The 72,089-nt window shown below is 32.7% G+C and overlaps 2 protein-coding genes and 1 pseudogene across 5 annotated transcripts; all 3 read right to left on the bottom strand.

The window, feature by feature from the left end:
- Nucleotides 1-22,515: 22,515 nt before the first annotated feature.
- Nucleotides 22,516-32,018, bottom strand: LOC127737186 (uncharacterized; annotated as a pseudogene).
- A 4,754-nt stretch (nucleotides 32,019-36,772) lies between these two features.
- On the bottom strand, nucleotides 36,773-46,637 carry LOC127739156 (dnaJ homolog subfamily C member 4-like). 2 transcript variants are annotated; one of them, XM_052250749.1, is made up of 7 exons: nucleotides 46,469-46,637; nucleotides 43,622-43,719; nucleotides 43,118-43,211; nucleotides 42,161-42,519; nucleotides 40,747-40,863; nucleotides 39,019-39,183; nucleotides 36,773-38,426 (listed from the first exon to the last, which is right to left on the bottom strand). In XM_052250749.1, the coding sequence occupies exons 2-6, from the start codon at nucleotides 43,711-43,713 to the stop codon at nucleotides 39,048-39,050; spliced, it is 798 nt and encodes a 265-aa protein (XP_052106709.1). In that variant the 5' UTR covers nucleotides 43,714-43,719; nucleotides 46,469-46,637; the 3' UTR covers nucleotides 36,773-38,426; nucleotides 39,019-39,047. The 2 variants fall into 2 exon arrangements, with proteins under 2 accessions (XP_052106709.1, XP_052106707.1); XM_052250747.1 differs by having other exon boundaries at nucleotides 46,537-46,637.
- Nucleotides 46,638-52,410: 5,773 nt separating this feature from the next.
- Nucleotides 52,411-65,847, bottom strand: LOC127739155 (dnaJ homolog subfamily C member 4-like). Of its 3 annotated transcripts, none has more exons than XM_052250745.1 (8): nucleotides 65,762-65,847; nucleotides 62,161-62,286; nucleotides 59,945-60,041; nucleotides 59,035-59,252; nucleotides 58,027-58,176; nucleotides 54,907-55,014; nucleotides 53,847-53,902; nucleotides 52,411-52,535 (listed from the first exon to the last, which is right to left on the bottom strand). In XM_052250745.1, the coding sequence occupies exons 2-8, from the start codon at nucleotides 62,226-62,228 to the stop codon at nucleotides 52,516-52,518; spliced, it is 717 nt and encodes a 238-aa protein (XP_052106705.1). In that variant the 5' UTR covers nucleotides 62,229-62,286; nucleotides 65,762-65,847; the 3' UTR covers nucleotides 52,411-52,515. The 3 variants fall into 3 exon arrangements, with proteins under 3 accessions (XP_052106705.1, XP_052106704.1, XP_052106706.1); XM_052250744.1 differs by having other exon boundaries at nucleotides 65,672-65,830; XM_052250746.1 differs by having other exon boundaries at nucleotides 65,797-65,815.
- Between the last annotated feature and the right edge of the window lie 6,242 nt (nucleotides 65,848-72,089).

Below are 72,089 nucleotides of genomic sequence, written 5' to 3'. Positions count from 1 at the left end.
TTGGTTGTATTTGAGAAAGTCCTTTGTGGGAAGATAAAGTCTAAGAACCATAACCCTGTACAAAATCATCAGAAAAATTATTTTTGAACTTGATCTGAAATTGGTCACGATATTACTATGAAACAAATATCGGAAAAAAGCGTGTGGAAAACTGATTTGCCGGACGGACGGACGGACGGAGTACAAACATATAGTCCCACTAGGCTTTGTCGATAAGGGACTGATAAGGTATCCATGCCAATGAGACAACTATCCACCTGGCATATACATGATTGATAATAAGAAAACTATCCATTAATTTCACCAGAGTTCAAAGGACGTATATGTAATCAACCAAAATTCAACATTCGGCCTTCGGCAATGAGGAATTTTCTCAAAATTCCATGAAATTTTTTCAAATTTTTTATTGTGTAAAAAAATTTAAAGCATAGATTGTATTTTAATCTAAACGGTAAAACAAAATCAGTCCATTAATTAGTAAAATGCAGAAAAATAAAAAATGAGAGATTTTATTTTAAATTTCGCTCTGGATATTGTATTATATCATATTAACTGAAGAACCAAATTATTGATGTTACGTAAAACAATTAACGACGATTGGCTGTGGGGTCGATTGGTCTCGCTCTTGTGACAACCATAAAAGAATGGGCTTATATTTAATAAATTTTGTTTTCCTCCGGTTTCATCTCATTAGCGTATCAATCACATGCTCATAGTTGCATAATTCATTAGCTTCGGATCCTTTCTCACTGCTCAAAAAGAGATGGTTTGCCAAGGATTTCTAGCTACACAACCTATTTTATGTCCACTCATAATTTACAGTTACGCATAGCAATAAATGAAAATGGAAGTCAATTTCCGCATACAAAATATGACAAAAAGCACATTTTTGGATAATTTGTGACAGCTAAAAGATATTAGTACTGATGACAGGTTTCGTCTACTGTAATGAGTGTATAACATCCTTGAACAATGATCAATGAACATAGATCAAGGTCAGATGAACCCTCGCATAGAGCAGACACCTTGCAACCATTCCATCAACCAATAGAAGTTCACTTGTCTTTTATAATATCGGAAAAACAGACCTTGTCACAAAATCTTAACAATGACCATACAATTTAGTTCAAGGTTAGATGAAACCTGCCACATATTTATTTACACCTTGCAATCATTTCATAAACCAAATGAATTTGACTAATGGGCTATAGTAGATCTGAGAAACAGACGCAACCACAAAAACATAGCATTGGCCAATGAACCATGAAAAAAAAGTAAAATCACAAAAATACTGAACTTCGAGGAAAATTCAAAACGGAAAGTCTCTTATCAAATGGCAAAATCAAAAGCTCAAACACATCAAACGAATGGATGACAACTGTCATATTCCTGACTTGGTACAGGCATTTCCTTATGTAGAAAATGGTGGATTGAACCTGGTTTTATAGCTAGCTAAACCTCTCACTTGTATGACAGTCGCGTCAATTTCAATTATATAGACAACGATGCGTGAACAAAACAAACAGAAATAATAGGTAAAAATGTCAAATATACAGCAGTCAACATTGTTTTATAATCTAAATCACTAAAAAAACAAAGAAGCCCATATTGGCATAAATGTGTCATAGTACAATAACACAATGACGGGATGTATAAGTACAGAGCCACGTCATATATGTAACGAAGAAACATAAAGGCATATAGACAAAGCACAAAGCAAAAAATGAAAGACAAGCAACAAACAAGTTTTACAATAGGACAATAACTGGATGTATCAGCACAGAGCCACGGCACATGCATACGAAAATATCACAAACAAAAATGACAGGACGTACAAGTACCACAAGCATTTTAATCACAACAAAAACAAACAAATATTTAACAAAAAAGCACAAAAAGGCATATATATTTATTTGTTTAGGGGCCAGCTGAAGGACGCCTCCGGGTGCAGGAATTTCTCGCTGCATTGAAGACCTGTTGGTGACCTTCTGCTGTTGTCTGTTCTATGGTCGGGTTGTTGTCTTTTTGACACGTTCCCCATTTCCATTCTCAATTTTATATATCAAAAATGATGTCAAGGTCAGATTAAACATGCCAAACAGAATATACCTATACATATTACAATCATCTCAAATAAAATATCTCAATTAGGGACTTGAAAATAAAAAATTAACCTTGTTCACTGATCCATGAAAGGAGGTCAAGTTCAGGGGAATCCTGCTTGACAAATAGATAAACCATGCAAAGTTAACAAATTTATGAATTTAACAGTGCGTCGAAAGCACTATTTTTTAGTTCTAAATGGGACATACATGTGCAGTCTAATGGTTAAGATGCCTCTTGCCTCTTACTTTTGTAAATATTATTCTAGCAAAATTATGTTATTTAGAGGTATAATCTTTCACAGGTTTAAATTTCCCCAATATTCGTGTGAAGATGATTTTTTAGCCTTTGATTGGATAATATATAATTGTTTGAATTTAATCATCGGTACATATTCAATTTTCGGGAATGTAACAACCCCCCTTTCTTGAAAATTCTTGATCTGCCCTCTGGCCATAATGTGCGGAAGCATGATTTTACTGTTAAGTAACCTTGCTAAGAGTTTTTTATATGTTTTTAAGAAATACGGTAAGGCCGTTCGATATTAATGGACATAAGCTTAGTTTATTGACAATTTAGTAGCTATTTGACCTCACTTATGAGTATTAAAATTCACTGAAGGGCAAAGTGCATGTGAATAGTTAATCAAAATTTGTTTAACATCTAGTTAATTACTCAGTATTTATTTTATGCCTTGAATTCTGAATTGTGTCCCAGGTTTTGTTATTTATGTACAATATTTGCTGCATAAAAAATCATCTACATATTGTTTGGTAAAAGAAGACCTTTAAAGGTCGACAGGAGATACTTTCATAGATTATGTTTTAGCAAATAAAAAACGGATGGAAAATATTTTCATAAATTTGTTGATGACACGTTAAATTTAATGAGAAGTCTAGTAATTATTTTGTAATGTCTTCCACCAGATAACTTATATTCTGTTAAACGAAAAATGGATATATACATACACCAGTTATGTCAGTCCATGCTATGTTGAAGAATGATGTGTCTATTTTGCTACCATCCAAGTGAGCTAGGAAATTCCTGTAATATTTTATTCTTGCTAAATCTGCAGCTTTTGTGGTTTCGAAGACTGACGGTAAATTGTCAAATCCACAAAGGGGAGGGGTCATTGGAGTCAAATTCCTCAGTAATGATGTCATCAAAGTCACATCAAATGTTTTAGAATCTGGAACATCTGAAAAATAAATCGAATATTAAAAGTTAAATAAAAAAAATTAAGAATATGGAATATCTGGATATAAATCGGAAACTACATGTAAAAGTAATAAAGTCTCACACATAATTGACAGTTACTAGTAATCCAAACTTTTAAGCAAAATCGGAATTTGAAATATTCTTACTGATTATAAAAGGTACCAAAGGGACATCCAAACTCAGTAGTCTAAAATAAACTAACAATGCAATGGCAAAGGAAAGAAAAAGGCAAAACAGATTTATAATTCAATTCATCGATTAATTCTGAAAGTGTTGTACTATAGATTTTTACAGTTCTAAGGGGAACTGTTACATTACTAACCCATTCCTAACAAACATGTTTAACACCACCACACGTAAGGAGGAGCCAACACTTTATCGCTTATCATTGATGATTATTTTTCGTATTTATTACCTATATGTAAAGTTTCTCCCTTTCAGAACAATATATCTTTCTTTTAAATGAAACAACCCAAATGATACCCAGATTCATCGAAACATGCTTTAATGTATTTAAAATTAATGACCAGTGTAAAATGATATTAAATGCCAACTGCAGTTAGTAAAAGCATTTAAATCATTTGATTTTACATTTTCATGATTTTTTAATCACGTTGTGTTGTGTTCAATTTGGGCTGTAATGTACAGATCTCCAGAAAAATTTCCATATGGCACCCCTTGAATTAACTGTAATATATTATTGAGTTCCTTTAGTATGGTGGGGATGACATATGGAACTATTGACCCACGTTTCATCTTTTGTGTAAGTTAATAGGTATTAGATAGTTACCATTCTGTCATTTAATTATTATTCATATTATCTAGTGCAATTGTATAAAAACCATTTAACAAAGTCCCATAAATCATGTATAGTTCAGCCCTACAGAAAACCTATGCCAAGTAGTGAATCTATCAAACGTATATCAAGCTCTTATACTTTGACCTATCCTATTGACTCCAAAAACAACAGACTCTTCACAATATTCCATCTGTATATGTCTTACCAAACAAGGGTGATTCAAATTATCATAATACCGATGACTTTTTTCATATCTAGCTAGGCATTACAAAATGTTTGGTGGTTTGAAGCAATAAATAGAAGCTCGAAAGAGCCTGTGTCGCTCACTTGCATCTTCATCAATGGCCATTTTTTTGGTCAAAATAGTCATGAAAGAGCAATAATTCTATAAAAAATTTATTGAAAATTTCAGTCAAGTCGACATATTTGTTGATCTTGTCCTGCTTGTAAATTTTTTTTTTTTTAAGTTTTCAGTCTACATTTGTATAGTTTTATACTTTTCAAGATAATAGGCAAACACTTAAAATCAACTTAATCGGCATAACTATTTTTACAAGTCGATATAAGATTTAATGTTGTGTTTTTGTTGTGTCGTTGTTCTCCTCTTATATTTGATGCGTTTCCCTCAGTTTTAGTTTGTAACCCGGATTTGTTTTTATCTCTATCGATTTATGAGTTTTCGAACAGCAGTATACTACTGTTGCCTTTATTTAAGCCCCATTACTTATTGGTAAATCTTGACTATGACATTAGTTAAAAATTTTCATTAAAGAGCAATAATTACAATATCCAGTCCTGATACTTTTAAATTTTAGATATCTCAATAATGATTGTGGTCAAGTTTAATTAAAATTGGTTCAGTAGTTTTAGAGAAGAAGAATTTTAAAGAAATAAAAAAAAATGGTGAAAAATAGTCAGCCAAGTTAATTTATTGGTAAATCTCATCTTGCTGATAATTTTTGATACTGAAAGATTCTCTCAATCTTTTATAGATTTCAAGATAATTGGCAAATAGTTAAGATACACAGAAATATGTCTCGCCTGCCGGCAGAAAATTCAAACAAAGACAGCAACATTGCTAATTAATTCAAAGTCGCTGGACCATAAACTAGTGGACAAAGCCTTGAAATATCAACAAATTGGCATTTAATGCTGATTTATACAAAATATCATTGATCTATCACAATTAGTAGCCTTATCAATAGTTGTCTGGCGCGAAAAGGCCGATAACTCAATTTTATAATTTAATATTTTCGGAGACGGTCAATTTCCAGAATTGCATGCTTTATCATCAACACCTTTTCTTTGGCCGTCGATGACGACACTATTGCTGCATTCTTTGACAATAAGGTATATTTAACAAGACAGTATTATCAATGTATTATCGTGGTATCAACATATGTTAGCAATGTTAGATACCTGAATTAATTTTAATTTTGGCAAGGACAATTCATCACTTCCCCTGAAAACATGATTTTGTACAAGTTCACTTTTCGGCATCTCCGGGCGGCAAAGCAGATCAAAGTCCTGATGATACCACGGCATTCTGATTTTTATTAATTGCTACATATTACCGCTTTTTTTAAATCAATTTTTATTGATATTATCAACAAATAAGAGTAACATACTAGTTTGAGTTGTCGTTCATAGTGTATAGTTTGTTCCTATAACAGTGTTTGTTTCTGGTACAGTTTGGCAGTTGTTTATTAACAATAAAGTTGTTTCAACTAAAAAACATGTTAGCTTCAGTGTGTGGTTTTCTTTTAACTAGGAATTGTTTACAAAAACAAATTGTTACTAAATACATTTGGCAGATAGGATTATTATGTAATTGTTATTTCCCTTGTTTATTAATATATATAATATATTAAATTAAATTAATTAAATGCACTTAAATCTCCCTATCAGGTTAGTGCATTGTCATTGTTTTTTTTTTTCTTTTATATAGATAATCATAGCGCTTTTACATTAGGCATCCATCGCCTTCTTATATATAAGTTCACAAACTAGAGCAACTGTGGTCGGCATCCCCTGCAGAATTGCTCCTGATACATACATGACCCGACCCCTTTTTCTTTTATGGCTATTAGTGAGGGGGTGGGCAGGGGCATTGATTCCCAGTTTCCTCCCCCAAACTCTTAATTCACTCCGTATTCTGTTCCTCTGCACTCATATTGTTTAGTCAAGCATGAATTATCCCTGTTTTAACAACCCTTTCCTCACGGTTAACACCACCCTGACTCCAGCTTCTATCCACCCAATTTCCATTTCCAGCCCTCTCATTCCAGAGTTCCCATAATTCTGTCCATCCCTATCAGTGTCACAATGACTCGCACCAATTAACAACCCATCATTTGGCCATAACTTATATTATACTTTTGTTGATTTGTTTCCTATATGCAAAAATTACGAGTCATGACTTTTGCTTTGATAATGGCCATGAATGGGGTAAGCAAAATAAATACCTAGAAGATGCTTTAAAAAATAGACTATAGTTGATGAGATAACTCCTCATGTAACAAGATTTATCTCTCCTGTGATTAAAACACATTGAGATTAAGATCGAATAGTCTCCCTTTCATAACAGCCAGTACCAAAGCACAATTATTTCTTTTGTGATTTTTTTATTGGTTAACAATAGTTAAATAAAAGAAAAAGGATAATACTTTCAATTTCGAGTTCTCACAAAAGTATATTTACCTGTTATTATAATTTTACATTAAAAACCCAAATTTAAATGAAAAGGCTACAATTAGTTCCTATCAAACTACCTTAAGGAGAAAACTTAACACTGAAATTTGATTATTGATCCAAAGTCACTGAACCATAACCTAGGGAAAAGGGCCTAAAAATAGTCGTCAAATTAAATAAAATGATAAATGTTTACTGTAGTTTTGGACAGGATAAAACTTTACTCATGCCAAGTATTTTTTTATGTGAAATAAAGATGAATTCTGGTTTTTTTGAAGAGTGCCAATTTAACAAAGACTTATAGGGGAAATCAATGGTGGTATTACTAATTAAATGACAAAGCTTAACAAAATGAATAAAAAAACTTGTAAAATACAGCCGTAAAATCTGATAATACACATATTGTTCTATATCAAAGACAACGAGACGCTATTTTTTAATATATTTTTTTTTAATTCTATATCAATAAATATTATTCTTACAACATGTTTCGTACAATTTTGTTGGTCAAAACCTGATCAATTGGCATTTGTTAGGTCAAAGTATCCAGTACTTGTCATAATCAATGATTTTAATTAGATAACCGTCACATGATCGTGCTTACGTCACGGGTTCCCAACTGAGAAAATGTCTCCAACTGGACGATGTCAATCACTTTTCTGCACACCTATACGATGGACGGTATTGACAGTAGTTTTCTCGATTACTGACAAACTAAAGACAATTGACCTCATCAATTTAAACCATTGAGTATAGAAATAACCAAGAAAAATACACGAATTCTTCATGCGAAGAGTCCATCATCGACAACATTTCAATCAATACCGATCGGCTTGTGACCATACATATGGGTTCGTCAAATAAATGAATCTAATCTAGCGCTTTTTTTCAAATAAAACTGCTTTTAGTCATTATCGAAAGTAAAAATTTTGTTTATGGATCTAATTGTCCGGTTTTTTTTCTGTTACGGTGACGTTATAGGCACAATAACCAGAACACGGCTGGTAATCTACACACGCAGAACAATCGGTTCTGCAATGAAAACCGTGAGAGGATTTTCCGGTTATGCTTGAGTGGAGTAATTGTCACCGCTTCGAAAGGTATGTACATTTCTAAATCGCAATTTTCTAATTTAATTAAATTAGGCGTTCGCTAAGGGTAAGTTTTTAATTTTACTTTCTTTTTTTTTGTTACGGAGGGACCTATTATAGGTATGAATTATCATCAAAATGTAAACCCATAATTTTTTTGGCTGGTAATTTAAACCTTTCATTTTAGTCCTATGTTCTATTTTTAGCTATGACAACCAATTATTAGTTATATGTCGAAAGTTCATGTCTTTCAATCTGGCAGACATGTTGGTTGTTTACCTTCTGATGGAGAAAACCACTACAAAATCTGGTATTTTTTTTCTGAAAAATAAGAAATATAAATAAATTTAAATGTCTAAACAGGTCATGATCATTATAAAATTTAATGAACAATTTTCATTGAATGCTTGGGGGGATAATACTTATACAGTAACATTACTGAATTGCCTTTTTGCTTAATTCATAATTTCAAATAACCCATACAATGTTCATGAAAATCATAATTACAGGGCAATAACTCCTAATATGGAGACAATTGGTGGTTCAGTTATATTTGCATGTGGTAGATCTTGTCAAGATAATAATTAAAAGATGTAAAAATTTATACAAGAGTCAATTCATGGTTGCAGTCAGCATGCATTGTCTTTTTGACATTTTCATCGATCTTGGATTGCTGATAATATTTGCTGTTAACAGTTTATGTAAGCTGGCTTCGGCTATACTTTTTGTATTTTGTTGGTCTATCAGGTTTTTATTCTTTTTAATAAAATTTAGATTTTCATTTATTTTGGCGTCCAATATCTCTGAAGAGACTTTTTTTTGTCGACATGCGCATCTTTGTTGGGTAACATTGGTTATGTGAATATTATTATGTCTATAAATTTTAATTTCATTTGACCAGAAAATGCGGTAAACTTGTCAAAATTATTAGTGTAAGGGCAAACTCCTTTAAAATGAAAAGATTGTTCTTATAATTTTCAAGATCATCATTTTGTTATTATAAAATACCCATGCAACCAAGCATTCCATAATGTATGAAAGGACCCGACACTATTTTAGTGTTTCGGCAGTTAAATCTTAAGATTCATTACTTTAACATGGTTGATATAATCACATATACAAATTATTCATGTATATATTGACATATTTATATTTTAATTCTTCATCAATAGATCTTGATATTATGACAGATCTGCCATCATCAGGGGTTCAACTGTCAATTTTATGTTGATTAAGTCATTAACTTTGATCTAGTTAGCATGTCTCCTACACTTTTGTGTCCCTGAAAAAAATCAGCTTCCTGCAAACATTTGCAGCGAACACAGAGTCTGTATTTGCGGCATGTTTGATGCAAATACGCTGCAGGTCTGCTGCAAACAATTTACCATGCAAATGAGTATTTGCTGCAGACCTGCTGCAAACATTTATATGCAAATGAGTGTTTGCTGCAGACCTGCTGCAAACATTTTCATGCAAATTAATCTTTCTCCTGCGTGTTTGCTGCAGACCTGCGGCAAACATTTATATACCATTTAATATTTTTCCTGCGTGTTTGCGGCAAACTTGCAGGAACTACATACATTATACAATTACCTATTGATATGTTGACGTGTACACATCACTTTATCAGCAAGTTCTGAAAAAAGTGATGTTACATACATACAATAATTCAAATACTTTGTCATTTGCAAAATTATCATAGCATAGGTTAATACATTTTAAAGATTAATTAAAAATTTTTTGTTGTTCAAGTACATGCTCAAATAAATTGCATGCATAAATATCTAAAATACAAAAAAAGAATAATTTATTTTGTGCATATTTACAGCTAGTTAAATTAATATTGTCACAAAATTCAACTTGACTTATTACAACATGATATTTAATAAGTTACAATCTCCAAACATTTTAGAGAAATCAATTAGAAAATGATTTCAAACCTTCATGCAGGTATATAAATTTGTGGAGGGGACACATTTCATGAGTTTACACTTCTATAAAGAGATTGTACTTACAAATAATGTCTTTGAAAACAAAACTTTTAATTTCCAAACTAAAATGCCTCCCTGCACACTAATATATAACGTGACTCAAACACCATTAACATTTTCAAATTTCAAATCTTTATCTTCCAGGAAGTTACCAATAGGCATGCTCAGTCATTTTATGTAATTCTTGTAATGCTCTTGCAAACATATAGAATTGTCAAAGATTTCTGCAATCTTACTGCAAACATAATTGTTTCTGCAAACTTGCCGCAAGCTTGCAGCAAAAAGCTGCAATGTTTGCAGGAGGTTTGCAACTAGCTGCAATCATCTGCAAACATTATTCAAAGGGTTCCTGCAAGTTTGTTTTTTTTGCAGCAAACCAGGAGCAAGTCTGCTGCAGACCTGCAGCAAACATTTCAGTTCTGTAAGGGGTTAGCTATACGCAAATATTGGTTTAACATTGAACACATTCTTCGTCAAACTGTAATAAATGAAAGTGTTTCATGATAGGTTTTTTTTTATTTTACGTATGTATGGGTTATATTAAGTTATTAAAACTACGGAATATTTTCATTTTTCCTTCGATTTGTTTTGCTGTAATAATTCAGTACGGTCAATTGATAAAGCATCAGTAATATTATCATCTATTTTGACGTTATCAAAACCCCTATCTAATAATTTCACTTTAAATTATAGTGCTCAACAAGATTTTGTGAGGTAGACGAAATTGACCTTAAAACGATCGTATTGACTTTTGATGTCCACAAATAGGCAGATCGGACATATTTTGACTTTATTTATTGACTACTTTAGTTTGGGATTAATTGTAATAACAAAATTCCAATGAGACTGAAATTTTTTTTTAAATGTTTTTTTTTTTTTTTTTAAGATAAACAATAATTTTACCTGGCGTATCCGTGCGTAAAATGTATTTCGGCATTTCTCTTCGAAAAATGACTTGTTTTATGGAATAAAACATCTGATTTGTAAACTTTCTCTTTTTTTTTCTCCGCAATAGGTTATTAAAAAATAATTTATCTTCTGTGTATGTGGAAAATTTTATGAAAATATAAGAAGTGGTAGTTCTTATCTTTCATACCTTTAGTTTCATTGATAAATCATAATATGGACTCGTCCAATGTCCAGTTTGAAGGTCATTTAAGTAACTGTACACATTCATGCACGTTCTGATTTAATCAATATACATGTATGAAAAGCATAACTCGTTTGAAGGTAAACTAGTTATAACTTAATCCAATCGAATTGCGTAAGATTCAATAACAATCAGCGGTCCACATCATGATAAGTAATAGGGGTAAACTGGTTAGGGAGAAAATGACAGATATTTTAAGTTCATTTTATGCATTAACGAATAAAAATTTGTCAACCAAAAGTTTTGCTATAATTTCAAAAACATGTCGATCTGTATTGGTATAGTTTTCTCAGATCTTTAATTTGCGTATTAAAGGCAATAGAAAGTTTGGGCTTCAAAAGTCTACATAATTATTGACTTTCTACAAAAAATTCGCCCTTTTAAAACATTTAATGTTTCACAAATAATACTTGGCTACAAAGTAAAATCATTTCTTAAAAGACTGCAAAAAATTTCATTCTGATTGGTATAGTGGTATTGCCATAAAGTGCGTTTAAATGAACAGTGGTATAGCAAACATCAAATTCCCTCACAAAATCTTATCACACGCTATAAGAACAACATTTTATCATTGGAGATTTTATAGGTGAACTTCAATAACACTGTGTCTAAACTACCCCGGCAAAAAATGTTTGGACTCGATGGTATCTAATATCCGGCACGGTGACGGAACATCAATAGACAGAGAAAAGGTAGTTTTCTGTTTATTTATTTGTTATCTTTATGATATCGAAGAATATATATACATATATAACTATTTTCTATTGTGAGATGTAATATTTTCTACAACCGTTCTAGATTAACGGAGAAATAAGTAAAAATGCACGTCAAAATGACGAATTGAGTGAACCTTGCCTCGAATTTATTTAATTTCTCCTTTAATTGTTCACATGGTACGGAAAGAAAGGTACGGAAAGAAAGATATTGACATGGAGATTGCAAAACTAGTCACTTTGAGCACCTCAATCCTTGTATTTCTGCGTATGGAACGAAAGAAATAGGTCATGTCAAAATGGAAGCACCCGGTTTTGTCAATGTTGTTTACTACACAATGACCCGGTTTTGTCTATGTATAGAACCCGGTTTTGTTTATTTTATGAAAAACAACGTTAACACTGGTACCCTGAAACAAAAAAAATAAATTTACAAATGGCTGATCATGTGGGTTTTCAAACCAGATACCGCAATAAAGCGTGTGGCCAAGTTTAATTAAAATGTTAAAGAGGAGAAGATTTTTGTGAGATAATTGGCAAAAACGCAAAGAATGGTAAAAATCGTAATTAAAGGTCAATAATTCTTACAAGGATATCGACCAAGTCGACTTATTCGTATATATTGTCTTGCTGATCATTTTTGCTATATAACTTTTATATATTTCAAGATAATACACAGAAATGTAAAAAAAAGGAGAAATTTGTCATTCAAGGACATTAACTTCTATAAGAATTCGTGTGAGAGTTTTGATGTGTATGGACAAAGGGTAGAGCTTAACATTATGAACATATCTGCCCCTGTTAAATTTTCTCTATCTATAGCTGTTTTCAAATAATAGACAAAACTTGCATCCCCCTATGTTATATTTTAAGCCATGTCGGCCATCTTTGTTGACAAGCGGGGGTCATCTTGTTTATTTTATGAAAAACAACGTTAACACTGGTACCCTGAAACAAAAAAATAAATTTACAAATGGCTGATCATGTGGGTTTTCAAACCAGATACCGCAATAAAGCGTGTGGCCAAGTTTAATTAAAATGTTAAAGAGGAGAAGATTTTTGTGAGATAATTGTCAAAAACGCAAAGAATGGTAAAAATCGTAATTAAAGGTCAATAATTCTTACAAGGATATCGACCAAGTCGACTTATTCGTATATATTGTCTTGCTGATCATTTTTGCTATTTAACTTTTATATATTTCAAGATAATACACAGAAATGGAAAAAAAAGGAGAAATTTGTCATTCAAGGACATTAACTTCTATAAGAATTCGTGTGAGAGTTTTGATGTGTATGGACAAAGGGTAGAGCTTAACATTATGAACATATCTGCCCCTGTTAAATTTTCTCTATCTATAGCTGTTTTCAAATAATAGACAAAACTTGCATCCCCCTATGTTCTATTTTAAGCCATGTCGGCCATCTTTGTTGACAAGCGGGGGTCATCAAAAACCTTTTCAACTAGATACCCCAATGATGATGAACAGTTGAACATAAGTTCGTTAGACCTTTTAAAACCGACATAAGATTGTGGATAAGGTTTGTTAAATGTATTGTAGCCCAGTAATTTCAGAGGAGAAGATTATGTAAAAAATTAACGGAAGACGACGGACGACGGGGGCCAAGTGATGAAAAAAGCTCACTTTTCCCTTGGGGTCAGGTGAGCTAAAACCAACCAAGAATTCCAAACAAGATTGCACCGTTCTTGAATTAAAAAAAGTCTAACATTTCATAACTAAGGCTTACACGAACGAGATAAACTAATCAGACATGGCAAAACAACTTCAATTGCCAAAACAACTTCAATTGCGTTTTGTTTTTTTAACAAAAATAAATACTACGTATTATTTATACAGGAGTGACTGTACGCACTGACATGTCCCGACTGCTGGAATGATCGTTATCGAAATTATTTAATAAAAGTATCTCATAAAATTTACATTGTTCGTGGAACCATAAAAAAGTCAAGGTCTGATGAAACCTGCCAGACGGACATGAACACATTACAATCATTAAAACCAACAAAAAAAACTTAACATTTACCAATTAATCAAGAAAATAAGTTTAAGGTCACTTAAATATTCATGTGCGCCTTACGAGCAAATATAGTTGACCTATTACTTATGGTATTAGAGATACGGACTTGAACACGAAATGTTGACCTTGATCATAGATATCAACCATTATCAGCTATTCAATTTGTTAGGAAAATCGCTGAACCATGAAAATGAGGTCAAGGGCAATGGACATATGACAGATAGAAACATGGTTACATAAAAGATCTGTGTGCGAGGTATGTTGCAGTCAGGCCTTCTAACTTCTGACATATGAAGCTTCATACAAATAGTTCAAGCCGCCACGAATTTGCATCCCTTGGTCTCGCATTCCGACAATTCCAAAATATCAATGTGAATTTTTAGAATAAACATAATAATCCTACTCATATACATCCAATTTCGCGGGTGTCCCTGCTTTCTTATTTCTTATAAAATTTTAAGTTGGTATACGATTTAGTTATATAACATCAGTGGCGAATCCAGGCGGCCTTTTGATGGCCCAAAAAAATTAAATCTTATTTTTACGATTTTTTTTAGCATAATTCGTCAAAACATTGTTCGCTTCGCTACGCTCTGCGGTATGTAAGCTGTTTGAATTACGCCCACTTTGAAAAAACCTGAATCCGTCTCTATATATTGTTAATAATATATTGACCAACGTCAATGTACGATAATCATAACACAATGGAGAGATAACAGAACCGTTTATTTATACAACTATTAATAAACTAATCATTGTTGCATTTTCTCGATGGCCTGAGACTATTATAATACTAATTTATACTTAGTATTATAGTTACAATTAGGGATAGATAGATTTGATTTTTAATGCATGATTATTGTAATCCTTTTCTCAACATAAACATTCGTTTTCTATGGTGATTCTGCAAGCATATATACATTTGTTTGATTATCATGCCTTATAATGAACATTTAGCCTTAAGAAGATTTATTTTAAACGATCATAGAAATTTACACCGCTAGGTAGATTGGATTACTTATAAAGATAACCATCCTGTTGTGCAAAAGAATCACATATCAAATGTGCGTCCTTCAATTTTTAAGACCATAAACTATAATTTTAAGTTTAAAAACTAAAATTTACATAATTCATATAAAAAAATACGTATAGAGCGCTTAAAACTCAATTTGCGGTTTAACCTTCATTTCTGTCTATTTCGCAGTTAGAGTATTTCTTTTTAATGCAAAGCAAAATTATAATTATTTTTGTTCCAATAAAGTAGGAATTAAGTGTTTACAGATTCAAATAAATAACAGGTTGTCCTCTGTAAGAAATCGTTTTCTAACCAACCACCAAACTCCTTTTAATTGCTGAAGTTCAATTATGTTATGCGATTATGCATTTTTTTTCTTTGACAAAACCGGGTTCTGCCTTGTGAAATCTAGGACAAAACCGGGTTGTACACATTGACAAAACCGGGTGCTTCCATTTTGAAATGACCCATTTCTCTCGTTCCATACGCAGAAATACAAGGATTGAGGTGCTCAAAGTGACTAGTTTTGCAATCTCCATGTCAATATCTTTCTTTCCGTACCATGTGAACAATTTAAGGTGAAATTAAACAAATTCGAGGCAAGGTTCACTCAATTCGTCATTTTGACGTGCATTTTTACTTATTTCTCTGTTAATCTAGAACGGTTGTAGAAAATATTACATCTCACAATAGAAAACAGTTATATATGTATAAATATTCTTCGATATCATAACAATAACAAAGAAATAAACAGAAAACTACCTTTTCTCTGTCTATTGGTGTTCAGTCACCGTGCCGGATATTAGATACCATCGAGTCCAAACATTTTTTGCCGGGGTAGTTTAGACACAGTGAATAAGGGGTTATACTCATTTGCCAGACGATTTTTTTTATTTCGTCTGACGTTCCATTATATATTATAAATCAATCATCTCTATATAGGCCATGATATAATATTTGGTATTTATTTTGAAAGCAAAAACTATTTGATTCATTATATCAAACATAAGTTTCATCTGCACTTAATAGGGCAGCTTGAGGAAGATTGGTAAACTCTTGCCTTATATAATATTTGTTTTTGTTTGTTGTTTTGTATATAAATCAAGCCTTGTGTTTTCTCCATTGACTTGTTTTACATTTTGTCATGTCGGCGGCTTTTAAATATACGCTTGCTATTCAGTATGGGTTATGTCATTGTTGAAGGCCTAACAGTTATCTTAGTCCTACAGTTGTTAACACCTACATGATTTGGTCTCCAGTGGATAGTTGTTTTATTGGCAATCATACCATATCTCCATATTTTATACTGATATTTACATATTTATATTTAATGCTTATATATATTTTATTTCTGCTTTCATGACAAATTGTAGGATTTGTCCTGTTGCTCATTTTTGCTGTTCACAGTGTTTCTTTGTCTTTTATATTTTTGGCCTTAAATTCAAAAATTGTTAATTTTACAACCTCTCCGATAACAATGGATACTGTGTTGATCAACAACTTCGGCCATGTTGCCATATTTATTAATCTTGTCATGCTGATCATTTTAGCTATTCAAAGCTTCTTTTATCTGTCATATTTATAACGTTTAGCAAAAATACAAAAAAAGCATTATGAATATTTCTGCTCCTTTGAGAATTTATTTGTTCTACCCATAGCGGATTCAAGATATTAATCAGAACATGTTTTTATCCTATATTCAATATAAAGCCATTTCGGTTGGTTAGCCAGACAAATTTTTTAAACAAGATAGCAAAAAAGATAATCGTGGCCAAGTCTGGCTCTAATGGGCCCAGTATTTGTAGAGGGGAAGATTGTTTGTGAGTTAATGGACGATGCAGGACGACGACTCCAAGTGTTAAATTGTAAATGTGCCTTCATAAGATTACAAATTTTTACTGTAGTTTGATTTGGTTTTACTTTGTAATCATTTATAATTCATATTAAGTGTTAATCAAATCATTGGTTAGATCATTGGTCCCTCAATCGTTTTAATCAGTAAATGTATTAATGCATAACAAATATCATTGACCTACTTAAATGGTTTCTCTCAAACTTACATCATCAAAACCTTAACAATTTACATTAAGCAAACGCACAGGACAAATAATCTCCATAGACAACAGACGTGGCAATGCCTTAAACACCTGCATACCACATAACATTACCTTAATAAATGACAGTACTGCAGCAGATGAGTTGATGCGTCAAATAGCGATTTGAAGACGGCAAATCTTCAACTTTTGTTCTTTTGTTCCTATTCTAACTCATTACAAAATATACATTAAAGCATGTAGAGCTTGAAAAATGTGCATATCTAAAATGAAATCAACTTCTACGAAATTTCATGTACGACTTTGGCGCATTAACGTCATGGCTAAGTAGCTCATATGAAAATTTTCAAACTGAAGGTTACAACCTTACATTTACTATTCAAATTTGAATAGTATCATATCAATACTGGGATTTTAAGGTAAACGTTGTTTTCGATTATATTGTACTGATCGAACATGTGTTGGCGGCTTATTTCCTAGTTGCATACACCATGCCAATTGTGCATTTGACAGTAAATTGGAGAAAATGATAAAAACTTTATTTAATATAAAAATTACAAAATCAGTGATATCATTAGTGGTTTAAATGAAGTAATCATTTGCATAGGCGACAATGGTAGTCCATTTGGGTCCTGTGTTTTACTATAAAAGAGGGGCGTTCAAACTCATAAATCGAAAATAAACTGACAACGCCATGGCTAAAAAAAAGAAATAGACAAACAGACAAACAATAGTACACAAAGCACAACATAGAAAACTAAAGACAACACGAACCCTACTAAACAACTGGGGGTGCTCTCAGGTACTCCGAAGGGTAAGCAGATCCTGCTCTACATGTGGCACTCGTCGTGTTGCTCGTGGTAGTACAAACCCGGTAAATAGTCTAATTCGGTAGATCACATTCCTGAAAAGGGAACGGGATAGTAGTTACGACATTAGGAACATATCCGCTATCATCTGTGAAACAGATATTCCATAACGGTCAACCAACTCGTGCTGGCGTCCGTATACTTACGAAGGGATGATGTCAACTTCACCATTTGGAACTCTTAGTTTAATAGCTTCCTTGTAAGCAGCAACCCTCTATCAAGGAAATCATGATAGAAAATACAAGCCCGGGAATATCGTATCAATTGGGAGATATATGTGTTGATAAAACTGTCAAATCTGAATAATCAACACGTTTTGTGTGAATAAAACTGCAAAACACATATGGTGCCCTAGTTTTTTTTATAGAAAAAATGGCATTTTTAAGGATATGCAATGGTTCCGGAATTTTCGTAATAGTATAAACGAAGAACACCCTTGCTTAATTTTGCACAGAAAATGTTGCTTGTCATAGAGGGTTTCCTCCAAATTTCTCGCTATTTCTACACCAAACGCCAACACCCATTTCTCACTATTTAATTTTGTTTTCTAATTTACATGGAATTAAATATTATATTGGATGTAAAGACAAGGTGGCGCCAGTCATCTGGAATTACTTCCTTTTGACCTAGTGTTTTCTTTTAAACACAATCAATTACGTCCGCGTCTTTACTATTCTTTTAAATAATGTCCGGTGTTGTTGATTTTGCAGAAACCATTTAAATATCCAATCATGCTACATTATAGTTTGCTCTTATGTATTGTACAGATAAGAATGTGCACTGACACAGGACGTGATATTTTGGTAATGATTGCATAATTGGTATTCTTCACTAATTTTTTAAATTATGTGTCATTCAACTCAACAACAAAATCGTCTAAACAATTTAAATACCAAGAATTAAACAAAATCGTTTTGTTTGATCTGCGATAAAAGCTGCACAGTAGAGACAATTAATTACACGAAAAATTGGTTACCATGGGGTTAATTTGAAGCAGTCTAAATAATTTTGTATATGAATATCAGATAATAGTGCAATTACGCATACACGCCCAAGTTAAGAAAGAACTATTGCAATTTGCTTCTTATCTAACATTTTTGAGGAATAATTCTTCTTTATTTATTAATTAATCACAATTTAACTTCAACTCGTATCGCCTTATAAAAAAAGAGAAAAAGTATGACAGCATAAAAACAAAGAAACCAACATTTACTCAAAAGCGGGACAATCCTATAAATTCTATCCCAGAAATAAATGACCTTAGCTGTATTTTGCAAACCTTTCGGAATTATTGGTCCTCGATGCTCTTTAAGTTCGTATTTGATCTCTTAAACATTTTTTTTGATTCGAGCGTCACTGATGAGTCTATTGTAGACGAAAAGCGCATCTGGCGTACAAAATTTCCATCCTGTTATCTATGATGAATTTATTTTAGAGTAAAAACGCGACATTAGATTTCAAAGCTTTTATTTCTCTTTAAATCATTCACATTTAGTATATCATTTATGGAAAAAATTTATTTATTGGACGGACAGGCAATTCAAAAAAGGAAAAAAGTATTGATTCTTGATTGTAGCGCCCTTTTAAAACTGAAAGCCTTATATGTACTAAATATTATACAGACTTACCTTAATTTTTGTATAGCTCAAAGATCATGTAAATGAACCGGACAATAGAAACTATATGCAGATTCACGTTTGAAAACGGAACAATCAACACAAATGTAAACCTAAAACAATCGTTTATATAATATCCCCGAACTTAGAGCTGGACACAAAAAATCGTGGATTGAGTTATTTCCGGTTAAGTTAAATGGACATTTTATCAACTGATCGAAAATCGGGTAAAAAAATGTTTGTCAAATTTTGAATAGTCTATGCGTCAATGATATGTATTGTTAAATTATCGAAACATCAGCTATTTCTTAAACGTTGCAATCCTTTTGTCGCTTAAAGAAATATAACCCCGTAATCTAGATTTTGTACTGTTTAAAATTTAAAGTAACAATGGGTCTAATTATACCCTTGAATTTAGTAACATTTCAAAAGAATAAATATGAAACTATCTTCCTACGTAAAATATATCGATAAGATAAAAACCCGAGTATTCATGCGAGACATGACGTATCGGAAAGCACAAAAAGATATGACATTAAATCATGAATTATAACAAGTAAATAACAGGAAGGTACAAGTTGCACAATAGTAACATGACTTAACAATGAATTTGATTATCCGCCGATCATCCTCAACATATGACTACAGATTTGTTCCACAATTCCATCTTCGAACTTGGGTGTGACTTAACGAATAAGACTTATCATCGGGTTAATATATATACATGAGCAGCACGAAAGTTCCCAAAATATTTACTTACCCTTCCGGAGCACCTGCGTTCACCCCCGGTTTTCGGTGGTGTTTATGTTGCTCATTTAATATTCTATGTTCTGTTTTGTTTTACTGTTGCAAAAGTATGAATTATTCGAAATACTAAGGATTTTCTTATCCCAGGCATAGATAACCTTAGCCGTATTTGGCACAACTTTTTTGGAATTTTGGGTCATCAATACTCTTCAACTTTGTACTTGTTTGGCTTTCTAACTATTTCGATCTGAGCGTCACTGATGAGTTTTATGTAGACAAAACGCGCGTCTGGCGTATTAAATTATAAGCCTGGTACCTTTGATAACTATTGTATACTATTGTTTGTCTTTTGGTCGTTTTTCGTTTTTGCCACGGCATTGTCAGTTCGTTTTCGTTTTCGACTTGTGAGTTTTAATATCTCTGGTATCTTCTTTTTTTTGGCATCATAATACGAAAAAATAACTGTCCTGCCAGATTTGATATTTACATCCATACACGAAAAATTACTCTTCTTTATTGTTTACATCAATACATAAAATAAGTACTTTTTGGCAATTTTATTCACAACAAAACACGATAAATACTCGAATTATGAACTGCTTATTACGGATATATAGTAGTATGTCGAGATATATTGGTGTAAAAAGTCACACCCGAAGCTCAGAGGAACTAAGAAAATTATTAGCCAAATTTAGACTAGGGGTAGATACTTATTTTACGGACGCCATCACGAGTTGGTTGACCGTTATGGAATAACCGTTTCACAGATGATATCGGATATGTTCCTTATGTCGTAACTACAATACCCTCCCTTTTCACGAATATGACTTACCGAATTAGACTATTTACCGAATTTGTAATAACATAAGCAACACGACGGGTGCCACATGTGGAGCAGGATCTGCTTACCCTTCCGGAGCACCTGAGATCACCCCCAGTTTTTGGTGGGGTTCGTGTTGCTTAGTCTTTGGTTTTCTATGTTGTGTCATCTGTACTATTATTTGTCTGTTTGTCTTTTTATTTTTGGCCATGGCGTTGTCAGTTTGTTTTCGATCTATGAGTTTGACTGTCCCTCTGGTATCTTTCGTCCCTCTTTTGCAATAATTTCTAAGAGAAAAGCAAGGAAATAGTAAACGACGAAAGACATTTTTTTATTAGACTGAAACTGTAAGAGCCATTTATCAATGATCTTAATTTTAAATATGAACAATGACTCAAGGTTTTTTTCAGGGAAATGATTTTTATGCTTAATGACATATGAAGGTAGCTATTACTATGTGAGATAAAACTTATTTAACATATGATATCTGAACTAACAAAATATCAGGATTCGTAACTAAATGATAGCTACATCTGAAATATGAGACTGATCGATTTGTCTCTCTTTGTCCAAGTCTAGTTGGATATCCTCAAATAGAAAAAAAACGCATTTATGTTGACATTTTTACTTTGTAATATTTGAAAAATTTAAAAAAAACAGAAAAAACCTTTAATGCAATTTAACCTGGATAATCAGAAAGACAAAACTATTTAAGGGTTATTGGCAGTAATTCGTCACAGTTTAATAGATTAAATTACATCACAACTATAAACTTCAAACAATATATTTTTTCTGAAAATGTCCAATATAATTATACATTCTAGCACTTTGAGACATAATATGTGATGGTCGCCGACTGTTCTTAGATAGCAGACCATATCTACTCAATTGAATAGGACGACATCCATTAACCCTGGAAATCAGAGACTAATGATTTGAACTGACTAAATTGAAATTAACCCTGGAAATCAGAGGCTAATATTTGAATTGAGTTTGTGAATAATATATAACAATGCTATCCGAGCGCAGCGAAATGTGCCAAAATGGCCAGACTGTCTAAAACCTTTTTTGGACATAATGGCCATCCGCCACAAGGTGGGGGTAAGCTGCGCCTAACTGTGGCAATTACTGCAGTATTTACTAATTAAAGTATGACGATAATTGGATGACACTACGGATATACTTCTATAATATTCAAAAATTATTTTTATGTACAACAGCATATTCCTTAATCCCCTGAGAAAAACAAAATTGCTAAGGAAACGTTTTCCCAGCATGTCCGCTTGTCAAAAAGGTTTCAAGTGCACCCTGAATAATATTCAAGAACACCTCATTGCCAAGGGATGTAAGGTGAACACCATCTTCTACCAAAAAATTCTTGTTATTTTTTATGTCTGGATAATGAATATAACATCCACCATTTTTTTGAACAAAAGTAGCAATGGTGCTATTTAATCTGAGCCTAATCCTCTCCATAGCAGCAATGTTTTTAGAATAACGCCATGTTTTCCTCGGTAAAGTTTGTGACCAAACCACCATGGATTTAGGGAACTTTTCCCAAATCCAAATCAGAAACTGCTTTAACTGATATTGCAAATAACCTAACCTAATCTTGTCTTGCCTATGTCATTACCCCAAATGTGAATTATTATAACATCTGGCTGTTCTTCATATTCAATCATCGTGTTAATTTGCCCCTTCATTTTAGACAGTATTAACCCGCTCCTTCCTTGCCACCACACCGTTGCTCCTAATCGGCTCAAACCTAAATTCACCCCTCCAGGTCTATTCTTGCTGTGCAAAAAGCATGTTTGATTATGGAAGATCCAACGATCCATATGCTGGTTGACCGACCTGCAAATCTTAAACAGCACTTAGTACTTGCTGTCATGTTTTCACAGGTTAGCCTTTACATAACATAACATTTTAACAAGTAATATTCCTTTTACAGAAAAATAACCTTGTGTGGAAAATCACGACTAAGTACCCTCCCCCCCCCCCCCCCCCCAACCCCCCACCCCACCCCCCCCCCCCCCCCAAAAAAAACCTGCAACCCTTCTTTTTCAGCCTACACTGGAACCCTTATATATTTTAAATAGGATGAATCAGATTTTCAACGACCAAGTACCTTTATATACTCATCTGCATACCCTTCGATCGAAAGAGTAGTGGCCATACCTTTTCTATAGGAATGTGACTTGTAATTAGACCCTTTATATCCTAAAACAGCCAGTGATTTTTTAAGGACGGCAGAAAACTGATATCTAGTCAACGGTTTAGTATCATAGTGACAAAACAACGGTCCTTCAACAGACGGAAGAATCATAAAATAAGAACTAAATGCTATCACTGGACAGATTTTAACATTGTATTGACTTGAAATGGTGAGCACTTTCCCTGTTCCCAACTAATCTGTTTTTGATGTTGCCAAATAAACCTGAAGAAATTTATCACAAACCTTAACATTATTAAACAAAACTGTATGATCAGCAATACCTTTACTGCCTACCGTTAACTCTTCTACCCTGAATAACCCATGAAATGCTAATGAAAATGCTGCAGTGAACAATTTTGTTTCAAACTGTGACGAGCACAAACTTGGAAGTACACCTACAATCGTTTCCAACAGTTCTCTAGTAAGTGGTAATCTCGAGTCCAATTTAGATTTCGCGCGCCTTACACCTTCAACCATTTTACGAACAACGAAACACTGTGTACTGTCCAACAAATTATTCAACTTATGAAAGAAACTGATGCCTGATAAATAACAGTTTACCGTAGAATGTGATAGTCCAGTTTTGAACAAATGCGTTATAAATATTATAACATCCTGAAGAGGTGCAGGCCATTTTTGATTCAAGCCAAAGTTAACTCTAAAATTACAAAATGATTCCTATCCACCTTGATAGGTTTTGAATGTGCAGGGGGCAATCGAATTTTGCAACAAATAATTTATGTCAGCCTCGAAATGATTACCAAGAATTTCATAGGTATCTTGGTAGGATTCTCTTCTGCATCTGGTGCCACTACTCTGAATCGACACATCTGAAACCGAGATAAAGCATCGGCGGTCACATTGAATGACCCTTCTATATGTTTTGTTTTAAACTGAGTATTGTTACATAATGTAAACAAAACCAAGGAACGAATTAATCTCATAACTGATTTCGACTTCGAAGTCCTTTTGTTGAGCCTGATTATCTATCATAAACAAGATTTTTTTATTTCTGAATTGCAGACCCCATGAATACAAAGCCAGTATTATTGGAACCAGTTCGAGAAATGTAATATCTTTCATCAATTTAGAGTCTGCCCAATTTTCTGGCCAACGAAACTGCGTCCATTTCCCAGCAAAATAAGCCCTCACAGCCCAATGATGGACTACCTACACTGTCTGTGAACAACTCAATAGTTTCATTGGTAAACCACAATTTATCCGGTAAATAACATTCCCCATTAAAATGTGACAAAAATTCTAACCACACCATTGCATCTTGTTTGACTTCCATAGTGACTCTAATTAAATAAAATGGTTTCTTTTCCTTGACAGACCAATTAAATCATAAAATCTTCTTAAAAATGCTCTTGCAGATGGGATAGCCCTAGTACAAAAAGCCATTAAACCAATAGACTACTCTAAAACATTTACCCGAACCTTTTTCAAAGTAAGCAAGTTTTCCAAGTGAGATTTTAATTTTTTAATTTTGCTGTCAGGAATCCTGACCAACATCTGATCAGTATCTATTTCTAAGCCCCAAAAATAATTAGTACAGTAGTTGGTCCAATGGTTTTATTTTTTTTGGCAATTGGGACACCAATTTTTGAAGTCACCTCCAAGAATTTGAACATTAAAACCTGACAGTAATTAGTTAAAGCACCTCCAGCAAAAATAAATTCAATTTTACATAAGTCTTCTTCTATAATGTCATTGACACTACACAGATTTGGGTAAGAAAGGTAGGTAATTAAACGCCATCCGTTATCTGGCTTTTGAACCAAACCAATAGGTGAAATTCTCAAGGTGGAAATAGGTTTTTCTGTAAATTGGCCTAACATTCTGCCCAATTCAACTTCTTTTGCTAGCTTCATTTTAGTTTTATTTTTATGAATTTCAGCTGAAATGAGGTTTTTGGACCACACGGACAACCTAGGTCCAACATAATTTAAACGAAAGCCATCCCTAAATCTAGTAAACAATAATTCTGCATTATAACGATTGTAATAATTAAGCAAATACTTTTCAAGAACATGAACTTTAACTGGTGTATGACCTTTGACCCACAACTGGTCCTTGATATCTTGGTCTTGTATACAACTGTGGGGTCCTGAAAGAATAATTATCCTGAGATCTCAACTGTAAACGAGGCCTTGCAATAAAAGGTGGGCGAGTTCCACCTAACATTCTGCCTTGGTATTTATTTACCATACCTCGAGGACAAGATACCAAAGGATGAGCAGCAAAACATCTAATGCATGAATGACTATAAGTACAATTAAATCTAGTGCAAGAACCATTATAATTGAAAGCATAGCAATTGTATATGCTTCGAACTGTTGATTCTGTGGCATTATTGTTTTGATTGATGTACATTAACCACAACTCCAAATCTATGTCTGCCCATGATGAAGTTGTGTTCTGAGATATTTTTAATCGGAACTGCTCATCATATTGTTCCACCCTATACTATATGAACCACAGCGTTTAGCAGCTATTCTGATGTTGTTAGTGTATTTCAACAACTCTTGAAACTTTTCAGGATGAGCTAGACGATATACACTAATATAAATTAGAAAAGCATCAGTCCAACTGATCAATATTTGTAATTTTTTGCTGCTGTTGTTTTTGTTGCAACGCCAATTCACCTTGCACAAAGCATATGGTTTGTTTAATTGAATATTGGTATTTTGTAACAAACATGCCAAATCAATAAATTCCCCATTAGCTATTTTTCTCCTTATTGGCAATTGATATGTGCATGCCCAATTCATCACTTGCTTTAGTGGATTGTAAAATGAAGTGTTGATGGGTTGTTGTCAACTGAGTATTACCTGTAGTGTCATGAGTAGCCACATCAGGACTACTGGATACTGGAGGAGTCATTGTTGTTCCTGGTACCTGCACAAACAATGGGACTACTGAACTACTTGTAGGTACTGCAAGACTGGGCATTGCCACCGCTGTATGGGTCCTTGGCATATGTGTCGGGGCAACTCCAGGCATTGACGAACCACTAACAGGCATATTAATCAAGCATGAACCATTCCGTTCGTCACCATTACAATGGACTCTGACTGGAACAAATGCTGAAGGCTAGCAACAGGTGATCTAACTGCTGTCACCTTCTTTGCTGCTGACGCTGCTTTATTGTATCTCTGAGGAGGGGCAGCTCTCTTTCTAGAAGTTCTTCGAAACATTTTGTAAACTGTAATTAAACCTGTACGTTAGTAAATTAAATTTTACTAAGTTATTGTAATACCGCGTTATAATCAACGAATTTAGTCGTATAATAAAACAGACTTGTAAAATTTGTTAACAATGAATTGTGATAAATGGCATAAACAAGTATATCAAAAATATAAAACAAAACACTTGATATTGGTGTGTGCAAAGTTTGAACAATTACATTGTACTATACAAATAATTGTACTCAAAGGATGGTAATCTAAATCATGCAATAATCAATTATTTATCCTATGATCAGAATAAATTTAAGTATTCAATATTGTATGAAGAAAAATTTATGACCCAGACAAATGATTACATTTATGAATCAAATAATCAATTATGAATCAAATAATCACTTATGAATCAAGTAATCACGTATGAATCATGTAATAAAAACCCGACACCAGTTATCAGATGATTACCACATTCATAAACAAACGTGTAATCACAATCAGACTTGCATACAAACAGTCAATCATCCAAAAATTAACGTTTCAACAATGCACACAAGATTAAAATATCAGACTGGATGTCTCTGGTAATTTAAAATAAGATTATGAACATATGTCATCGATTTAATTATCCTTATCATACAGACGCCAAATACTTTACAAAATCGGGAAACAAAATAAATCGTCGTGCACAATAAAATTGCGGACGACGAAGTTTTCTTTATATAAACAAATCAATTATAAAAGCTACATTCTTGCAAACACAAGACAATTCTACGGAACTGTGGCCGATGTGCGAAATAATTACAACTCATGGCAATGACATAATTCCAACTATGCGCTTAAATTGTACAAATAACGATGCAATAATGTTAATTCTACAAAATTAAAGCCGTTTCATTATGTATTTAACTATGTAAAGTTATTTCTTTAACAAATTAAACATCGATGGACACAGATAAAATGAAATAATTCTTAGCCTTTCAACTACGTCTTTTCTCTTCCAATGTTCTTGAAAAAAGGAAGTGCGTCACTGTGAATTTGATGACGTATGCTTCAGCTATATACCGCAAAGATTTAGGAGAACACAAAGACAACTATAAACCAGACCACTGCGGATAAGAGATTTAAAATCTAGTTTTAAATCCTAATATACAATTATTGTTCAAATGAACCATTATTTTCTTTTTAGTTTATTGTTTATCTTGTTTGTTATGTTAGAAATAATCACATTGTAATTATTCTGTCCTTCAAAGAGCGTATTGGTTGGTGAATAAAATTCCAAATTGACTGAAACAAAACGAAATCAAACAAAACAAAACAAAACGAATGTAAGACGTGTCGGACATAATGCCATACATTGGTTTGGTATGAAGAGAGGGAAAATAAATAGTTATACAAACAGACCAATACATATTTTTATTTATCTTACCTTCTACACACTTCTAGGAATACCATTGGTTAAAAGCAAACACATAGAAAATGTGTTAATTTAATATAAGGTCACATGTAAAAATATATTGATTTTTGTCAAAATGAATAAAATTCATCTTCATACAACTGTTTTTCTATTCCACATATGATCAAACTTTTAATTTTTATTCTCTGTTATAAAAACATGTTTATCAAGCACTAAAGTCAAAGAGAAATGTTATAATTGCCTTAACCAAGTTGTAATGTCTGGTCTATGTGCCGGCTTGGCCATGTCTTCACTTACCTGTTTTATCATTCCCTCCATTATTTTAAAAAACGAAACTCGTTGGGTTTTTTTCTTCTAGGAGTAAAACACACTACATGTTTTTTGTACTTGAGTAAGTTTACCTTTTATACCAGTGCTTTTTTATATCTATCTTTGGGCAAATTTTTCATAACTTGTCATCAATTTTAAACCTTCTCATTAGCGTATTGGTGTTAATTTACACCCGATATGAGTTAATATTTCCGATGAATAAGCAGTCCTGTTAATAGTTCAATGTATACATTTCCCCCCTTAAATTTCATTCATTATTTGTCAATCCGACATGATAAGATTTATTTTAGGATTTTTACGTTAAGATGAAGATAAGGTCACGCTCAAATTTTCCAAAAAGGAGAATAGTACCAAACAGTTTTAACGTGCGTACATACTCCTACCGTGGATGTTATGAAACATACAGTCAATCACAAATGCAACCAATCATATTTTGCGACTACGTTAATACAACATTTTTATTTATGGACCAGCTGATGCCCGCCTCCCGGGTGCGGGATTTTCTCCCTGTGTTGAAGACCCAGTGGAGGCCTTGTGCTGTTTTCTGCTCTTTGGTCGGGTTGTTGTCTCTTTGACACATTCCCCATTTCTATTATCAATTGTATGTGTAGTCGTGCAATCTTTTTCTGATATATTCATATCTTATTTCGAGTTGTTTTTTCTGAATTATCTTAAAGTGTCGCGTATAAGAGTAACTTTATTTAACTGTTAACCATTTTCTTTGTGAATTTATTACTAATTATCATGTCTTATATACGTATTCGTCTTTATGGCATTCTTGTTAGTGTTATTTTTTACTTTCAGTTTTCACCCTCTAAGGGGATCTGTATACCAATAAACTGTTGATCTCTCAACGACTTATTATAACAGTGAAACATCTATTTATGCTGGACGTAGAAGACACCTCTCCTTAGTTTCGACTTATAGAGACGAAATTTCGAAGTTAACAGACAAGTTCAAAAATAAATCCAACAACTATTTTGATTTCTTGAAATAGTATAGGACAAAAGGAAGTAACATTTAGCAGGCGTCCTTTAAAGTGACATTTGATGCATTAAAGGCTAAAATATCTGTCTTTATACAACATTTAAGTAAATGCTGCATATAGCTAGAGATCCAAACATGAGAGTGAGCTGACTCTTAAAAGTTCCAGTTCCGATAATAGTTCCTGTTAGTGTTCCGGTCATAATAGGACAACTTGAAATTCAAAATTAGAGATTCTTGCAGACTGTGATACAATCTGGAGACCGCAATGGCACGCGTTAAATATGCCAAAGAGGAGGCAGAACTATCTATACCATGAGCTATGTTCAAAGCAGAAAGAAATTTTCTCTCTATGAAGCGAGAAGTCAAAGCAGCTTAGTCGGGACTGCAAGGCGTAAAGAAGGCATTGAATCATGATCTTGATGGCGAGAGTTACGAACCACCAAGAATCGCTAATCCGGTAGTTCAGCATGCTGATATAGAACAAATTTCTAACGGAAACTTCCGCAGTCGTTATTGACTTGATTCATATAACATTATAGAACGACGTATAGAATAAATAACGGAGCAACAACGCTCACAACATGCTTCACATTTGACTGAAAATTACTTGCAAGCCGACAGTGTTGAAATTGCTAATCATTAACTGTGACCATTGCATCCATCTGCACGCCCTTTTGTTCCAACCCAGAGGCGCGAGGCTCAAGAATTGGCAAGTGTATAGTGAAGAGCGACTTAATTACATTTAGGCTCACAACATTTAATGACAAGGCTCCACACGACTCATCTTGGAAAATCAGTCTTCTTCACATAATGACCGAGTTAGATACAAATCCCTTTGAACAGTTGGACTTTTTGATTAAGTATTTTGGACCAAGCTAAAAACAGCATATTCAGAATATAAGATGTGCTAATGGCAATAATCTTGCCACTGCCGTGCAGCTAGTATTGGAATTTTTGGATGATATATAGATGTGGTAGTACTGAGATGATTGAAAATGGTCACTTCACTAACGTAGGTTGATTTTCCTAAACTTTTAAACAATACCTAAAAGGAAACTCCGAAGTATTTTGGACCAAGCTTAAAACAGCGTATTCAGAATATAAGATGTGCTAATGGCAATAATCTTGCCACTGCCGTGCAGCTAGTATTGGAAATGCATCAAAATATCTGACATTAAACAATACCAGTAAATCCTGTGCTAAAATAGTACTTGCCAAAGGTTATACCTCTGGCAGACCAGAGCATTTCAAAGCTGTTTACTGTGTGATTGATGACTAAAGTAACTGGATCTAAGTAAATTAACACTTGTTCAACTGCTTCGGAGAAAATGACAATGAAACCGAATATGTACTCTCTTCATGGACCCAAAAACTAAGTTGTCAATGTGAACAATACCGTAATTGTAGGCAATGGACGATCAACTATTTAGTCCCTTTAAGATATTGAGATTTCATTTAGACTAGACCCAATCTTCGACAACACTAAACTAGGCGAAAAGGAAGGTATGTCAGCAAAGGATCAAACCTTCTTGAATATAAAGTCATCTTGATTTCTATATAGGATGAAAGACATAAGATCGCTCCACTGCAGTTTAAACCAAACGATCGTATGTGTCTTTTGAGAACACATAGCAGACCGCAGAGCGTAGTGCAAAAATTGAACATTAAACTTCTTTGTACAAGACTGACCCCCTGAGCCGGATCTTTACTGTTCTATTTTACAAGGTAACAGTCCACAAGAAGACGTGTCACCATACCCGGACACATTCTTATGACTCCGATCCAACTAGTCGTTGCTATTACTCCTAAATGCGGAAAAGCAGCAAATATCTTTTTAAAATTTGGGTTCGAACCCCAGACCTCCGCTGCTTCATGCGAACACGCCATAGAAACAGTTTCTTCAATGTTCAAGTCATTGATATACTTAGTAATTTGTACATTCACCATTCAAACAATAGTATTTTTGACTCAACCCTCTCATTCTTGTAAAAGACAAATCAAGCACTCAAAGTATACACCCACCCTCAATTTTGGATATTATAGTCTGATCATCTTTCGAAAAACATTTTTACTATATTTTTATGTGACCATATTCAAAAGCGGTCATTACAGGTGACTGACCATATTTACCGCATTTATTATAGTCTGCTCCTCTATCTAACAACATCTTTACTATTTTTGTATGGCCATGTTCAAAACCATTGTTATAGGTGGCTGATCATTATTATCACATTTATTACAGTCTGCTCCGTTCTCTAGCAATATATTTAGTATTTATGTATGACCTAGTATACACGCCGTCAGTAAAGCTGACCGACCTAAACAGTCATGTACATTTATCATAGTCTGCTCCTCTTTCTAACAACATTTTTACTATTTCTGTATGACTCTCTTCATTGGCCTCCATTAGAGGTGAATCACCAAAAAGATCACATTTATTTAAGTCTACTCTTCTGTCTTCCAACATCTTTACTATTCTGAATTACCCTCTTTACGGGCCTTCATTACAGATTACTGAATAAATCTATAACATATAATATAGTTTGCCCCTCTATCTACCGACATCTTTACTATTTTTATGACCATGTTCACAAGCCTTCATTACAGGTGACTGACCATAATTACCATATATACTATATTCTGCTCCTCAATCTAACAACATCTTAACTATTTCTGTATGACTATGTTCACATGGTCATACATTAAATATGACCGACGCCATCTGACACAAAAATCATAGTCTGCTCCGCTGTCTAACAACATCTTTACTATTTCTGTTTGACAGTCTCTACAGTCCTCCATTGAAGGTGAATCACCAGAAGAATCGCATTTACCAAAGTCTGCTCCTCTGCCTAACAACTTATTTACTATTTGTGTATGACCATGTTCACAAGTCATCCTTGCAGGTGACTGATCAAAATCATTCCATTTATTATAGTCTTGTTCTCTGTCTAACAACGTTTTTACCATTTCTGCCTGACCATGTTTAAATTATTATTGGAAATTGAACATAAAATGTACACATGTTTACATGACAGAGTGAGAGAGTTGTTACCTACCATTTATAGTTAAGAAATCTACACATTATCTTTTAGAAGTACAAAAATTTTCATTTGGCAATTTATTCCAGAGTAATGAGGACCTCTATGTGAATTGTGTTTATTTCTTATTATGCCTCACTACAGCTAGATTACTGTTTGCATAATATCTTAATGTTCTGTTGTGTAGGTTTATAATTGGACAACATAGTTCTCTAAGGTAATAAGGTGCATTATAATTGAAAATTTTATGAACAAAAATCAATTTATGTTAAGAAATACGAGATTTGAAATTCACCAATTTAGCTCTTTAAATCAATGAAAAATACAGTAGGCGTCAGTATTGGTGCATCTAGCATAATTACGGCAGCCTTTTTCTGCGTCTTAACAATTCTTTGAAATTCAGATGCATTACAATTACCCTTATTAAGCAAAAAAAAATCCAATATTGGCAGAATATTTACAAAATGATTTTCTTCCACTAATATCTAGATATCTATTAATTCTGGATAACAGCACAATATGATAACTCTGGGCCGATTCTTTCACTTTTCAATGTTTACATTCTGTATTGATTCTTAGATACTTCAGGCAATCAAAGTGATTGAAATCACTGGTGGTAAGACTGAAAGAGTTGTGTGCTTAATTTCAGATCAGGTATGATGGTGAACAAAAACAAAATTGATATATCACCCTTGCATTAAATTCGGAAAGATAATTGTGGGTTTTTTTCAGTTGATAAAACAGGCTTGTCTCCCGAAATTTATTAGTAAAAGGTAAAATAACAAAAATACCGAACTGCAAGGAAATTCATAACGGAAGGTCTTTTATAAAATGTCAAAATCAAAAGCTCAAACACATAAAATGAATGGAAAACAATTGTCATATTCATGACTTTGTACAAGCATTTCCTCGTAAGGAAAACTGTGGATTAAGCAGATGTGCTTTTGGTAATGCATGTATTTCTATTTTCAAAAGTAAGTATGCAATAGACTATTTTCATATTACCGACTTTTGACTCCGGATTATATAATTTTTCGACTGGTTACCTTTTCTTTTGTTGGACATCCTGGTACCAAGTTAGGTAAGAGCAAGCTAAAGAAGTAAAACCTACCTTTCAATCGGTACAATTTTGGGGAAAAATTACCAGCTTAACATTTTCTTTACACCACAAAATCATCGGAAAACAGTAAACTTTCCCCTAAAAAACACCGATTATGTTTTTGCTTTTACTTATTTTGGTTGCTCTTACTTGACCGAGTACCAGGATGTACAACCACAGAAAAGATGTTGAAAAATTATATAATCCGGAGTCAAAAGTTCTAACTCATCTTATGATTATTTATTGATATTTGATCAAAATATAATTACACTGAAAATGAATGGATTCATTCCATTTCCATGATTTTACTCAAAACATTGTTATTTTATTGTTAACAAATGGAGAATTTCTCAATACTGATACATTTCATTTTGATATTTCGATTTTTAGAAGGAGCACTGATTTCTAATATCTTTTCAATTTAACATTTTTCAATTAAATAATTTTGGCATGATTGGAAATAGAAATCATTCATTACTGAGAATAATTTGATGTTGTGTAGATCAAAAGAGAAACGATGTCTACTATTGAGGTTAATATTATTGTGTTATCACTCATGTAATACATGAGATATTAACTGTGGTCAATTCAGAATGGCATTAAAGTGGAGGTTATTCCAATTTATACTTTCACATTTGATCGAAATTATTTGTAAGTAATGGCAGATGTTATCAAACTATTGTATCAGTAAAGTAGTTGTTCGACCAATCTTTTCATAATTTAAGGGCAAATAATATGTTAATAGTCAGAAATAGATGATTGATATGGTTATAAAGTTTCTGCAAGTCATAAAATCACATAATTAATTTCATGATACCGTATACCGGGTTATTTTTGCGGGGTGTAAATTTTCGCTTATTTTCGCGGATAGCACAAAATCGCCAAAATAAATTCCGCCAATTTAAAAGTGTACATGCAAAGGTATTGATAAAAGTTTTGAATCCGCCAAAATAATAACCGCTAAAATATTTCGTATACCTTATTCAATGAAAATCGCGAAATTTTACACCAGCGAAAATAACCCGCTATACGGTATGTTTTTTAACTTAGAACCTCACCATTTCCAAATCCGGAGTGATCACATAGATCCAGCATTTGGCTGAATAAAAAATTGTAAATTAAAAATTGCTAATGTTTCGCTTAAGAATTATAAGGATTAATCACACGTTTTCTACATGTGTAAACTAGGTCGGGTACTCACAAACTTTACAAAAGTCCTTCGGACTTGTATTCAGTTTGTGTGTTAAACGCACTATTTACACATCAATAACTAGAAAAAAATGGGTTTACTCTTATAACAATTTGCAAGTGCATACATAGAATTATTTAGCTCTACCAGTCTTTCCTTAATTTCAGGGCTAATAACATGTCAAAAGTTTACGGTAATTGAGTTAAATGGTGTTAAACTCTCTGCAAGTCATAAAACACATTTGCAGTTTCATGTTAAGTCTTAAACTCAGAATTCTTCGCTATCTTAAAATCTAGAGTCATCACAGAGTCAGCATGTCTGGACAACAATTCTAGACTGACTTTTGAATTTATCTTGAATATCAGATACGACAGTGCCACAAGTGGAGAGGGATCTGCTTACCCTTCCGGAGCACCTGAGATCACCCCCAGTTTTTGGTGGTATTCGTGTTGCTCAGTCTTTAGTTTTCTATGTTGTGTTTTGTGTACTATTGTTTGTCTGTCGGTCTTTTTCTTTTTTAGCCAATGTGTTTTCAGTTTATTTTCGACTTCTGAAATTGAATTCCTCTCTGGTATCTTTCGCCTCTCTCATGTGATCAATTTGACACACATTTCATTTATCTGCAATAGTAATCCTTGATGAAACAGAGCCTTCAATGATGATTTGCCATAAAAATTTACATTTCTGGGGCATAACACACTAAAATATTTGAATCATGCTAAATTTCCAACTCATCTCGGATACTGTTTATGTCAACCTTTATAGTAATTGATATAAATTCGGAAAATGACAAGTATGTATTAAGTATAATTTTCACTACACCGCAAATCATGCATAACATCCTAAAATATTTGAATCGAGCTACATTTCCAACTCATCACGGATATTGTTTATGTCAACCTTTATCGAAGATCATGATGATATAGACTTTTGGCATACTTTTAATATAACTTCAATGAGGAAATCTTTCAAGGTACAAAAATATTTGATCATAATAATGCAGATATAAACCTTCAACATAAATTCATCACATCTAATACAAAATGCAGGTGTGAGAGCGCTTGCAATGTCAATTTCCCACATCATTTACATTTCCAAGTGGGACAAATCACAAAAGGATTACATAACCTTTAGTAAACAAGCTCAAATATCCCATTAAGGTGGAAATCTAAAAGTTACCGGATGGCATATATGTTTCTGTTTATGAAGTAAGCTTGTGTTTTGATCATACACAGTAATAATGGCTAACATAAATCTATTTTAGTAGCTGTGACCTTGACCTTAATATTTCCTCTTTTTAGCTTCTAGTGCCAACCTTTGAGCTATTGACCTAAAATATCAATAAGGATCTTTCCCTTGACAATGTGTCTAAATGAACTTTTACTGCACAAATTCAGTCTTTTTTTCAAGCAGCAACCATGGTTTTGGTCTTGTGACCTCAATATAAAAATTGATCATCCTCTCATTATATATGACCGTAATCCAAGTAAGGTTGCAATCCGTTATAATGTATTTGAAAAGGCAAAAGGAAATTACTGAATAAATGACATGTGGACAGATCAAAAATGTTTACTCCTCACCAATTTCTTGTCAGTAGCAGTAAAACAATCAATCAATTGCCACTGATTTTCACACCAATCTGAGATATTGCAGCTGAAAGACAGTTTTATCTCTTATTAGACCTTCCTCAACATCAAATTTGATTCAAAATGTAATTTTTATTTGAGGTCACAATTCAATTTCTTGTTATTCAGACTTTTTTTTCTGACTCCATAATGATAATTGTCCCTAGTTCATAAATAATGAATTAGCAACTATAAACATCCTGACAACAGAGTATGTTTACATACTATTTGTTTAGATGTCATAATTCTTGTTATCCTGCAATAAGATGAATTTCTAACTTTTAAATTTTAATCATCCAGAAATTCTGGGAACAATTAAGTCTAATAAACAACAAATTAGTTTTGTGGGGTCAAAAAGATTACTAAGTAATAGGATAAGCTCACACAATACTCAGTACACAAGCAACATATTGATTTAAAATCATTAAAAGTGGATCACATTCTTCATCAACAGATTTTTATTACAAATAATTCATCAACAGTATTTACAATTGAAGAATTTTTAACAAAGGTTATGCCATTATCACAGTAAAATATGTTTTACATGGTATAAAGAAATAAGATGATATCAAAGTTGTCATATTTTTTTTTTAATTGACAGATTCAGATCACAATTGTGAATATTTGTTAGGAACTGGTATAATAGAATATATTAAAAAATCTTTTTAATTATCATAAATACTTAAATTCGACTGAAATACATTTGTATAGGAATGACCTGCATTTTCATTTTCAGAGGTTGACAGTTATGGAATCAACAATATAAAATATAAATTCATCAAATGCTTTATTCATGATTAGTTCCCTCAAAATACATAGTTGAATACAAATTTTCAGTAACAATCTAAAACTTCTATACATGTACCATTTAAGAAATAAAATGTGTTCTAAAAAGATTCTCATTAAAAAATGTTTCAGTTGAGTCTAAGACCTCATCATTTTTGGGATATTTGTTTATTTGTTCTGCTGTAAAACAATAAAACTACTTTTAATCATAATCCAAAATCTATGATCATAACTTATAAAAAAAAAAATTCACAAATTTACTTTATTTTCAACTTTTTTTATGACAATGATGTTGACTGGACTCCTCAAATAGTTTTGAAAATGATTTTTCACAACACCGCAAATCATGCACCATTCTTAAAAAAAGATTTGAATAAGCAAAATTCAAATACTTATATATATCCTAAAATTGACATTTTAAGACAGTTAAAAATAGAACCGCAGAAATTATAATTACTTGCAAGCAGGAATTGATATCAGAACCTGATAAGATAGCTTTAAGTTATAATCTATGGTAATCTGACCCAAAAATAGCTTTTGTGTCTTAAAAAAAGCCTCAATTCAATATCAGAAAATATATCCATACTTTGTATCTTTAAGGATGTTCACTACTCTTGTTTTTGACTTTTTGTCAGATGCTTGGAATCCTCTACTTTTATCTATGTAGTAACAAATAAAAAATTGGCCGGCTAACCCCTTTTTTTCTTTTCATAATTTTATTACATATTATTTAACTAGCCAATTTTAAAAATATTATAAAATCCTTGTTAATTTTTCATAGTTTTTGAAAGAAAAAAGATGCCAATTTTAAATGAATGAAAATGTATAGAAAATCAATTCCCCCCATATTTACAATTGCAAATTATATCTCATAAACAAGTTTTAAAATTCTGTTATTTGTATAATATCAATTTTAACTGTCTTTTTAAAAAGCTTGTTATTTTGAAACAGAGGACGGAACATCCTTTATAAAAGCAGATGCATGAAAATGAAAAGAAAATAGTCTATGCTTGTTCACTATTGTTCAGTTCAGTTTCAACAAAAGGTTGATTGTTTTTTCTTTACCACCCAGTGGCAAATATCTCATGCAAAATAAGGGCAAATAAATGTTAAAAGAGGATCTATTTAAAAAGGGCTTTTATCAATAAAATACCACAAATCAAATTACTAACAGAGGTAGTCTTTCAAATGTCTTCACCACACCAATTTAAAATTACATAAATAATTTAAAACATTTTTATCATTACCTAAAACCATTGTTTTCTCTTTCATTCTCTCATTCAATTACATACTTTTTAAATCTCTTTCTCTCTCTTACTCACATATGTTTTATTTCTGTCAGAATTTTAAAACTCACTGTCTATACATACATTTATACATTGTTCACAATTATACATCCCCCTTTTACTCATTCACCCCTTTTTCAGAATGTTAAAATTCACCGTCAATACATACAAATATACGTTGTTCACAATTATACATCCCAGCTTTACTCATTCACCCCTTTTTCAGAATGTTAAATTTTCAACACAAATCAATAAGAAATATATTTTTGTGTGATTTAAAAGAAATACTCTAAAATTGGTGAAGCAACAGCATTCCGTGCCACCATACAAACGAATTGCCTATGGATACAAACTGCAAAAGAGAAAATTAAACATATAAATATTCTGAAAAATGTATACTTATTTAACATGTACTAATTACAAATGCAAAATGACAGAATTCAAAATTTTAAATTTGTTACTTGGAACATGCGAAATAAAAATGAAATCCTTGATACTAAATCCAAGAATACTGCATGGTTATGATGTAATTTATCTTGGCATGAGATTTATATCAGTCCTGATTTTACATAGATATGGAATATTGACCTCTGGTCAATTTACATTTGAAAAATAAGCATATCACTTCTGAATGTCTGCTATGGCCAAAAATAAAATCTAAATTGTTTGACATTGCCTACCTTCCCACCTAAAAGGCAGCTTTCCCGAAATATTTATGACACATATCGATTCAATTTCATTTTTAAGATTTTTTCCTGCTCTAATATGGTTTTCTTCTCTTAAACATGTATATTATGTTGTTAGTCGAAAAACATAAATTCCCTGCCTACCTACCCAACCCTACAAGGCATGGGAGCGACATCTAACAAAGAATCTTCTAAGAGGTGGCCTAAAATATTTGTATGTCAATTTAATCAATATCTGTCAAAGAAAATATTTCTTACTATCTCACTATAAAACATTCCATAAGACTTCATAGATCGCCAGGTAATTTCTCTTTGTATGATTTATTAATATAAAGAAAGTCTTCTTTCTTATGTCTCTGTGGTTTATCATATATATATTCTATATTCGCCTCTTTATAAGGTTCTTCCTTTCCATGCTGGTAACTAAAACAAACAAAAATTATAGAACTTTTACGTATGAAGTCATTCAACAGCAAGTAACAAACTACATGGTGGCAACATATTACTAAGTAATAATTTTCTCTAAAATATTATGATATGTTTTCCTTGATAATTAACAGTCATGGAAAAGGGAGTCTGATTAGTCTTTGGTTCATGTCGGTCATATTTTTTTCATAAATTGTTTTGTTAGTTTTCTCAATTGAATTGTTTCACATTTTTCATGTGGGGGCCTTTGATAGCCAACTATACAGTATGGGTTTTTCTCATTATTGAAGGCAGTACTGTTGCCTATAATTGTTACATCCATTTCATTTGAAATTGGATGGATAGTTGTCTCATTCATGGGCAATCATACCACATCTCCTTATTTTTATATACATGTATATGTAGTAGGTAAAAGCTAAACAAATTTACTATTTCTCTTTATTAAATAGTTAATGAAAGATAATTGCCAAAAATGCCCTTGATATAGGTAAGGAGTTGATTGACATTTAATGGCAACAACTCCTATAAGGAATATATTGACACTTTCGTTGTGTTGATGTATTTTTAGACCTGATCATTTGGTTGTTGACAGTTTCTCTATAGTTTTCAAGATAATTACCATAAATGCCAGAAATGGGTAAAAATCATTTAAGGGTAATAACTCAATTCGATTGACAATTGGGTTGTGCTGACTTATTTGTAGATCTTATCTTACTGATAATTTTTGTTGTTTATAGTTCCCTTCTTTCTTTTATAATTTTCAACCAAAAACATTAACTATTGTCAAAACTTGTAATTCAAGGGCAATAACTCCTTTAAGTAAGATGACACATTACTCATTGATGACTTATTTGAAGATATGAATTTGCTGACCATTTTTACTGTTTTAATTTTCAAGATAATTGCAAAAGGTGCAAAAATTGGTAAACAATTTTTCCATTTGTAAAGGTGCATAACTCTAGACCGGTAAAAGTCACACCACCAAAATTCGAACTTGATCTGTGTTTTGTGGTAATTAGCATTGTGTATAAGTTTCATATTATTTGGTTGAGGCAAACTAAAGTTAGAGAACGGAAACAAAATTCAGCAATTTTTTTCCATTTGTAAAGGGGCATAACTCTAGAACGGTAAAAGTAACACCACCAAAATTCAAACTTGATCTGTGTTTTATGGTAATAAGCATGTGTATAAGTTTCATATTATTTGGTAGAGGCAAACTAAAGTTAGAGAACAGAAACGACAAATTCAGCAATTTTTCCATTTGTAAAGGGGCATTACTCTAGAACGGTAAAAGTGACACCACCAAAATTCAAACTTGATCTGTGTTTTGTTGTAATAAGCATTGTGTATAAGTTTCATGACATTTAGTTGAGGCAAACTAAAGTTAGAGAACGGAAACCAATTTTAGGACGTACGGACGTACGTACAGACGGACAAGGGTAAAACTTAATGCCCCCTCCACTACAGCGGGGGCATAAAAAAATCATAATTTACTGGCAACAATTCTTAAAGATTGTTGCCTACAACTTTGTTGAGGATAATTAATCATAAAAAACTTACATTTTGGGTGCCTTTTGGAATCCATGATTATGGAAATGCTGATTAAGGTACTGCATTTCAGCATGTAAACGTTTGTCCTTTTCATCTAGCTGGTTCTTTACATAGCGCTGAGATAATCTATTATAAAAAAAATCAAATTCATTAAATCATTATTCAGTTTCATTAAAGATCATCTCATACAAAATAAAAGAAGAATGTGTCTATTGGTCTTATACTTTATGTGCATGTCCCAAGTCAGAAGCCACAAATGCAGTGGTAGTCCTTGATTGTTTTTTCCTTCATAATTTAATCATAAATCAGATTGAATACCTCCATTGATTTGTTTCACATTTTGCCATATTTGGGTATTTATAAGCTTACTATACATTACGGTTTTGATTATTGTTAAGGAGGTACCCAATACTTTGACTAAAATAGATTTGGCTCGTTTTTTTTTTTATTAAATTTTGACAAACTATTTACTCTAACATGTTGACAAAAATAGAAAATTTTAAGAAGTTTGAACCACAAAATTTATAGGAATAATTTCATTGGATACATAGCAGTATGACAAACACTAATTTTGATCATTGAGAGGCTTGATCTCTCTTTACTTACCGGGGTATACTATTTGATTAAAACGTTCAGTTGATTTTTAAAGAGTTAACTCACTTAGGTGTTTGGTACCCCCTTAAAGGCCATACAGTGACCATTAGTTGCTTAAATTCACATCCTTATGTCTCTATTAAAAGATTAAGAATATTTAAAATATATAAATATTTATAATTCTAATTATAAAGAATTACATGCCCAATGAACTTGGCCTCTTTCTGATGGTACATGTACTTGATCTGCAAGGTCAATAAACTGGAAAATTTCTAATCAATTACATATAAATAAGAAGATGTGGTATGAGTGCAAATGAGACAACTCTCTATCCAAGTTACAATGTATAAAAAGTTTACAATTAAAGGTCAAAGTACGGCCTTCAACACTTAGCCTTGGCTCACACCAAACAGCAAGCTATAAAGGGCCCCAAAATGACTAGTGTAAAACAACTCAAACAGGAAAACCAACGGTCTAATCTATATAAAAAACGAGAAACAGTTATGAACCACACCAAAAAACAACAATCACTGAACAACAGGCTCCTGACTTAGGTCAGGTACATAAAAATGCAGCGGGTTTGAATGTTTTAACAGGCTACACCCTAACCTGAGACAGTAGTGTAACATTACATGTACAACATAAAAAGACATCCTATAAAATGACTTAACTAGATAGTTAAACTTCTAATGCATCTAATCATTTGACCATCCTGCATAATTTAAAAAGTATGTCCATAGGGAATAAGCCTTAAAGATACAGTGTATACATATAAAGCTACAGATTAAGAAAAAGATTAATCCTAATTCATTAAAAAAGTAGTACTTACAATATTAAACTACAATTAATCATAATTCCAAATGCCACTATTTTTAAGAAATTCCTAGATATATATCTTAATGCTCTCATAACTGGGTCATTGCTCAAATTTTGTCCTTTTGGTGTATTTCTATAGTAACTATTCCCATAACTTCTATTTCCATAATAGGAATCATCTGCATGTTTAGTAGACCTGTAGCGTCTTAATAAATCTTCATCAGATTCAGCAGGACCAAACGTCTGTCCATATCTTAATTCCTGATCATATTCATATCTTGTCCTCTTGCCACTAAGGGTGGAATAAGCGTTTTGCACTTCTGTAAATTTGTCATGTGCTTTAGGATCATTTTTGTTTACATCAGGATGCAGCTAGAAATAAATACATTTGAAATCAGTGGTTTGATGATGTGTGGATGTCCCCTACTATCTTATTCATATCATATTAATTCTTTGAGATTAGATAATGAAATAGCCTTTGAAGTACAATATATTGTACAGTTTGAATCCATTAAATCTCTGAGTTCTATAGTCTTTTTACTGCAGTTGTGCTGTCTTCAGGGCTTCCAAAAGAAACCACTAGGGAATCAAGGGAAATGTATTTGGTGACAACAAACTTTGTACTTTTGATATATGTTGTTTATTTGAGCTGACAGTATAACTCATACATAATTTGACAGAAGCTCCATTTACTGACTAATCTTCCAAGTACAATAATGTTACACTCTTCATTCTAATGCAACTAGAAAAAATAACTGCTAAATCAAACATTTTGAAATCAGTCACAAGATGTCTGCGTTTTAGCTCACAATTCCAGACCATATAAAATCGTTTGAATTGATGCCATGAAATTTCATGAATTTGTGGCATAATCTAAATGAATTTTACAATGTTGCATTGGAATTCAAACTGGCATTTGAAAATGTCTCATAAAATGCACTTGAGACGAAGTGTACCAGTACTATTTTACCTTTTTACACAGTTGTTTGTAAGCTGATTTTATTTCTCCATCTGTAGCGGTCTGTCCTACTCCAAGAACTTGGTAATGTGTCTGTGATATAGACCTACAATTAACATCATTAATATATATGATAGCATGTTGAAAGTTTGACACCAGAACAGGACATATGAAGTCATACTGGTATGTGCAAAAGAATAGATTGGCGATAAGCAGAATTTTTTATTTAACACAATGAGAATGTTTACCATAAGAGAAATAGGTTTAACAATTTGTGAAAATAGGATTATGCTTGATATCAACTCTTGCTATATAATTCAAATAGTAATTATAAACTTGCCTATACAATTGAAATTAAATAATTTGAGTTGATAACAAGCGATATCTAATTCTCACAATTTATGAAACCTATAATTATTTATGACAGTTCATCCAGTTATCTGTGAAGATAAGATTTGTGTAATTAATATGCTGACTCTATATGGTTAAACACAAATGTTGTTTAATTTATATTACCTTACAGGATGAAATAAGAAAAGCTTGGAATTCCTACAGCCAAGTGACAGAAACTGGAATTCCAAATGTTTCTGAAAGAGACACCTGTACATCCTGATCTAAAAAGAAAGAAAATGAAACCTTTAAATTATGTAATCATTAGCAATCATGGGATTTTTTTTTATTAATCTAGAAATCTTGAGAATCAAATTAAAATCTATGACACATGCATACATACATGTATCATGTGTATGACAGCACGAAATCATACAATATTAATTGCTCTTGTACATCTGACACATTTTTTATGACTTGCTTGAACCACTGCCCCATCAAGTCCTAGACTTCAGAGTGATCTGGGACTTACAATAATATTAAATCAGAGAACCCCAAGGGGGTTACAATTCCATCTCATTACTCACAATAGAGCAGCCCAGGAAAAGTTCACTCCTGGTATACTAAACACATTAAATCATTTATTAGCTGATACATTAAAGTTTCTGATAACTTATTCAATGATACAAATCCACATGTATTTTCTTATGAAATATCCTGAAATGAAACATCACAACTGAATAAAATGCACGATTTCTGTGTAAATACAATGTATATATATCAGTCAAGGGTGTAACTTAAATAAGTTATTAGAGAAAAATAACATGCGTGTTATAATAATGAACTGTTGTTACAGATACTTTCATGAGATGTCTGCTCTTTCATTCTTAATCTGTAGTAACATATGTTTGTTATAAGTTAATATATCAAAAATATTTTTAATTTTAGTGGGCTCTTGGGATTTCTTGAAACTTTGCGCAGAAACTTAATACATAACCTTGATAATTAATTTTCCAATTCAATTAATACATTTTTGATCAACTATGGTAAATCAATGAGACAAGGCTTTTAAGGGATACACTAAGCTGTAATAACAAGGCTTAGTTATTACAGGCATATGCATGTAACTTATAAAATGAGACACTTGCTAATTACTTGGAATCTTGGGCAGAACCTCATTGCATGCTCTGATCATTATTTCTTACAATAAATTAAAATACATTGTGATATATGTCTGAGAAATGGCTTTGAAGAGATGAAGAGAAGCTGTAATAACACCCTTTAGTTATTACAGGCATATATTTTCTGTAATAACATAGGTGTACTATACATGATTGGCAAACTATGAACTGTTATATCTTTTTAAAGTTTAGTATACATAAAGACAATAATAATACCAATAGAACTTGTATACAATTTAACAAAGTAAAGGATGTATATTGCCTCTTTTAAACATGTAACATACATATGTTATCATATTTTTTTGATATTTTAGCCCACAATAACGACATGTATGTTATTTTTCTCTAATAACTTATTTAAGTTACATGTACACCCTTGACTGTATATATTACCAATTGATATTTCAAGATTGACTTCTTATGATAGAAAAATGATTATTTCAAATGAAGTTAATACTAGCAGAGTTCACAACATTGCATTTTTTTTTGTCAGATCAAGGACTGAAAGGGTGCTAAAATTAAACTTTTGCCAGTTCTTAAAAAAAATTTGGTTGCCCTTCATTTTTTAAATTTCTGATTTTCATCTTTGTGGTTTCATTTCAGTCAATCATTTAAGACACCTTTCCTGAAATTCCAGCCTATGTCCCATCCACAAACTTAATGGGTCACACATGCACCATGGCCATTAATTTGTTAATCACTTTTATCGGTTCCAACCAGGAACATATATATTGACGGGGCTTGACACTACCTGATTGTAGTCGGTTTTATCGTCGTGCCATAGTTAATAAAGATACGATACAGAAACGGACATGTGTTAAAAACGGACTCGCTATTATCCTAATAATTTCTGATATTATCAATTAAATGTCATTCAAACTAGTTTTATAGTGATGCTAGTGTATCAAACTTGTATTCTGTCACTTCAAATTTGTTAAAATCGCAAGCATTTCATCACAGAATTGTGCAGAATGCAAACCAGGTAATAAAAAAATGGCGGCCATTGCCGCGATGATTTACAAATTCCCAAACTATTATAAAACACTTCACATCAAATAAATCAAACTTATTTTGGTAATTTTATATGACAAAATATATCTACTAAATGATAAAACTTGTATTTATTTACAATTAGAGTTATGTGGTTTATTTGTTGAGCAGTTCTGATAGTTTTTCAGTCAGACGCTACCAAAATCCGTAAATCTTGGGAAGTCTCGGGGAGTCCGAGATTTTATCAATTTTATACTGAAAAGCGTATCAGATTCATTTCCCGTTAGATATACTGTTCCCAGGTTCCAACATTTACCATGTTCATGATGTTTACAAAAATAAAAATGTAAAACACTGAAACTCTCAACCAATGTAGACAAAGGTACCAGTGCAAAATATTACAGTGGTTGACATGTCCAATGATTTTTGCAAACTCTGCACTAGACCCTGAGATTTAGCGACACTTTAACTACTGACTTCATACAACAATCACTTTTGCATTGTGAAGTCAAAATTTTATGGAAACATCTGTGATTTCTAAATTCTAGCAATGGAGGACAAATAGCTCTGCGGTGTATAGACTCAATGCTGAGAATCATAATCAGCAGACACAGGGTTCATTAATTTATTATCATATCTATATAGCTCTTATCCAGTGTACATGTACTGCAATTATAAAGTTACCAAGAGACTGAGAGTTTGTATCTAAGGACAGTGATTTGCATCCACCTGTGTAGGCAAATTTATCAATTAATGAGAAATAAGTCAAAGTAAGTAGAATCCTGTATAATTTGTGACTGAATATAAATAAACAGTTATGACTTTATGTACGGATATTCAGGCGACATAAACATAGGAGGACTTGTTTGAAATTGTTTATCGGGTGTCAATGTTTTATGCATTCGACTATACTACAAATAATTCTGGTACCAAATTAGGAAACAGACGTCTGATCTTCACATTCTGTAAATAAGTAAATTGTAAACAAATGCTACAGTTGACGTTACGAAACAGTTTCGACCAGTTTTCGAATGTCGTAAACCTAATAATCTGTCTGAATACCGATATCTAATCAAATCTGGTGTAACCAATAAAGAACTACCCGACAAATTCCCTGTCAATAATATGGTGTATTAATGTTAAAATGAAGACTGTTTACCTTCGCTATCATCATCAATTAATTCATATATGACAATAATGTGTATAGCATTTTTGAAGTAGTGTGGGATAGCTGCACGATGATGTTGCATTATAAATATAAATAAGAAGATGTGGTATGAGTGCCAATGAGACAACTATCCATCCAAGTCGCAATGTGTAAAAAGTAAACAATCATAGGTCAAAATACGGCCTTCAACACGGAGCCTTGGCTGACACCGAACAGCAAGCTATAAAGGGTCCCAAAAAGACTAGTGTAAAACAATTCAATCAGGAAAGCCAACGGTTTAATCTATATAAAAAACGAGAAACGAGAAACACTTATGAACCATACCAACAAACGACAACACTGAACAACAGGCTCCTGACATAGGACAGGTGCATAAAAATGCAGCGGGTTTAAACGTTTTAACAGGCGCCAACCTTCACCCTAACCTGAAATAGTGGTATAACATTACAACACAAAAAGGACAAACAATAAAATATAAATTGAAATGGCTTAACTCGATCAAAAAGAGCCTACAATGAGACGTCGGATTTAGCTTCAACAAAGCCTGGAAATTGGATCTCCAGCATTTAAACACTAGATTTTCTATTTCTAGCACACAAAAAATAACACATAGACCCCCATTTTTTTCTTTTGCAATCAACTATGTAGTGCTTTAGGAATATTATATCAACGGTAAATTTTGTCTGTATATACGAGGGTCTAGATGGGGTTTACCGAATAGAGATTTATTGCGGCAAAAAAAAAATGAATAGAGAAAAATGAGCAAAACATATAAAGGATAAGAGATTATTGGGATGCAAAAGTACTAGTATACAGAAGAAGTGTGGAAAATTAAAGAATTAGGCAAAATTATACTGATTACAGAAATGAACGATGTACAGAATAAACACATGATAAATCATCTAATTACAGAAAAAAATAATAGCAAAATTATTTTAAAAGGAATTTTACTGAATAAGCATTATTTTTAAAGATAAAGAAAAATGTCATTAAAATTTAAAGAATACAGAATTATGGACCCCCTATCCAGACCTACATACATGCATTTGTATTGACAACTGAGAAAATGGTCCACGAGAAATATTTTCTGTATCGGATGCCCTTAACTGATAAGTCTTAAAATTTTACAGGGTCAACTACCGCTCCTCGAATCGGTCCATTTTACGCCTGCATCATTGTCTCGTACACCTGATGCTGATAAGCATTTAAAAGAAGACATAATTTTCTGTCAGAATCCTTTTTAATATTCAGTAGAGACTATAAACGGTATTATACAACTTGAACCACAAATTGATGGATTCCAGAACTTCATTTTTAGGGCATACGATTCATGCAGCTATAGGGGAGGTAATGACGTCGCCAAAGTAAAACTCTGTCTGTGAGTTTTGGTTCTTAGTATTGTGTATGAGTTTCATAAAATTTGGAGGAGGAAAACTTAAGGATGCGGAAACTCACAGAATTTCATTATAAAGGGGCATAACTCTAGAATGGTAAGTGACTCACAGCCAAATTCGAACTCTGTCTGCGAGTTTTGGTTTTTATCATTGTGTAAAAGTTTCATAAAATTTGAATGAGGAAAACTTGAATTAGAGTGCGGAAACGAAAATGGGACGGACGTACGGAAAGACGGACGGCCAAGAGTAACACTTAATGCCCCCATTGCCTACGGCGGGACATTAAAATAGCTTGTTTGCACATTTTCGTATAAAATTCACCGTGGGATCAAACTGTATTGTATGCAAGGGTAGATAAGAAATTTTTGAAAGGGGACGTAATTCCCAATAATTGAACATAACCCGGAACTGACAGGTAAAAAATTCATGAAGCTTGTTACTAAATATTAGATTTCTGCCAGAAATAGTTCCTGAGAAAAATGACACGAAAACTTCCATGTATGACCATATGTACGAAAATAAAAAAAGGTCGGGGAAATAGGAAGTAGGAAATTGAGGAGTATTTTGCTGTGGTGAATAGTTGCTGAGAAAAAAGTTATTACGGACCGACGCATGGACAGCGATACACAGTAACCAGTATACCCCGTACTCCGTTGGGCAAGGAACGGGAGGATAAATAGAAAATTCACGATAAATGCATTATGTGAGAACCAATCCAGCCGTTTTTAAATGGTGGGGGCAACAGATTGCACAACTAATTTATAAACGTAGAAAATACATTCTGTATATGAGGGGGCCCGTATCTATTGTCCAATTTCTTTATAACTGCCTGTACCAACTCATGGACCTAGAAATTCTAAAGGGTGAGTGTTTGGATCTTTTTCTTTCACAATAAGGCCGCATTTTTTTCATTTTAACTGCAAGAACTATTATGAATTTCCAGGTAAAAATGGGGTATGGCCCACCCCTTTCTTTGCATTGGCCTTAACTTAAAGTCGTGATTTTACAAACACACCGATGCTGAGTCATCGTTCTTGTCGGATTGCTAGTGATTAGTGAAGGGAAAACGACGTGGATGCACGTGCTGTCGTGCCTTCGAGTAGCTGCACGCAATCACAAAACACTTAAGGTGATCAAACACGGAAAAATTAGAATCAATTTTGAAACCCATGTGCTACCATTTGTTATGTTACTAACTAACTGACCTTAATTGTCAATAAAAAATATTGAAATATATTTGAAAAGTTCGTTTTGGTAACACTCCTCTGAAAAATTTCTGGAAATGCCCCTGTAGACTCGGGAATTCAAATTATAATTTTTGGAGGTGCTGAATGGGCTTCCGTAGTTTTGCTATCAAAGACCTTGCATTCTCATTGGATAAAATGGTAACGTGATTAGTGTCTAATATTACTGTGCATTTGTGTACTTTAGTTCAAGCTGTCAGCAATTTTATTTATATCACAAATCCATAGGTACTTTTGGACAGGACACTTTTTTAGTCCTCCCCTTTTTTCACATATCCGTTAATTTTTTGTTTTCTTTCATTTCAATTATTTTTCTTTTTCCCCTAAATTATATCAACATAAAAAAAATTATATACTAGATCTAACAAGTATTTTCTATTTACTATCTATTCCTAGTTTGCTATCCACGGCGGTCACTGATAATATAGAGACCGCTGTGGATATATACCCACCTCCCAAAAATTAAATGGTCGTACTCTTAAAGGACTTTGCAAGATGTTGTATTTCTTTTAGTCTTTGAGAAGATTTTGTATGTATTCTGCTTCAATATAAGACTGTATTTGTGATAAAGATTAGAAAAGGTTTTGACCAATTTAGGATATCTATATACTGGCTTTAAAAGTTTTATTTTAAATAATGATATGTTCATTGATCCAAGAAGTCACTGGAGATACGCAAGCCCATATTGTACCAACTGAGAAATGTATACTCTTAGATATATTATAGGATAGTGCAACGTAACATCACCATCAAGGAAAGGAAAGTTAACAATAGGAAAGGGAAATTACGTTTATTCCATACTTTTTGGTATTAATTCTAACAAGAGTGCACATGCAAAAATGTCTAGTCTTCTTAACTGAGCAGAATTGATTTTATGTTGAAATCCTTAAAGAGCAAAAGTTTTTTCTGCAAGTATCACATACACTTGCAACTATGAATGATCCATGACAAAAAGGTCAAGGTCAGATAAACCCTGCCAGACAGACATTTCCTCTTAACATCAATACTACATTAAATATAGTTCACCTTTTGCTTATGATATCAGAGAGAAGAGGACTTAACCAGGAAAACTTGAGATTGATCAATACACCTAGAAAATGCGGTCAAGGTCAGATGAACCCTGCTAGGCAGACATTAAATATAGTTCACCTTTTGCTTATGATATCAGAGAGAAGAGGACTTAACCAGGAAAACTTGAGATTGATCAATACACCTAGAAAATAGGGTCAAGGTCAGATGAACCCTGCTAGGCAGACATTAAATATAGTTCACCTTTTGCTTATGATATCAGAGAGAAGAGGACTTAACCAGGAAAACTTGAGATTGATCAATACACCTAAAAAATAGGGTCAAGGTCAGATGAACCCTGCTATGGCAGACATGAAAACCTTACAGTTATTCCATACACCAAATATAGTTGACCTACTGCTTATAGTATCTGAGATACGGACTTTACCACGAAAAATTAATCTTGATCACTGAACCATGAAATGAGGTCGAGATCAGGTGAACACTGTCCGACAAATAGACCTTACAAGGATCCCATATACCTAATATATTCATCCTATTGCTCATAACAAAAGATTCACAAGAGCCTGATCACTCACCTGGTAAACAATATGACATATTTTGATATTTAGCCTGTAAACACTTAGGTTGGAGTTTGAATCCAGTACTTGGCAGGTGCGCTTGACTCAAATCTTAATTGACTAGGATTGTAAATTTTCCTACTGAAGGTCTGTAGTTCTCTACGGACACACTGGCTTCCTCCACCGATAAAAACTGACTGCCACAAAATAGCGCAATAGTGCTGAATGTGGTGTTAAACACCAATAATAAATAAATCAGTCAATATAATTAATTGTTTTGTTATGTTCATTTAGTTCAAAATACTGATATAGTTTATTGCAATAAATATTATTCTGCTAGGCAATATATCATTTGCGCTTTTTAGCTGATTTTCCAAGTCATGCTGAATCATACCACAACTCCTTACTTTTATATTGATATATTTTTTAGTTTCATTTTCTATGTTGAAAAGTTTCAACATTTGATGTTTTTGTTTTTCTGTGTCATTGGATTGCTGACGGTTTGGTTTATATCCAATATTTCCTTTTATTCATTTTTTGCTTGTTTCCTAATAAAATCAGTTCTTAAAGGGGCATTAGCTACGAGATAAAAAAAAAATTTAAATCAGATTTTTTTTTTTTCATTAATGAAGGTGTAATAGTGAAATAATAATTGGCTTTAAGCAGCCAGTTTGGTTCAATTTTGTCAAAATAAGTAAGGAAACATTGCTGATGAATTATTCACTTGCAAGTGAATAATTCGACCTCATTGAATCAGAATCTTTATTTATGTGACCTTCTATTTAACCCCTTAGCTAGAGATGGTTTACACATAAACTAGAAATGTACAGCTATTAAAAGGAAAATAATGTCAACATTGAAAGTAAAACGTGGGTAAACCATTTGGTTGACTGATTCGATCCACAAAAATGCATTCTTTTACAGGTACAGGTAAAAAGGATGATTAACATATTTTTTAACCTATAATATGAAATGAAACAGACCTAGAAAAATCCAATTGCACGTGTTTGCTATCTATTTATATCAATATTTATGTTTATATCGGGTTATATGACCGTGGGCAGTCTTCAGAGGTCACCTCAATGGTTTATTATATGGCGTCTAGACCAAAATACATATAAAATGCTGATACATATTATCGAGTCTGTGCATCGTAAATTGTTTATTTTAGACTTTTTATAATTTGGATATACATTTTAGTATGTTATAAATCAATATGAGAATTTGAGTCAAATCCGTGAACATGAATTTGACAGCTAATTCCCCTTTAAGCCATTTATGCATCACTTTGTTTAAACTAACATGCATACTGTTCAAATTTGATATCAACTGTTATAAAATGATTATACTTGGTAACCTTCAAGGATGTAAAATGCAGTACATATTAATCATAATATAAAACACAGGTATAATAAAAAGTAAAATTCTTTTATCATTCAAATAAAATAGTACATAACATATAAATACAAAGTAAGACTTATAAAAAAGTTTAGATAGGAGAAATCTTCCCTGTTCTACTTCTTGATGCCTTTACCTGTAGAAAATTAAGAAACTCATTAACAGGTTTATATATAATACAGATTGATACTATTTTGTTGTTTTTTTAGAAATTGAGTTTTTGTAAAAATGCACATTTTTGTAATATTGTTCTTGTGACAGTGCTTTTTTGTGATATTGTTCTTGTGACAGTGCTTTTTTGTGATCATGTATTTTTGTGATAACTTTTTTGTGATGATGCATTTTTGTAATGTTGGTCTAAAGACAATGCTTTTTTTGTGATAATGTATTCTTCCTGTGAAGAAATATATATTTCTATGGGCAATGACTGCAATTTTTTACAATATTGAAGAGACGACAGATTTAGAGGAGGGATTGCACCTCCCTTTATTGAACTTCAAATTTGGTGGCCTCCCTTTTAAGAATCCTAGATCTGGATCTGCATCTGTATTGTTCTTCATTCTTATTGTTGTCACTATTGTTGTATTTTTAACACTATGACATTGTTCAATTGAAAATTTATCCATTTCTGATTATATACTTATGATGTGGATCGGTATTTATACATCCCGCCATTGCGCTATGGTAAATTTTGAGTTCTTGTCTTTCATTTTTGCTTATGTACTTTGTCTATATGCCATTTTGTGTTTCTTTCTTGAAACAGTTATTTGTTTTTATAGTGATTAAGATTATATTATACTGTTGACTGCTGTACCCCAATTTTTGAAGTTTTTACCTATTATGTCTGTTTGTTAAAGCTCACACATTGTTGTCAATATAATGGAATTTTATGCGGCTGTATACAAGTGAGAGGTTTAGCTAGCTATAAAACTAGGTTAAATCCACCAATTTCTACAAAAGGAAATGCCTGTACCAAGTCAGGAATATGACAGTTGTTTTCCAATCATTAGATGTGTTTGAGCTTTTGATTTTGCCATTTTATAAAGGACTTTCCGTTTTTAATTTCCCTTGGAGTTTGGTATTTTTGTTATTTTACTTTTTTCTTGTCCTTGTGATGATGATATACATCAAGTTTATGTGGTAGAGTGTTGTGTTTTAAATTAATATTTATTTTCTAGCAAAATAACTGATATTAATTATTAGTTTTATTATATGTATCTTAAGAGTTATGGCATCTTATTTTCTTGGTATTTATTTCTTCTTAAAACTGTAGTTCTACTCTATTTTCTGGTTCATTGGTCATTCAGTTATGTGTCAAGTTATCTTGTTTTCTATAAGTTATATTCATAGAGGCCAAAGTTTTGCAAATACCCTTGTAAGAGACAAGTTATAATATAAAACATTAATATAAAACATTCTACCATATTAAGGTTAAACATATTTATACCTTCTCTATAATGTTTGGCTATGTATTCTCTAGCTATCCATTTATCTGCTTCATCCCTGCAATCGAAATTTGTGAAGTGAAATTTGATGGCAAGATAATCATCATTTATCAACTTATGCTATTTATCACCGAATGTGTACTAACATGATCAACAAGACAGGTGCCACATGTGGAGCAGGATCTGCTTACTTTTCCAGAGCATTTGAGATATATCCAGATTTTGGTGGGATTCAAGTTACTCTGACTTTAGTTTTTCTAAGATATGTTTGGTCGACTTTTTTTTTCATCATTGACAGTTTGTTATTGACCTATGAGTATAAATATCCCTTTAATTTCTCCCACCTCTCTTATCCATAATAATAAATCCAATAACATGTCAGTAATATGTATTTAAAACTCAATTTTAAAAGAAATATAAATCTACCATTGATTACACTGCATTTAAAAAATATCATTTAAAGTTCATCCTTTGATCCCAGATGGGCCTTTGTGGTTTTTTAAGCCTCAGTATCCAACCAACAAATGAAGCTACCTTCGCTAACATCCTGAAGTAGCTAGCACATTCCAAAATTAAAGGAGAAGTAAAATAAAAGAACAATGTGTCTGAGGACACAAATGCCCCCGCTCAAGCTTTGCTATTTTCCAAGTTGAAAAGGGGCATAACTCTAGAATGGCAAACGACTCATAACCCAAATTCGAACTCTGTCTGCGTGTTGTGGTTCTAAGCATTGTGTATGAGTTTAATAAAATTTGGATGAGACAAACTTAAGTTAGAGTGCGGAAACGAAATTTAGGACGGAAAGACAGATGGAATGTCAAGGGTAACACTTAATGCCCCTGTTGACTACGGTGGGGCATAAAAAGCATATAAAATCAACATTAACACAACACCCTAGAATGCAAATATCAAAACTACATAAAGACCCTAAATATATACAAATAAGTTCAAATGTAATAGGAATTTCTTTGTAAGCATTCTACATGATCAATAGTAACTGTATTGCTAACAGAAAGATTGAATGGTTGTTAATATATAACTGGACCTTTCAATTCTACATACCAGTTTTTGCCCCCTTTTTCCAATATTTGATCAATATCATCTGTGTACAGTTTGGAATATTTGGCATACTTTGCATGCTTTTCTTGCTGGGCTTTTCCAACTGTTCTCCTATAAATAGAAAATATTACTAATGTAAGTAAAATGAGGGTAAAAAAAAATTTCCAAATTGATCATTTATTTTCATCTGTTGCTATGCATGCTTGTTTTTTCCCACAGCTTTCCCGCATGAAAACTTATTTTCTCTTTTATACAAATGTGTATACCAGTCATTCCCAAGGTCACTGGACATTGGGCAAAGACCAGTAAAAATTGGTTTGGTCCATTTAAGTGATATGCATTACTAGACCAAATGACCAGTAAAATTTTTAATTTTGTCCAAATCATAGGTGTAAATGTCCTGTAAAAAAGAGTCTGGTCCAGTTAAGAAGAATGTTTTCAGGTGCGTAGCTGCCTTTACGCAAAAAATAATTTGCTTGCACATTTTTTTCAAGAAAAAAAAAATTAATTCTGAAATTGAATTACGGATAGTTTTTAGTCTTTACAGATTATCGTGTCGGGCGGTGTTTAAAGCCCAAATCTCTGATGTCGTCTCCAGCAGTGACTAATAAGGAACTATATCCTTCAATATTCGCAATCTTCTCTAGTTACAATGCCAGTAACTACATCAACTACTGAACGGTCATTTAGTGCATTACGGCTACCGAAAACTTCTCCGTTCAACCATGGAACAGGACAGACTATCTTCGTTGGCGCTCATACATGTTCACAAAGAAATGGATATCAACACCGAGAGAGTTCTGCGATCATTTGCCTTGGCAAAAAATAGATATATTGACTTTCGATATTAATATACTTTAAGTCTTACATGCAGTATTAACATTTAATGACACAGGCTCAATACAATCACCTTGAAAACATCTCAGATTTATTTCCCTTACTTATAAGTCAAGACTTAAAAGTGGCCGTTAGATTTCGTATTCCTATTGTCCGTTCGTCCAAAAGACTATTCATTCACCTGGGGTATCTGTGTCCCAAATGACCTTCTACCGTTGTCGTAGAAACCTCTCCTTTGATTTGAGAATGACTTTCGTGAGAAACACTACGTTGTCTTGCAAAAAGCAGTAACTGCTTACCCTTCCGGATCACCTGAGGTCGCCACATTGTTGTTTTGGGTCCGTGTTTTTCATCTGTATTTAGTTTTCAATGTTGAATGTTTTTGTTTCTCCTTTTGTGTCTTATCTGTTCCCGGGTTTGTCAATTGTCCATTGATTAGCGCTTCGGTTGTCGACTCTTCCTGGTCTTCCCGTTTTATAAAATTTATTTTATATTTGAAAATAACCATGTTACTAATATAAGCAGCAAATTACGGAACTCACTAGACTTTTTCTATCGTTTCATGAAAATATGGTATAGTAAGAAACAGATAGGGTATTTTTCATGTTCAAAGCAGTCACTGTAATTACTCATATGCCCGGAGCTTCATGGGGATTCGCTTCCCTGGACCACCGTATACGATGCTGCCCTGGATCCCCGACTAGGGTGCTACCCTGGACCAGTTGGGGACTTTGAGCGGTCCCGATGATAGCCTCCTCCCTTGCCGAATCCATATAAAGTCCACAAGTATTCACAAAATAGGAGTTTGGGCGTGAAGGAGTGATGTGAATTTCAAAAGCATGGCATACCGGGAAAATGCCCGAAAAAACTAATCATTTTCTGCATAAAATGGTCCAAAAAAATTAGTTATGATTGCACTTTATTTAAGTCCAGCTATGCCCCTGGTTTTACTGGACCAAATGTCCAATTGATTTCTCAAAGTCTTGGGAACCACTCAACTATCCTACATTATTTATGTTGCAAAATATAGTTACTTAATTTTAGTTCTTAACAGACCAAGTTATTCATTTTCAAAATCCTCCTCCAACATTGTTGTGTGAGGTAGGGTTTAAAAAATACCTCTCATTGAATTTTGATTGAGTTGTGAAGATTTGTAATACTACACATGCTACATATTTGTATGCTGAAAACTTTGACCTAGCATTGGAATTACTTGGAAACCTGTCTACAGTGATCATTACAGAACTTGTCTACAGTGATCATTACAGAACCTGTCTACAGTGATCATTACAGAACCTGTCTACAGTGATCATTACAGAACCTGTCTACAGTGATCATTACAGAACCTGTCGACGCCGATCATAACAGGACCTGAAACTTAATTCAGAAAAGAACATTCTGATTAATTTATTGGAACTGAAGAATCTGCAACGTTTGAACTGATAGATTAGTTCTGTTGAGAAAGGTTTGAGTTTGAACAGGTATTGGTGTAGACTGTTTTCACTACATTATTTTTTTTCAGTCATTTTCAATCTTCACCTGTAGACATGGTATATATACTGTATAGATTGTTACATCTCTAACTTATTAATATATCATACCAATGCAAGATGCAATTTCTATTAAAATAAAATTAATACAGAGGAGGATATTTAAAAATTTGGTAGGAGATATTGGCTATATCTTGGTGGAAAAAGTGGAAGTACAAATCAGGGCCAATTCAAAAGCTCCTTGCCAAGAGATGGAATCGAATCAACAACCAGTGTGGACTGGCAAGTGATCACTTTTGATGAATTACCTTGACAATTAATCACTGAGGGCCCTCTTCACTAGGAGCAATCGCGTAACCATGAGACCATGGCAAACTTTCAAAGGTTAAGGCGATGTACATTTTGTCAATGGCAATGGCTATATATGTGATTTCTTCGATAATATACAAAACACTCACACTTTTCACCAAGAAATCCTCTTTTTATCAAATTCTATTACATTCTGAAGTGTACAAAAATATTTAGAATGTCTGATGTTAAAGTTTGATGCCGGAGAAGGACATATGATGTCATGCTGGTTGGTACATGTATGTTCAAAAGACTAGATCAACAATTCACAGAATTTTTTATAAAACACAATGAGAGTGTTGATCATAAGAGAAATAGGAATAACAACTTGTGAGAATTGGATATCACTAATGGCGAGTTTATTATTACTATTCAAATTAAATAACGAGAGAAACCTATAAATCCACAATATGTAGTAAGATATAAAAAAAACATAATTTAAACTTACGATAGAGTTCCAATAATCAGAAAATAACATGCTGTCAATGCACCTAATACTAATCCTATGTCAACCAGATCACTTAAATTATTTTTGCTTTTCTTAAACTGGTCAAAATTATGTTTCCTTCGTAACTCTTCACGTCTTTTATCCTCATTGCTAAAAAGATAGTGAAATATTTATACATTAGCATATCAAAACTTTAACAAATTGCAGGTTAAGAATTATTATTTCTGAACAAGTCGTTTTATTGCACATGACTTTATATCACTAAAACAGCTTTTCACCTTATTTTTTTATAACAAAACAACCAACACCTGTGCCATCTGAGAGACAGGTTTTAATTTTTGAATGTAGATTAATTGTTCACTATGGTCATGATGGTAAAGAAAAGTATAACCAAAATACCAAACTCCAAGGTTAATTCAAATAATAAATAAAGTCCATAAGAAAATTAAGACTTTATCAACCAACCGAATGAATGGAAAACAACTGTCATATTCCTGAAGATAATGATGGGTTAAACCTGGTTTTACAGCTAGCTGATGTCCTACTTGTACGACAGTTATTTATTATGAGCTCTGTTATATTGGGTGAACAACCCAAACAGACATAATATGTTAATGTGACAATAATCCAGCAACCAAAAGTGTGAAAATATACATCGCAGACATACAACATAACTGACCAAAATGATGGTTTGTTATTTATTTAAGTCATAGTATTGTCTTTCCCTTTTGATAAATGATTTTTTTACTGCTCCCTTAAGTTGGTACCATAAAAAATGATTGATTAATGATTTTTCACTACTCCTTTAAGTTGTAATTGGTACCATAAAAAATGTTAATTATTTTTTATAGCTTAAGTGTTTCAGGAAAGTTTCTTTATTGTATTGTATCTCCAATACCATCATTACAAGTACCAATAGTATATCATTGAAATACCAGGAAATGTGTGTTGGCATACCTCTAACCAATGAACCAGTATCATAATCTTTATACAAATTTCTGAACTTACCTGCGGTAATCTGTATAAGCATTCTGATAATTTGCATAAGTATTCTGCTGATATGCTGAATTTGTACGAGAACTTTTCCCTGGTGGTTTTTTACTGTATCCTTTAGATTGATCGTATTCCTGTCGTTTCTTTAAATCAATCAGTATTTGGTAGGATTCATTGATTTTCACAAATTTGTCATGATTGGCATTATCATTGAGATTAGAATCTGGATGATGCTGTGAACAGAAAATAGAATATGGTATTTATGCTCTTATTAACCCCACAGGGTACCCAATTTCTAAAAGGAGATTCCACAAAATGCACTGTATTTTTTTAAGAAGTGTTTGTAATGGCACTGCATTTTTTTAAAGAATGTTTCCAAGAGCACTGCATTTTTTCCAAGAATGTTTCCAAGTCGCAGCATTTTTTCAAAGATTGTTTCCAACGTCACTGCATTTATTCAAAGAAGTTTCCAAGGGCACTGCATTTTTTCAAAGATTGTTCCAAGGGCACAGCATTTTTTCAAAGAAGTTTCCAAGGGCACTGCATTTTTTCAAATATTGTTCCAAGGGCACAGCATATTTTCAAAGAATGTTTCCAAGGGCACAGCATTTTTTCAAAGAATGTTTCCAACGACACAGCGTTTTTTCAGAGAATGTTTCCAAGGGCACTGTATTTTTTCAAAGAATGTTTCCAAGGGCACAGCGTTTTTCAAAGAATGTTTCCAAGGGCACTGCATTTTTAATAAGAAGAGTCAACTTATCTTTAGAAGATTTATGAAGACAGGAATCAAAGGTTTAGCTACTATACTGTGCAGTGTTTTAATTTGTTGACTTTTTTGTTTATACACTAAACATCTACAAGAAGCATCAATGAATGTCCTGTTAAAATAACCCACTATACATTACTGTCAGAAGTTTATAGTTACCTCTTTTGTCAACTTAATATAAGCTTCTTTTATTTCTTTTGCAGAAGCATTAGGCTTTATCTTTAGATTGGCATAATGATTTTGTGTTGATATACATCTGAAATGATAATGATATATATACCATTAACATGATTAATATGTCTTTTCAACTTAGATGAAATATATATGATGCAAAATTTGAAAAAAATTATTTCAAGTATCTAAGTAGGACTGGAGTTATGATAAGATTCATTACTTAAAAAAGTAATATTCTTCAATCCTATCTTAAAAAATTAAAGAACCTTTGTTAGCATGGTTAGTGCGTTCACAATTACCCCACACTCCCACATTGTCATTGGGTAAACAAAATCTCACCAGATTCCTAAGTTCAATGACTCATAACTCCTACAAAAGTCGACTGATAAACATTTCTTGTGGACATGCACAACTAAATATTATATAGATATAAGAAGATGTGGTATGAGTGCTAATGAGACAACTCTCCATCCAAGTCAAAATTTATAAAAGTAAACCAATATAGGTCAAAGTACAGTCTTCAACACGGCGCCTTGGCTCACACCAAACAGCAAGCTATAAAGGGCCCCAAAAATTATGTCCTCATTAACTACAAAGTTTCATGAGATTCTGTTGTGTGGTTTCAGAGGAGTTGTGTTGTCAAATATATTGAATCATAACTTAATTCCTGTTGATATATATATGCACATAGTATGTCCTTAATAATATCTATAAAGTTACATGAAATTCTGTTGTGTGGTTTCAGAGAAGTTGCGATGACAAGAACAAGACTGATGGAAGGACGGGTCAAATACATTATACCCTATGCAACAAAGTTAAGAATAGGATAATATAGTCTGGTCACTGAAGTGCAGAAGTTATTTCTGGTGTCACTGTAACACCATTAGATCTCTTTATTATTTCCATTACACTCCTTACATTAGTGAAAAAGCAAATTTTTAATGTTCTTTAAATTTAAATGAGGAGAAAATGCTTAATAAATAATATTTAAAAATCAGACTTTATGTAATAATATCACTCGCACTATCATTTTCTATGTTCAGTGGACCATGAAATTGGGGTCAAAACTCTATTTTGGCATTAAAATTAGAAAGATCATATCATAGGGAACACGTGTACTAAGTTTCAAGTTGATTGGACTTCAACTTCATCAAAAACTACCTTGACCAAAAACTTTAACCTGAAGCGGGACAGATGGACGGACGTACGAACAAACAAACAGACGAATGAACGCACAGACCGAAAAACATAATGCCCCTAAATCAGACTTTATGTAATAATATCAACATTGAAAATCTCCAAAATGAGTTTCATGATAACAGTAGGATGAAATCTGCATTTGACCTGTATTGGTAGAGTTTTTGTAAATAAACTTCATGCAATTTAGTGAAACTGAGATGAGGTAGTAAATATAAGGACATGATAGAGTTAACATATAATGTGTGAAAATTCTCCTCTTTCTTTTTCGTGATTCATGTTTCATAACTCTAAAAAGACAATTTACACAAATTTATGCTTCAGTAAAAATCAAGCTTTTTTCATCAATCTTTACACAATAAGGATACATAAATTTCTTGAAAATTTATTAAAATTGACTAGTTGAACTATGTGTAAATTTTCCACCTCTCTCTTAAAATTAAACATATATCTATGTCTCTTCAAAATAAATCTGTATTTTTCTTCAATCGATCTTTTTTTAATATTGTATGTAAAATCTTCATGCAAAATCGGTCGATGCAGTAACATTAACCCTAACAATTTTACTGCCCCAGATACGCATTTCAACAATAAATATCTCTCCAGTGATGCTACTTGTTTGACTTACTGTATGAAGTGTAAATTTTATAATCTCATTCATTTGGTAACTTAAACATGTTAAAAGGATCCAAAAGTGCAAAATATTGGCAACAGTTGATTATTGATGTTCAAATCTCATAAATCGATAAAAATGACAATTAAAACATTACTCAAAATTCAAATGAAACTTTTGTCAAGTGATCTTGACACTTTATTGACATTTCATTACAATCTGTCATGTCAAAATGCAAATTTGACTTATTGTATCAAAGGCGAAAATTCCCTGCTCCTTGTATATATCTAAATTTAAAATTCCCTATGAAATTACTATTCATTTAATTATCCCCCTGAACGTGCCTGAAGATGTCTTATTTAAATAATCCTTCAAAAAAATGTATCTTTACCTAATAACTGTACAAAGATGAATTCTTAGTCTTGGGTAAATATAATTACACAAGACATTTTTACTCATAATTCTGTGTCATTAACACATATCTTCATCCTTTATACCATGTACAGTAAATAAATATCTACAAAACAAAAAACATTTTCCATTATAATATTAAAATAAGATACATAATAGATTGGACGAATATGATATTGATAATGGATTGGTTATAAACATTCAGTGGCAAATATTACAGGACGAGAACAAGTTGATGTGTTATGAAGATGAAGGCTGTATTCAGGGGTTGAAATCATCTGAAAAACCTCATTACCCAAGGGTTTCCAGTACATTTACTTACACATCACTAGCCTGACAGGAACGAGTGCTAGTCGAATTAGTCTAACTTTTAGTTCTATGAGAGATATAAAAAGTTTAATAAAATAGAAAAGAAGGGATATGGGTATCCATGACATAAAATCAGTATGTGCACAGCAAAAAACACAAAAGAGGAAAGGAACAGTGCTTTTAGTGCTGTTCTTAATCTCAAAGTAACAGTGAGGCCTTCAACACAGAGCAAAGAACTCTCACAACAGACAGCCCAAAGCACTGGTTTTAGCAAGTCAGATGTCAATCTGGGTCTGAAAATTGTCAGTGACTATGCATAAGGAGTTGCACAATCAATAAGTCTTCAAAATCTGATGACAATATTAAAGGTGATCAAATTTTTCATGTGTGAATAAATTAATTTCATTGAAAGTGCATGATGATTTTAGGTATCGGGTCCATCCGCTGCCATAACACGTTCACCCTACATGTTTGCACCCCACACGTTCGCACCCATTTTTTTTTCAAATACAGTTTGAGTTATTAGATGTTTTTAAGATGTATTTATCAAAATATTTATATTTTTATATTTATAAAATAAAATTGCATGAATTTTTTTAATGAAGAATTATTTTTTTGTGATTAGATGGTAAATTATCAACTGTTAATTATTCATGAGAACTGTTATGAGTTTGAAAATCATGACTGCTGTTATAACTAGCTTTGGTGTAGTTACTAAATATTTAGTGCTCGTTTTGATTTGGAATAGTGCATGCTTTGAAAGACTGTGTGAGCTGTTGATGTTTATGATTGCTTCAAGCTTCAATGTCACTGGGATGAGTTTGATGACTGTTTGATATCTTTCACCTTTCTTTTAAAAGCCTTAGATGAATGAACTTGGCTTTTTAACATCATGACAATATTCTTTTTTCATTTCGTCAAAATAATTCTCAAAACACTGAAAAGAAAACCGTTTACTTTTTTAAAATGTTACTTTATTTTAAAACAATAAAATCTTATTATCTTTCATGTCTTAATTGTTAAGGTATAGAACCACTAATTCAGGCCCGGTCGGAAAGAACATACAAGAAAGTAGTACATATTTTAAACAAAATAGTTCCTACGCATAGCTGTATCTTTGTCAATAGTGGGAATATTTGGGTTGTTTTAGTATCAAATGAAAGCTTGGGGACTTGGGATCACTGTGGAACCCTTGTTGAAAGTTTAATTTGAATAATAAAGAAGTATATGAAATTTTAATAGGAGGGCTCATTTGGCCTGTTGTTCAGATCAGAAGTTCCTGTTTTTGTACTATCAAACTTCCGGGAACCAGTACGCTCTAATATGCAATTAAAGGTATGTTGATTTTTTCAGCACAAGTCAGGATAAGGTACAGTTTAGACATGAAATAACTGCCACTTTATTTGAACTTAAGACAAAGTAGCCATTAATGCTTGAAATTGCAGAATTTAACATAGAAAGCAATGGGGCTATGAATTAGTGGTTTTATACCTATTACTGACAGGCATGTGAAATTCTATTTTTAGAAATCATACCCTTTACAGTGAAAATTGGTCACATTTGTTGTCAGGAATCATGTAACATTAATTTTTTTATGTAACAATTATGTTACTGTCAAATTACAGCCCTCAAATTGCTACAATAAGGTATTTTAGCCTTTTTTGGTCATTTAGCATGCACACAGTTAAGATTTTACCTGAAATTTTAATTTTTGGATTATCTAACACTGAAACCAATGCAACTTGTATATTATGACTAGTTTATAGTATAAATATTGTTTTTGGTCAAATTATCTAATGAGTGTTCATGTTTTATTGTGTTTCTTAGTGAATTATTTATTTCCAGGAAAACTGGTTTATACTTATATAGGAATTCCAAAATCTCACTTGAAATGCATTTTATAACCATTTTAGCAAGTTGTCTAGCTTGGATATACATAAATTGCTCTTGTTGAGCCATGTTTATACATAAAAGTATGGTTTTTTACCAAATCACTCTCCTTTTCCAACATGTAGAAAAAAGGGGGGACACAATTATCAATTATATTTTATATTTGGACCACTGTATTTATATTCAATGAAGAATCTCTGATAAAAATAAGACATATTGGTAAGAACACTGTTATTTGAGTAGATATTAACAAATCAGAACTGGTAAAAATTGAAAAAGTGTCATATCTGTCACTATTAGTATCCATATGTAGTTTTCTTTGTTTAACGCGTATGTTACTACCAGTCCAATTTGAGCTTGAATTCAGTGATATAGTGTTTTGACAAAAGTTTTATGTGTTTTTCTATGCTAGAAATAGATCATAGAAGGAAATTAAGTCCAGCAGAAGTCAATATAACAAGTTTGGTGCTGGTATAGGTATAGAACCACTAATTCAGGCCCGGTCGGAACGAACATACAAGAAAGTAGTACATATTTTAAACAAAATAGTTCCTACACATAGCTGTATCTTTGTCAATAGTGGGAATATTTGGGTTGTTTTAGTATCAAAAGAAAGCTTGGGGACTTGGGATCACTGTGGAACCCTTGTTGAAAGTTTAATTTGAATAATAAAGAAGTATATGAAATTTTAATAGGAGGGCTCATTTGGCCTGTTGTTCAGATCAGAAGTTCCTGTTTTTGTACTATCAAACTTCCGGGAACCAGTACCCTCTAATATGCAATTAAAGGTATGTTGATTTTTTCAGCACAAGTCAGGATAAGGTACAGTTTAGACATGAAATAACTGCCACTTTATTTGAACTTAAGACAAAGTAGCCATTAATGCTTGAAATTGCAGAATTTAACATAGAAAGCAATGGGGCTATGAATTAGTGGTTTTATACCTTAAAGCATTACTAAACAAAAAAAAAACACAAAAAACCTTTAAAAAGTATGTAAATGGACCTAGGGTGCTAACACCCAGGGTGCAAATGTGAAAGAGGGCCAACTAGAATGGGAGAAAACCTAGATTTTTTTTGGGGTTTTATTCCCTCAACACTGACAACAGATTAAGTTTTGTGGCATAAACCAGTGTTCTCCCTCAGGGCCATTCAACATCAGACAAAAAAATGTGTGCTTCATATGCCTGCTTGCATTGCGTTCCTTTTAAAACAGTTGTTCGAATGTTTTAAGCTTACGAAGTTACGTAACATTATGAGTTTATCACACAACAGCACAAGAGGAAAGTTTACCACAATAGGTATAGCTATATAATTATGTTTTCAGGAGCTGTTGACAGAGGATGACAGTTGTATGATGTCAATTTAGTTCCAAAAGCTTACAGTAAATGAAAGAGAAAATAAATAAACAGTTTAACCCATGCCAAGTTCAAAAGGACGTTTTCTGGTAGAGGGAATGACACATGAAATCTATCTTTAAAAGAATGCTTCAAACTTATTGTCCTCCTACGTTGGAGCACAATTACGGAGCGCCGTTGATATATTTTAAAACATTGTAAGACATTAATGATATATAACTGTAAAACTAATAATACTTTCTAAATATTGGATAATTACAAAAAATTCTTACAGTTTGTCGTCCCTTTTTCTAACGCGGGGGAGTGTCTTCAGGGGCGGATCTAGGATTTTGGAAAGGGGGGTGTAGCTGGGACTATTATACTAACGGGACTGGAAACTGATCGATCTGTTGAGATTTCATTGCCCGATAGCGGATTATTGATTTTTTGTTTTGATTGACAGCTTATCGTGTCACGTAGTAAATTAGCATTCGGTACATGAATGTAAACAATAGATTTCGGCAAACAAGTCAGCATATATATAATACTGTTAAAATTGGTGGATTTGAAATAAAAAAATAATTATCAAATTTATTAGTTTAAATGCAAAAAATATATATTGTTCATGAAAAATTATTAATAAGTAGTCAATATATTAGTGTTGAAAAAAACCCAGATATAGTCGAAATGCCGGCGCTTTACTTGACCGCTAAGAAAACAACGTGTCAAAGGTTAACAGATCATAATTAATCCTGATAAAAACAATAAGTGTGCAATAAAAACAATGTTTACAATTTCAGTTCATAACTAATTAATATAACAAAAGTGGTTTACTCCTGGTTTGCCCACTTTTAATTATACCAATTATCCATTAGTAAAGAAAACAAAAAAGACAAAAGGTTTAATGAGCATACAATTGTATAGTCTGTTACAACTTGGGTATATATATAGTTTATTAGTGTTTTTTATATATTCGGGTATTTTTTATTTTACATTTTCATTTGTATAGAAAAATAATAAATAAATCAAATATTTTTTCTCTCAATAATTTAATATCAATTCAAATGATTCATTTGTGTACAACAGTTACTAATGATTAAACATTGACATTCAGTTATAAAAGTGTCTTAATTATTCCATAGTTTTTGAATGATTTTCATATAAATACATCAATACAAGTTGTCTTTTATTGCAATCATAATTTATATAATATATGAATCAAGTTTATATAAATGCATTGCATAAGGAAATAAATAAAGCTAAATGGTAAAATAAGTAATATGGGGCACTATATGTATAATGATGGGAAATGCAATCTTTTTTATATATATATTTCAAAAGTCACAAAACAATATATTAACAAAGTCAGTAATTACAATATTTCACGAAGTTGTTCAGTTCAAATGGAAAAGATGGGATGCTGCGTCAGCGTAGTCTATCACGATGAGTCCTTGTTGGTATCTGTCTTTCAGTAGTTGGAGTCTGGTGTCTATTACTCTGTATCTGAATACAAAAAAATAAAAAATGAATAATAAAGAGAAATTTAAATGGCATTTCTTCTAATCTTCACTTTCATTATTTTACTTTTTTACTTTTTTTTCAGAATGTACCAACAATGAAAACTATTCGCTGATAAAGTGTAAAAATAATATACATTTTCTATACACACATTGGTCTATTTTTTACTTGTTTTTTGTTAAAAACAATACATTTTCCTGCTAAAAACTTTATAAAATATAAAATATTTTTGCTTTTTCCTTGATTTAATAGCAGATTGTAGTATCTTTTTTTAAATTTTACAGGTAAAATAAAAGGTAAAAAATATGACTATAACTCAGAAATAAACTATAATTGTTAAAACAACAAATCCCCCTATGTCTACATATGCATGTAATTAAAAAAGGGCAAACCAGGATGACACCAACAAAAGTTACCCGGGTCAAATAAAGATATAGCCACATTGTTTTGAACTTTTGTGAACTTCGTGTTTACACCAAAATTTCAATATGGCTGTGAACGGGCCTACTTTTGTAGTTCTAATTATGGAACCTAGTGTACATATTTTCACAAAGTCATATGCTAATGCCACAAGAAGACCATTACTAAGCAACATTAACCCTGATTATAATAAAAATATTGTACACATAAAAAGGAGTAGGTAATTTTATAGGAACAGTATAATTTATTTGATCCGTGCATGTGGGTTCCGGTTGTAATGAGAAAGAGATTTATATTCCACTTTTTATTTGAAAAAAGTGACAATAAAAATAGGCAAATCCAAACTATAACCTATAAATATGATTTTACAACAAACCGAACTTGCGTATCCCTTTTCAATCAACAGTTATAAGAAATTTTATGAATCATATACTTTTTTCCACATCGTCCCCACGCTATTTTCATTCTGAAAATTTCTATCTTTATGTGTCATTTTTTACACTTAAGACGGGATTTAGTGATTAATAACAACTGTCAAAGATCGAGATATCTTTTATCATTATAGTAATCATGTTTAAATTAAGGATTATCATATCGAATAACTATAAAATAAAAAAACAAATTACCGAAATTATAAGATCAAGGCACGTATAATAGTCCCAGGGTGTAGTATTAAAATTTTTTTGACCTTTTTTTGGCTAAAAAACATAAAATAAGTGTAAAATGCATTTTATAGTTAAAGTGTAGGGGTTGGACATTTTTGGTGCCGTATTCTCTCCATCAATTGTCTATTATAAAATGATTGGATGGATCCAAAGCTATGTACTTATTAATATATTTGATGTGGGATTTGTCAGTAAAAAATGGACATGGAAAATTCTCGTTTGTTGTATGGTTAGTTAGCATAACCTCGCAGATTTCTTGTTGTAAACAAGATATACGGCTATTCAATGAAATTTACAATACGACCGACACGAAGAAAGACAAACAAGCAATTTTTCTCCAAATGTTTGGTTGAAATGTTTCACCCAACAAGTGAAGTGAGGGGTTCCAAATCAACCAAAGGCTACGAATGAGTCGGAAATGACAATGAAGTTGTGAATGACGGTCGACACATGGAGACATATAGGCCACACCCAGCAGGCAGGTTGCAGTCGGGCCTTGAAAAAAGTATTCAGTATATCAGTTCGGCGAAACAGACATTCCGGTCAGATATTGGATTCACATGCAACCCCCCCCCCCCCCCCCCCAAAAAAAAAATTACGCCCGTTTTTTATTCATCATGTTTATTTAATGCTAAATAATTCTGTTGAAAATATTTTTTTCTAATAGCAAACTAGAAAATAGTGGACAAGATTATTGTTGTTTTCAATCCAGATACGGCCAGAATTTTTGTTTAAGGCAAAAATCAGGGTCAGAATTTTTTCTCTAAAATATCTCAGACTGCCCCTCAGATCAAATCATCAGTGGTCCGTACCTTATACTTTAAATCTATATCTAGAACTTACTGACTGGGGATCACTATTCGGCAATGTTATTAATGGGCTGGGGCGTGTGGGGTTAAACATGTTTTCGTAGGTAAATAATATAGCTGTGGAAATTTTTTTTTCATGAGAGTGTAATAGAATATTACTTTCTGTTGGGTGGAATTGTGAAATAGAAGTCAATACGTTCTTGCTCAATACTTTGTCGCTTTGAAGGCGTCATGCTTGTCATCCTCAGCCTAAGCAATGTGTTACTGTAATTTGAATTTCAAAATGACTGAGTAACGTTTTTTCGACGAACTGGTCAACTCCACCGTAGAGAATCACATGCATGACTTTGACATAATCAATAATATTTTAAGTAAATACGAGCGAAAATATCTTTATAAGTAAAGAATTGTCGCATAAAAATTAAATACACGGGAAATGGCAAAGTTCACGAAGTCTAGTCTGATTAATCATTTTACAAAAAAAAAAATGTGCAAGCAAAAGGGGGGGGGGCGTACGCCCTCTACACCCCCTCTGGATCCGCCACTGGTCTTCCTAAATGAAGGCAAGCCGAGGATTTGTATAGTACTATACAAATCCTTGATGAAGGTATTTATATACTAGGACTTATACTAGTACTGTGTTGTGGGTGATTCCACTGACTTAGTTGGTAAAACATTAATATAGCTCATAAACATTACATGTTAAGCTGCCAACCTTGGGATAATCAAAACCCTATTATAAAACCTGTCAACCGGTCGACCATGTCAACCTGTCGACCATAACATCTGTCAACCATGTCAACCTGTTGACCATGTCATCCTGTCGACCTAAGTGGGTAAATTATGAAACCTGTCAACCTATCAATAATATGCAAAACCAATTTACCGTCAAACAAAAAAACACTTCTGCCGCACTATTTGTTCCGTATACTCCAGTTGATCCCCTCTCTGTTGTTTAACATTGTTCATCTTTCGATTAGATACTTGTGTATATGCTGTTTTATCCTTAATCAATGATTCAGATGTCAAAAATGGTATGTCATAAACCGAGAAATAAATGAATGGGTTATGATTTTGCAATGAAATACATATATGGGACGTGATTTTCAAGATTCCAAAATTCCATGTTAACCCCCCCCCCCCCCCCCCCCCCCCCCTTTCCAGTTTTTAAAGTCAATGTGCAAAGAAGATATATTGTTTTTAGTCTATCATTTGTAGTTTCACGGAAATTTGTTTTCAATTAATGCAGATCCTGAGAGCTGTCGTACAATTTTAGAGCTTGTAGACTGTAAGACAGTATTTATTGTGTGATAATTTTGTTTTACTATTTAGGCTGTACATATGATATGTTTGGTTTAATGGCATGCAATGAAGAGTCGTGTGTAACTTCAAGGCATATTTTAGTGGCGATCGATGTCTTTCAAAATTACTGCATTTTTCTTGTATCCCTGGTGCTTTCGACTGGAGAACCGTCGTACACAAGCATCGCACAAGTTGGCATTCCGAGGCGGGTGGGGAGCAAGAAGGTGAACTGTGGTTTATTTTTATCAAAGGTACCTCTGAAGTCGACGCTAGGGGCCGTCTTGACCTTGTTGTAGGGTATGAATGATTATCTTATTGTTGAAGACCCTACATCAACTGTCAAGATGAAGAACATGAATAAAAGACCTGTTCATTGATAATTTTCTATGTTTTCTATGTATTGTGTGCGATTTTGTCCCATGTACATTTACTCCATATCCTTTCATTTTCTATTGATTCTAGAGTTTGTCTCTAGTGCTGTGTGGAGGCAGTAGAACGTTTCCCCGTGCTTGAGGTGTATGCTCTTATAATATTTACAGTTATGGTGTGCTTGTTCATGTGAGAATTTCTCATATCAATACACCGTCAAAATTTCATGTTTGGTTAAATTTCTTCAAAATACTGGTCTGGTCATCTGTTTTGTATATTGCCCTTTCATACTATTTTAAACTGCTAGGTTTTCTTACATATATTTCGATGTGCCCCGTGCTGTCTATCATTTGTTGTTTCGAAGTTATTGGTCTTTTTTTGGGCAATGTATGACAAATATATGTTGAAAAACCTCGCCCGTAATTATAAATTATGTAATTCATTGACCGCTCCCGACATGTGTAACTTCAAGGCATATTTTAACGGCGATCGATGTCTTTCAAAATTACTGCACTTTTCTTGTATCCTTGGTGCTTTCGACTGGAGAACCGTCGTACACAAGCATCGCACAAGTTGACACTCCGAGGCGGGTGGGGAGCAAGAAGGTGAACTGTGGTTTAATATTATCAATCATGAGTACCTCTTAAGTCGACGCTAGGGGCCGTCTTGACCTTGTTGTAGGATATGAATGATTCGTTCATTGTTGAAGACCCTACATCAACTGTCAAGATGAAGAACAGGAATAAAAGCCCTGTTCATTGATAATTTTCTTTGTTTTCTATGTATTGTGTGCGATTTTGTCCCATGTACATTTACTCCATATCCTTTCATTTTCTATGCATGAAAAGTTTCAAATTTAAGTACTTCATTCTCGAAATGAGCACATGTCGCGTCAATTTATAATAGGTATAGGATCTTGTAATTATGTATTATTTATATGTACAAAAAGAAAAACTCAAAAGTATGCCTTTATACGGATTACATGTGTTTTTATTCTCTCTCGCATATATTTTGTCGAAAATTTAGTAAAATAGATGCTACGCCACTGGTGTCAGCAATATGCGCCATCAGGTCGCAGCTCGAGGTCTTAGGTTTTTAGGCCAAACACATCAAACCCTGATTAAACATCAAACTTCAAAACATATCCAAAGAACAATCAACTCATGCATGATCAGTTTGTCAGTGAGGTTTTCATGCAAACTTAGTTCCAATTAAAGTATATTTTTTAAAAGTACAAGTGTGGACACAGATGAATGTGGATAGTATGTTTGGATGTTTGACAGTGTTTTAT

The sequence above is a fragment of the Mytilus californianus genome, unplaced genomic scaffold, assembly GCF_021869535.1.
Source record: "Mytilus californianus isolate M0D057914Y unplaced genomic scaffold, xbMytCali1.0.p SCAF_4, whole genome shotgun sequence".
Classification (NCBI taxonomy): Eukaryota; Metazoa; Mollusca; class Bivalvia; order Mytilida; family Mytilidae; genus Mytilus; species Mytilus californianus.
Note: the sequence above shows the minus strand (reverse complement) of the source record. Positions and strands in the feature narration are given on the sequence as shown.

Excerpts from the sequence above, each read along its gene's own strand:
- LOC127739156 (XM_052250749.1), bottom strand. The coding sequence starts at position 43,713 with ATGTACAGGTGTCTCTTTCAGAAACATTTGGAATTCCAGTTTCTGTCA. Across the intron at positions 40,864-42,160 it reads ATTAATTGTAGTTTAATATT|ATTATCTCAGCGCTATGTAA; the intron begins GTAAGTACTACT and ends TTTTTATAATAG. Across the intron at positions 39,184-40,746 it reads TTCCAAAAGGCACCCAAAAT|TTACCAGCATGGAAAGGAAG; the intron begins GTAAGTTTTTTA and ends TGTTTGTTTTAG.
- LOC127739155 (XM_052250745.1), bottom strand. The coding sequence starts at position 62,228 with ATGAGTAAAAATGTCTTGTGTAATTATATTTACCCAAGACTAAGAATT. Across the intron at positions 53,903-54,906 it reads GAAAAAGGGGGCAAAAACTG|GGATGAAGCAGATAAATGGA; the intron begins GTATGTAGAATT and ends TTTCGATTGCAG. Across the intron at positions 52,536-53,846 it reads AGCCAAACATTATAGAGAAG|GTAAAGGCATCAAGAAGTAG; the intron begins GTATAAATATGT and ends AATTTTCTACAG.